Below are 72,089 nucleotides of genomic sequence, written 5' to 3'. Positions count from 1 at the left end.
TAAGCTTTGTGTTCTTTCAATTAATCAAAGTAAAAAGAAACATGCCTTTTAATGTGTCTGTTAGACCTTTCTCCATAAATAAAACCTTAATATATGTATATAATATTCTCACGAATCCAACTGTTTCCAAGCACTTAAACAAGGTGTACATTCACCTTCTATTTGTGGGCACTGAATGCATACCTTCTTGAGTTCTTGAATTTGGCACTATAATAATGATATATATATATATATACATCTAGTGCATTCAAATGCTATTTCATGCCTTGTGATGCTGCTTCAGCAATGACATATGTACCTGAAGTGAACGCATACGCTTTGTACATTACTATCTATGTACATTCTTCATTTCCATACTAGCTCTTGCCAAACTATTCATGAGAGTATGATTACCAGGTGTCCCGCAGAGTCCCGATTTGCTTTGCCGGAGCCGCTGGACCGCTTTGAACTTTTACTATTGGAAGTGCTGGAAAGCGAAACTACGATCCCCACAAGGACCTGTCACGCTCAGGTGGGCATGTTATAAAAACGAGAGACCGCGCGCACCATGCGCGCGTACCCGTGGAGTCCCGCAGAGTCCCGCTTTACTTTGCAGAGCCGCTGGACCGCTTTGAACTTTTACTATTGGAAGCGCTGGAAAGCGAGACTACAAATCCCACAGGGTGGCTGCAAGTGCATTTAATATTGGACTTGAGTAGACTTGAGTAGACTATTTTAGTCTATATACTATATATTTATATTTACTGTCTTTGGTTTCAGGCCCTGTCGCGCTCAGGTGGGCGTGTTATAAAAACGAGAGCCCGCGCTCACCGTGCGAGTGCACCCGTGGAGTCCCGCAGAGTCCCGCTTTGCTTTGCTGGAGCTTTGAACTTTTACTATTGGAAGCGCTGGAAAGCGAGACTACGATCCCCACAAGGTGGCTGCAAGTGCATTTAATATTGGACTTGAGTAGCCTTGAGTAGACTATTTTAGTCTATATACTATATATTTATATTTACTGTCTTTGGTTTCAGGCCCTGTCACGCTCAGGTGGGCGTGTTATAAAAACGAGAGGCCGCGCGCACCGCGTGTGTGCACCCGTGGAGTCCAGCAGAGTCCCACTCTGCCGGTTCGCTGTGGCGCTGCGGGCTACGAGACTATGGGTTTAGGGGCTCAGGCGTGAAACTTTTTGTGGGGTTCACAGGTAATTCAGCCTGGTGCTGTTATAATTGTGATTTTCAAGTGCTATAAAAATGAAAAACTAAGCCTTCTACTAAGCCCTCTACTGAGTCACCATCTATTTTTTAAGCTCTTTTGTGTGCTGCGTGTTAGATTTTCATGACATTTTACACTATAAGCATATCGATAACGAAAATCCAAAGGCTGAATTTATCATTTTTACTTGTTAGAAGTTATGTATAACTTAAAAACAGGAATACCGTGTGTGCAGGACATCACTTGCTATGGTAGTAACCCCTGCACAACCCCGAGTAATGTTGTGACAAAACAGGCTTTAAACACACCGGCAAATGAATCTGTCCCTAAATCATGTGACAAACTCAAAAGCTTTACTTGAACTTCGAAAAAAAACATCACTTTGACGCCGATTAAAAAAACTCCTGTTTTTAATGGCGATATTCGCAACTTTTATGAAAAAATAACTAATGTTTCACTTCCAAGTGCTGTAAACGAGCCCGACTTCTATATCTCATGAAACCAACAAACCTCATTTGCTACACAAATTACCAATTTCTTCAAGTAATCATAATGCCTCTGATTCAGGTGCCACCATCTCTGACCTTACTATCTTGGCCATACCACAATCACCACATAAAATTATAAAATGAACACAAATTTTCCCAGTGGTGGAAGAGGAATCCCTAATTGAAGTTGAAGTAATTGCACAGGCTGACTGTGCTTTGGCTGATAATGACTTATGTGTGAACAATACTGTGGTGTGCAAAGTGACTGAAGAAGTAGTGGAAGTCATTTCTAATGAGGTTCCGTTGCCAGAAATATCGGTCCATGCAGACAGTAGAGAACTGGAAAGCTCGAGAGTGTCAGTCCTGACAGATTACAATCGACCAGGCTCTATGGACTCAACAAGACATGTTGAGGACGTATCTTTCTTACAACCTACGCAGCGTCATTGTCAATCTTCCAGGAAACCCCTTGAGCCGTCCGCTAATCCAGCTCTTCTGGAGATAACTTTAGGGGCCATAAATACTACTATATCCAGTCTGTTCAAACTGTTTGAGTCCTTAGACCATAAGATTAATACTCAAGCATCCAAGTTAAACCAAATTGGGGATTGGATGAAAAATAGTTTGCAATGTGTTGTCAATACACCGATGACAAAAAATGTAATGCAAAGAATATCGATTTTAGAATCACATTGCTTTTCCGGCCAAGTTGTGAAAGATTATGCTGGTACAAGTGTTTCGCAGAGACTTACGACATTAGTCCCTTTGCAACCCTTCCGTCATGACTGAGTCAGTTTTGTCCTTATTTACCAAAATTATTTGTCCTGTGGAAAGTGTGGATGCCGTGATGGAAAAGAAAAATGACTCTTGGATTAGTCTTGACTCTCCCGAGAGAAGTGTATCCCAAACTACGACTAGTGCTAAAAAGTCCCAAAACAATAGTTAGTAAAAAAAATAAAATGGTGGCAAATAAGCTACCACTGGGATGCAAGACCTCTCAAACTAAGCTTAAAATACAGCAAGCATCAAATGCTTCTGTTATGGACTCGATTAATTCTGATAGCACTACAACAGTGACAACAAAGACACCGCAAGAGTTTGTAACTGATGAAGTGATGACTTCTTCGTCGGGTCTGAGTGTATGTGCAGCTGAACCTGTGAGACCCGATCCTGTCTCAATTAAGCCTACAGAGGTACAGGAATCACTGCTGGGTTATGCTCCATTGAATGACCTTATTGACTTGCTGTCTCATAATCCAGGGGTGATTACCCCAGGTCAACTCCAAAAGCCTGCAGAAACCTTGATTCATACACATTCTAGTGTGATGGCAGTGGGTGTTAATAATCCTTCTGCCCCAATTGCTGCTCTGCAACAAGGTTTTGAAAATCGCTTATCTACACTCAAAGCTGCGGTTGACACCTACCTCTTGAAAAGATTGACGGAGGTGTTGCCTGAAGCGATTTCGACCAATTTACAGCCCCTCCTAACCAACACAATACATTTTAGCAGTGAACAGACAGATGTCCCATTTAAAGATTCACAAATAAAAAGTTCCAAAACTAAAATTGCCTCATCGGGTGGTGGCTGTTTGCGGAATATGGCTGTACAAAATTCTCAAAAAGGTCTTGATATTCAGAAGACAGCTTCTAAAGCTCATATGAACGATAACAGAGACTCCAATACACAGAGATTTAAAACATACCATACTGTGATTTTGAAATGCCTTGATGGAGCATTTCCAAAGTATGACTTATGCCGTGCAAGTGTATTGAATATCTTTGGTGATGTTGAGGGACTGGAGGCTATATCCTCTAGTGATATAGATCAAATTGAATTCCTTTGTGATAGAAATCTATCTGTTGTTCGATTATGGATCAAATCGGGAATTGTTCGTAACTCACTATGGAATGCGAGAATGGATTTATTTAACGTGGGCTTTTTATTGGCCCAAGATCCAGCGCGTAAGAACCTCCAAGAGTCCGATAATATAGAGGTAACAACAGGCCTGACAGTAGAACCAGTTTGTGCATGTCATTTCTGTGTTAAAGAAAATACTCAAACTTCAATGCCATCCGCAACATCAAATACTCATTTATAACCACGAATAGGAGACACAAGTGTTGAAATCTCACTAGCCAGTTGGAACACGCGAGGCTCTTTTCATCTTCAATGGACTCTAAATGATCATCTGAATAATTATGACATTGTAGCTTTACAAGAAACCTGGATCCGGCATCCTCCTTATGGAATGATCATGAACGTATTTTATTACCAGCAGAACCCTCTGGTAAAGGCAGGCCCACTTCTGGCCTGTTAGTGGCAGTGAAATCCAGTAGGGGATTTGGAATTTCTGCGTGGAAATCTCCTAACAAGTTCATGCAACTAGTTAAGATCACCGTTGGTTTAGAAATGTATGCACTGATTAACCTATATCGAAACCCAGTTGGTATTCTTGATGATACATTCTATGGTGCCTTGGCGTATCTGTTTGAAACAATTTCTAATGATAAAGAAATCTCTGGTATTTTGGTAATGGGTGACTTGAATCTTTCATGCTTTAAGACAAACAAAAAGAGTGTAAACCCAGATAGTCTGAGATGGAAGTTATTCATGAAAGATCTTAATTTAATAATGGCTAATGGTGCAATCCTTGGTGATATCCCCCCAATGAATACCTGGGAGAGAGGAAATTCCAAATCCACTATTGATTATATCTTTATGAGCAATAATAACTTCATTAATACAAGTAAATTTGCTGTGATCAATCAAATACAAAGTGATCATCATCTGCTCTCTTTATTTTGGACTATTAGAAATCAAAATTGTTATGTATCAAACAATGGTCTAAACAAGTTCTTAATATTAATAATGGTAAGAATCGCTTTAGATGGTCGATTGATAAGCTCTCTGCCTTGAATTGTGCCATTCTGAACAGTCATGGATTGAATAATGCCGAATCCTATGTTGACGTGTTAAACACCTTCAAAAATATTTGCCTGGTACGTAATAAGAGCTCCAAGAAACATATCCATGGCTTTGATCTAGCCCTTCATGAACAGAAAAAACTATATAGAAAAGAGATAAAGGGTCTACGCAAATTACCCATGATTGACCAGATCAAAGCCATCAAAATAGCCAGTTGCCGCTATCGCAACTGGGTACGATCAAGAAAAGCAGCCTTATTTCAAATTGATAGTGAAAATCTCTTAACAGCATGCTACAATAAGAACTCTGCCCAGGTGTGGGAGGTATTAAACAAATGCAATAGTGTCTCACAAGTTAATTCTCAACTTAGTGGACTTACAGAAGCACAATGGGTTAACCATTTTACTAAATTGTATACTGACAACAAGATGAATAGCTATAATTATAATAGGAGCTTGGTTAGCTGTTGGCGACTGAAGTGCTCAGTATCAATAGTCGAGGACTTCATTAAGAAATCGTCCTCTTCTAGGGCAGCGGGCCCTGATGGCATCTCAAATTATATGTTTAAACAAAACCTAGCTGAGTTGGCAAGTATGTTAAACAACACTTTCCATCATATCATGCAAACAAAAATCATACCTAATTCATGGCGTACTTCCTTAATAGTACCGATATACAAAAAGGACCCCAAAAGCTATCGACCGATAGCGTTGTTGGATGCACCGGGAAAAATCTTTTCTAGGATGGTTTTAAGAGAATTTAATTATTGGACGGCGAAAGTGGGTCAATGTGATCCAGCACAGACTGGTTTTGTTGCAGGCTTAGGGACCGCTGTAAACCTGATCACTTTGAACGCCATCAGGCACCAAGCTCATATTAAGAAACCAATCTACTTTGCATTTGTAGACTTACATTGCGCATTTGATTCTGCGTCAAGAGCAAAACTTATGGACAAATTCATTCAAGCTGATTGTCCTCCAACCCTAACTGATATTATTTTTTTCCTTCATTCCCAAACAAAGATATTTATAAGACTGAATGTGGAGGGATTGCTTTCAAAAGCAGTTGCAACAAATAGAGGATTGAAACAGGGATGTATTTTAGCGTCAGCACTTTTTAATTAATTTATTAATGATGTCCGATGGATTTTTACTAAGGTTGTGACAGATGCTCCCAAGTTGAATGGTGTGAAAATTAATGCCCTGTGGTACGCAGATGATCTTGTATTAGTCTCAAAAACACTGAGCGTACTGCGTAACCTTTTAACCACCCTCTGCTCTTATTTTCGAGACAATGAATTGGTTGTAAAAACTCAAATCGTCATATATGTACCCAAGGGCCGTCGGAGACATAGACTGGTGTGGCAAATAGAAAACACTATTTTACAAGTAGTACCAAATTATATTTACTTAGGTCTTATTTTTCATGGTTGTCCTTCTCACCATTCGCATCTACGTAAAATAGAACAAAAGCTATCCACTGCCATCTATCAAACAAGATTAATTGTCTCTAAATATGGCACATTTTCTATAAAGCCTGCCATTATATACTAGTTTAGTTTAGTTTATTATTTGTATAGCGCCGCCTGGCCCTGGGGCATCCAGGCGCTTGAGATGAATACAACAAGATTAATACAACAAATCACTGGAGTCAGAATGTAGTAGCCACGATGCTATATGGTTTGGAGACATATAGCACAATCCCATTGACTTTTTTGAACTCACTGGAAGCTAAATTTTGGCTTGCTACTTTACGTCTGCCACAATGTACCCCTGGAGTACTTATTCGCTATGAACTAGGCCTGATTTCATTAACTGCAATGTATAATTGGCGCCTATGTGTTCTGTTTCGTAAATGTTTGTTGTCTTCATAAGACAACTCCACATTAGCTACAGTTTCTAGTTATTTACTTAAATCTTCTGAAATGTTTCCGAAACAATGGTCTAGAAATATTCTTGTCATTATGATAAATGCTGACATCTCTCTTGAGACCCTGGTATTCAATCCTGAGCGAGCAAAAAAAAACCTTTATTTAATGGACTGGATTGATACGAGGGCCAGCTGTATACAATATAAAGATTTTGATACCTCAGTATTTGGTCCAAAACGTTATAGAGAAACAGCGTCCTATTTAAACTTAGCACCATCTGCTGCAAGAAGAAATGCAATATTGCGTTTCCGGTTTAATATTTGACCTACTCGTGAGGTTAAAGCCAGAAGGAAACAGATTGCTCCGGATGCCAAATGTTGTCGCTTCTGTAAAGAAGATACAGTTGTTGAAACATTGCAACATTTGATCATTGACTGTCCAGAACTTATAAATTTGAGGAGAATCCACTTTGCTAGACATCTTGCGTATTTTGCACAAATTGATCCCAAACATCGATGGGCAGACCGGGCAGCTACTGAATGCATGAGCATTAGATTATCAACCATTAATTTTCTGACAGCCTTGAAAATGGAATGAACAAGTTTCTCTTCTTGTGGTTACATTCTTAAATTGTTCTTTGAATGTGATTTTAAGATTCTTATGTATTTTCAATTTTTTTATTTTTTTGATACGTTTATTTTATTTTAATGGTGATATTATTCTGTTGTAAATGAAATTGTAAATTGTAATTGTATTCTTTTAGATTGCATTACTTTTTTAACTCATTGTTATTAGAATTGATTGGATTTATTGATAAAATTGTAATAATTGAAAAAGTTGATTTATTTCAACTATATTGAATTAAAATTAAAAAAAAAGATTACCTGGTGTCACATGTATGCTGTCCACAACTCACATCACCCAGTTTATATACCCTTCTTCTGGACAAAATGCTGTATGTTGTGGTTTCAAAGCCCATGTCTACCCCACAAATTGTTCAATACATGACAATGTCAGTCATCTGCTTCCTGACTAAAGAAAAGCACCTGTGTTATCACACACACACAGTTCACAGTCATTTTCACCTAACTCAATAATGATGTGTGTGTGTATGTGTGTGTGTGTGTGTAAACACTTGGTTGCATACACTCAAAATGACAGCTTCCAATAATGCCGCTTACCATGACTTTCTGCTCCCACCTAAAGTATCACTCTCAAGCTGATGCCTTTGTGTTATCCAAGAGGAACAAGTCACTCTCATTACATTGAATGACTTCAGAAGAAGTCACTGTTCAAATGTCGAATAACTTTCAATGGACACAACCAAATATACTTTTGTATAATCATTTTATGGTGGCCATTGAACGCAATTCGACATTTGAACTGTGAGTTCTTCTGAAGTCAGTCAATGTAATGTTCTACTTATACAAGCCAGCCACTGTGATTTTCATCTCCCTAAAACAACCAATCATGTGTCATCATGCTGCTCTAATTCTTAAACCAATGCTAGTGAAGGCCATCCTCGGGCAAAACACAAACCTTAGAATCATCCACCTTACAAATATAATGTCAGTTGAAGTTGCTTAAATCCCTTGTTAAAAAATCCAAACAATTTGAGAAGTTAGATGGTGCTGATTGACTCTATGCCTGCTGATCCAACAGGACTGACCTGGAGGACAGGTAAGTTAAGCTCATCTGCTGTCACCAATGTAGAACAATAGGTTGTGACTGCTACGTCAAAATTGACTCTATTTTCATCCATAGTTTGAGTATAAATTTAGTGGTCAGTCAGATGATTTTGTACCGGACGTCAGAAACGTTTAGTGGATTAGAGAGGAGCATCTCTTGTATTAATGATGAATGCATTTTATTTTCTGATGTATTTATTATTATTATTAGTAACAAACAGAAAGAGGTACACAATAGTCAACAAGAATACAGCAATGTGCAGCATATGAATATGCAGTTGACCATTTGCAATAGGGTAAAAGAAAAGTAAAATAACATAAATAATGCAACCAAAGAAAGAAATGGCTCTCCAGGCATGTTAACTAGGCTCTACTACAGGGTAAGTACAATTGTGTAAGTACAGCGATAGTGGTGTAACATATTGGGCACTGTAGGGTGGGAAACCGAGTGAGAATATCAGTGGTTGGAGTCAGATTCAGGAGAAGGGGGAGGGGGAAGGCATTGAACATTCACATTTATACATATTAAACATAATGAGTTATTTGTGGGACGTTCATGATGGCTTATCGTTGGATAAGTGGAATATATTGAAGACAAACATGTTTCAAGACTCATAGGTATCTGTAGGAGCCTCACCAACACAGTATAGCGATCTAGCCCAAGCTTTGGTCTCAGCTTCGCTCTATATTTCAAATTTGCGGTACCACTGTTTATATTGTGGGCCCCCTGCAGATTTCCAGGACATGGTAATACGACTTTAAGCTAAATCCATAAATCTAATGGTATGTTTATATTCACCCTTCCTGGGATATGCGCCAAGGAGACATTCCAGCGGGCCCCAGTTATATCTAACAACACCTGCCACCTTACAAGCCTGTTCTATTCGGGACCAAAAATGTTACACTTTTACACATTTCCAACACATGTGAATTAGATCCGCATTGTCTTGGTAATACCAGGGACAGGTGGAGTGTTTGTGTTTGTTAAATTTGGAAACCCTGTTGGGGGTCATGTATGTACGATGGAGTACATTTATTTGAATTAGTTTAAAACAAGCATTCCGGGACACAATTTTAGGGAAACTAAGCACTCGTTCCCACTCCTGTTCCATAATTACAGTTTTGACATCTGACTCCCATCGTGCCTGTGGATTTAGGGGGTTAGACAGGCCTAGCAAGCAGCTATACAGCATAGTTACCGGTCTTCAGCCATCCTTCTAGGGCATACATTAGTGCCAGTAACCCAACTCCTGCGGCTCATCAGGCCCCCCACACCATTTATGTCTTGCCACCTCCACCACTTTCATATATCTCCGAAATTGCCCCTTGGGCAGGCCTGTCCGTCGGGCCAGGTAGTCTAGAACAATAAATCTAGCGCTTTTGTACATATCTCCCCATGTGGAGATACCCCATTCCTCCCAGCGCCTTGCATCCCTAAGGTCGTCCCTATGTTTACACACATCAGCCACAATCGGGACTTTGTGTCTGAATAGCAGCGTTTCGGAGGTAATGTCATCCGACAACCATTTAGACACAAAGCTAAGTTGTGCTGCCGGGTAATAAAATTCAAAACCTTGGTAGCTGCTCCTCGCCTTATTTATAAGGCAGGCACAGCACTGCAAGGACGAGCTTGTGTCGGGTTGGGCCCCATAGAATCCCTCTTATCAACGGGTCTAGAAGGTGAAAAAAGGAGGCTTTGATATATTAATGGACATTTGTAAAATAATAGAGAAATCTAGGAAGGACAATCATTTTAACAATTGCTATTTTACCCATTAGTAAAAGCGGTAATCAGGACCAAAAGGACATTGATTTTTTTAAGGGCCACCACCACCCTAGGATTGTTATGGGTGTGCGTGCCCTCTGGCATACGCGTGACCTGGATACCCAAATATTTAAAGGAGCAACCTCCCAGGGGATCCTCAAGTCAAGTAAAGTAGCCTCACTCCTCCCACGAAGGCCAGGGGAAAAAAGCAGGACTTCCTCCTATTGAAAGAAATCCAGGAAAGTGTTGCAAAGTTGTTCAATACATCCAGGATCATTGGTAGGTTGTGTTGTGGCTCACACAGATAGAGCAAGGCATCATCAGAATATAGCGACACTAGGTGTATAGAACCTCCAATCATGATACCCGCATCAGGTACTCTTGGTGCCTGTATACCGCCAGGGGCTCCAGAGCTCATATATATAGCATGGGCGACAACAGACAATCTTGGCGAGTCCCCTGATGAATATTCCATTCTTCAGAGATTTGTTTACCCGATTTCACTCTGGCAGTAGGCAAGGTATACAACAGTGTCACCCAGAAAATGAAACACGCTCCAATCCCGAAGCTACGGAGCACGGCAAACAACTATTCCAATAGAGGTAGTGAAAAGCTTTGATTGCATCAAGGGATACCACTACACAATGTTCCCTGCTGTTGGAGCCTACGGAGCGTCGAGACCCAGCACAAACATAGTTTGGTCCATATGTATCAGATTGGTGATGGCTTTACGAAGCCCCCACGCTAGCAGTGTAGTGAGCATTTGCTCATCATAATTTAACATAGCTACGGGGCGATATGAATCACATCTGTCTATTGGTTTCCCTGGCTTCGGCATGGGTATTATCAAGGTTTCCTGCATGCTGGTTGGAAGCATGCCCTTAGTATAGGCTTCCTCCAAAACCTTTAGTAACACTGTACCTAAAGTGGAGCTGTACGTTTTGTAAAATTCCGAGGGGAATTGATCACTCCCAGGCGTTTTACTAGTGGAAAGTGAGGCAATTGCTTCGCTCAACTCTTCTCCCATGATGGGTTGATCTAAAAGGGCCTGCTGTGTGTCAGTAAGCCTGGGGAGTGTGATCAGGGAAAGAGCATCTGCCACGTCCCCCTGATGTGCCTGTTCATTGTGGCTATATAACTGAGAATAGTATGTAGTGAAAATGTCATTGATCGCAAGATGAGATCTCCATGGGGCCTGCATTCATCGTAAAGTAAAGTGGTTATGATATGATATGATATGGCATTTGTAACGCGCCTATACACAAGTGTTTCAAGGCGCGACGAAGCAAGGGAGGGGGAACAGAGTGAAGACGGCCAACAATGATCCTACTAGGCCTAGTGTAATTCAGATCGCGCAAGTGCATGGGAGGGGGAAGTGGGAAAGTGTGGGGGAGGTGGACAGTGAAGTACATGGGATAAATAAATAACAACAAGTAAATAAGTACGGCCAGCAGGTGGCAACTGCAAGGGTAAGTGCAGACATCGGGTGTCGAGTGCTGGTAGTGGGGCTAGTAGGGATACAGAAACAGTCCCTTAAGTGCGGGGGTTGCCAGGAAGGCAGTGCCGGTATGCAACCGGTGGGGGAGGGGACCTGGATCCGGTAACCAGTGTAGTGTCAGATTCAGTCAGGAAGTCAGCTGGGGAGAGAAGGAGAAAAAGCAGAAGCAAAGAGAAAGGTTGTGAGGTGTCACCGGAACCAGAGATGATTCTCCTCGAGTTTCACGGAGGCAGGGAGGCTGTTCCAGAGGGAGGCCCCAGCAGAGGAAAGAGATCTACCACCAACTCGTTGCTTGGAGAAGCGACTGACCGTGAGGGAGTTGGAGGTGGATGAGCGAAGGGCTCTAGAAGGAAGATATTTAGGGAGAGATAGTTGAAGGTAATGAGGCCCCAGGCCCCAGAAGGCCTTGTGGGCAATGCAGAGGGTTTTAAAATTCACCCTTGCAGCCACTTGGAGCCAGTGAAGGGATTTCAGTCCTGGAGAGATACGATCCAAGGGCTTGAGGCCAAGGACAAGTCTTGCAGTCCTGTTTTGGATGATTTGCAGAGGGCGGGGAGTAAAGGCAGGTAGATTTAGAAAGAGGCTGTTGCAGTAGTCCAGCCTAGAGAGAACCAGAGCTAGGTTAGGGGTCTAGGGTGTTCTTGTTTGCAAAGCCATGCTTAAAGTCTCCAAGGTCCAGCCTAGAGAGAACCAGAACTAGGTTAGGGGTCTAGGGTGTACTCGTTTGCAAAGCCATGCTAAAAGTCTCCAAGGTTTGTTCCACTCAGCATGTGCCCTAGTGGTTTGGGTGACATAATCAAACAACCTCTCCAATGCCTCGAGGCAACAGGACCAGGACTAAGTTCTCCTCATCACAGGCCTGTGTGTTGAATTCAGACAGTGAGGTTTGCAACTCTTTATTAAAAACGTAATCAGTCAGAGCGCTGATGAGCATGCGCCTTGTCAGGATTGGGGGTCTAGGGTTCCTAATGTTACATGTGATCATCAAGGGGGAGTGGTCGGATATCGGGTGGCCCAAGTATTCAGCACTACAAAATGCAGTCACCTGTCTCATCCCAAAGAAAAAATAGTCAATCCTGGTGTGTAGATCGGTGGGAGATGAGTAAAAGGAGTAACCTCTAACATCTGGATGTAGTTCCCTCCAGACGTCCATCAAATCTAGGTCTGTTAGTGCTCAGAGCGACCGTTGCTGAAGATGGACCTCCACGGGGAGGGCAGGAACTAACAATCACATTGTTCCTGACACAATTAAAGTCACCTCCCCAAAGAAAAAACACTTACGCCGAGATGTGACATGGGTACACAATGTGCGTATGTGGGATGGGATGTTATGGTTTGGAAAATATGAATTAACGATACAGATTCCCTTACGATCAAGATAGCCACTTAGTGTCAAATACCTCCCCTCTCTGTCCCTGTCAACTTCCAACAACGGAAATGGCAGCAATCCATCAATCCATGTAAACACCCCCCTGGCCTACATACAGTATGTGGCTCTATAGCCCGCCCCGCTCCAGTGGTTAAAAACCGCCTCTTGTTCCTCTACCAGCAGTTGGATTTCCTGAATTAGATCTATAGATATCTTTTTTCATTTCAGATAAGATTTCACTCTGTACCTATGAAGATAGGAACCCAACCCACGCACATTCCATGTCACTATTCTAATGGGGGCCATAGTTGTAGTACATACAAGAAACTCCAGACCTCATACAGGTGACCTCCACCTCAGTCCATCGAGGCAGTCAAAAATAGCACACCCATCTCACCAATATCCAGGTTACCCACACAGTCTATACAACAGCAGTAGTTATTTAAATACACCATCCCTGATTGGCTGCTAAACCAAAAGCAACACCGATACTTAGAGAAAACAAACAAATAATAACAATAACAAAACTGTATAACATTGGCTAGCATCCACACGTTGCACAGGCATTCCCGTACAACTAAGGCCAAACCTGGCCATTGTGTACTGGGTAGCGGGTATCAGCAACAGGCTGGCTCTCAGTATCAATTTAGAGTAGGCAAATAAGACCAACAGTGGGTAACTAAACTTTACCCCCACTGGTAGAAGAAAACATCTCTGGAGGCTAGCCATTACAATGAATGCAGCATAATTCAGGGCACACAGAGTTACACACACAGAGGAATGGTGCAGCAATGGGATAAATGAGTACAGTGTTTGAGTTGCTGAGTGGCCTAAGACTCCACATCAAGTACCTCCCAAAAACTGCAAAAAGGGTTCAGAAGGCCCGGAGCCACCTGATGGTGTATCTGGGGTGAGTAGAGTCACCCATTAAGTTGAGTGTCAGCAACGTCCCCGCTAGCCAAATTGTTGTGTTCCAACCACATGGTCGCCACAGTTGGACTGTCGAGGAAATCTGACCTGACATTATAGATAATCTTTACCCAAGCAGGGCACATGAGCATGTATTTCAGGCCCAGTTGTCTAAGCCTTGCTTTTGCCAGCACAAACTAGTTCCTAGCCCTTTGGACCGTGGGTGTATAATCCAGGTAGATAGAAATCTTTGAGCTGCCTCTCTGAATCTCTCCACCCTCCCAAGAGTATTTCAGGATCACTTCTGTGTCGCAAATACTTAGGATCCTAGCAATACCAAGTCAAGGGTGGGATCCGGGTTGACGTCTCTTCTGTAGTGACCGGTGGGCTCGTTCAACTGCGAAGCCCTGTGACAATTTGTCAGGTCCTTTTTCCTGTAGTAACACATTTTCAATGTATTAGGTTGCGTCCGAGCCCTCCATCCCCTCAGGGAGACCCAGAACATGTATATTGTTCATACGGGACCGACCCTTGCAGTCCTCTCCGCATGATTCCAAGGTGTCATTGCTCATTTCCAGTTCTTTGACCCGTATCACAAGAGCTATAGTGGTGACCACAGTTTCTTTTAGCCCCAGTTCGGCAGTCGTGACCCTCTCTGCTAGTTGTCTGATGTCTTGCCGGAGTAGTTGGACACCAACTTTTACCTTGTCTATTTTGGTCTCCAGTGAGGATCGCAGAGCAACAATTGCAGCAGTAACTTGGTCTTCCTGAGGGATCTTAGCAGGGCTGCCTGACTCCACTTGTGCAGTGCCTTCATTCTGAGGGGCCTTGCATGGTTTATTTTGGCCAGCATAGAAGTCCATGATGGTTGGGTTGCCCTTGTTCTTGGTAGGCAACATATTGAGGAAAGACAAAGAGTATGTGCCCTAACAAGCGACCAGGGTCACTCCAGGTAATAAGAATTAGGTAAGTGCCCCCCAGCCACACAAGGGGCTGTCTCCACAGTGCTAGAAATGACCACTGCGAACCAAAAAGATAGCAGCGCTTGGATCTTTTAAACAAGTTAATTGCACAGCATGCAGAGTATCAGGGACTAAAAGTATTTGGTGGGACTCAGAACATATAGTCAGTCTTAACAAGTATTGACAACATAGGCACAGTCCCAGTTGTGGATAACTCAGCAACTCTGGCGCTCACATGGGGAGGGAGTATAAAGTGAGTAAACCCTTCAACAACCTCACATTGTTTGGATATATCAGCAGGGGGAGGAGGGGATAGAGGCATTCAGTGGGTCATCAGCAGTTCTAGAGGTGCCTTCTACAGATGGTCTGGGTCATCCAGGATGAGGGGGAGGGGTGGAGGATCAAGGCCCAACTCATATGCTGTAAAAAGGGGTGAGCCACTAGGAGCCCAATCCGTAGCAGCAAAAGTACCAGAATCAGGCGTCTGACCAAGCGACCCATCGGCAGAGCGGGCTCTGCAGCAGAACGTCCAGTCCCTCCGTACTTCAGCCCACGCTGGTTCTGGGCAACAGTTCTTACCCTATGTAAGTTCAGGCATTATTAGTGTGCGGCAAGTGATAAGAATGTCTCTAGCAGTGCTGCAGGCGAGGGCAGAGCACCTCTCCCAGCCCGTGCGCCACGCTGCTCCAGGTAAAGGCGGCAAGATCGCAAAGATCAGTCGCTGCGGCCGCCAGCCTCACCAGACAGTTCCTTATGGGGAGGATTTCAGGGCAGGCCAGATCACAGTGAGCAGTGCAGCCAGATTGCTTCACCAGCCAGTCTGCTAGTTCAGACCACCAGCCAGTCTGCAGCGACCTTTATGAGTCGCTCTGGGTCCACACTCTTTGCAGATTTTCTCTGGGTTTCAAGCTCAGATTTTCATCGGATCAAAGCTGGGTTGCAGGGCGCCAGAGTCCCATGCATAAAAAATCCTTCTGGAAAGCGGAATGAGCCGCATCAGCCGCTTCGGGTCAGTATCAAACAAGGATTGCAGTGGTTGCTCTGTGCAATCACTGCCACACTACATGACATCAGGCCATGCCCCCTTAATGATGAATTTATGTGTAAATAAAGCTACAGCAATTTTGAAGTGCAGTTCGTGGTGATGGACATAGGGCCTCATTCTGAGTTTGCCGGGCCAGATATAAGGGTGCCGGTAGCAACGCTGCCTTTCAAGGTCTGACCTGCCTGGCGCAGCGGCCCAGGAATGTAGAGTTGTCATGGAAGCACCCGCACCATTAGCAACGGTGCCAGTGCTTCAGAGTCCCTATGGGACTCCACAGGAATGCACACTAACATTTTCCGCCGCCTGATATCCCAGGCCACCTAGACCTGTAATGTCCCGGTTGCACCTGGATATCGGGTGGCAGAAACATTGTTACAGGCTTACCACCAACCTGATAATGAGGCCCATAGTCTTGTTCCAGGCCACACAGTCTTTTTTGTAGGAACTGCATACACTACAGCTCATTTCATAATTAATACAGTATCCACCTTTTTGCTAGGTTTGCAAATAAAGCCCATTATTTGCACTTATATGTGATTGCTCAGCACTATTTGGTTTACTATGTGTTCCTTTCGATTTAATTAACAGTTTATCGTAGGTGTAAAAGCACATGGTGTATGTTTGTGTACACCTTCACAAATTGCGAAAACATATCTTAACTGATTAGCTAATTGCTAACAGGTGTTAAATATTGATGGTTCCACCTGTGTTGTAAGCCCTTATTTAGAAATAGGCCGTGTAAAGAGAACTCTAGCATTCAGGCTACATTTGTGCCATTATGAGGTTTCACTGACTTAGACTTTACTGTTGTTCTTTCTTGATTAACGCATTGAATGCCTCTGAATATTGTGGATGCTTTCCTTCCATAACAAGTATTGATTGGGGGTCTCTGAGTGTGTCATAGAAAAACATGAGGAATGTTTGTGATGCCCTGACACACCAGACGGGGCAAACACCTATGGCAAGGGTCTGCAACTTTTAGCTATGCAGAGGTTTTGGACTACAACTCACACCTGCCGAAGCCAGCACAATCAATGGTGAGAGATCATACGAGTAGCAGTCCAAAACATCTTGAGAGTTACATGCTGCGAACCCATGACCTAGGATCTTATGAATAAATGTGATCACTCTGAAGTAAATAGTACATTCTGCCATTTGCCTTGTAGATGGCATACACTAGTATTACAGAAGAGGGCCTGCACTCCCTACTGTAATACCAAACATGTGCATTCTAACTTAGTAGGTGCATATTGTATTAGGGTTATTCCCTAATTTTACTGGAGACTTGAACCATGTAAATGGGGGAATCCCTATTATGCTTGAGTTTACTAAATAATCAATACAAACAATGAGGTCATGAGCATGTGTGCCATCTGGAAGGTGGCAACATGAACAGCACCTTCCCAGAGGACACCAGTAAAACGGACAGAGGAGCATCCATGTACGGGACTTGGAACACTAAGCACACCCCCATGCGGGATCATTAGCCCCTATTCCAAAGTTGTGCTGGTGAACCCCTGCTAACACTGACGCTATGGAAGAAGCCATACTGTCAGTACTAGAAAAGGCGTAGCGTCTGCAGTGGTTAGGGCGGCGAATGCACCCACCACTCTGACTAATGTGCCTATGTGTGCTCTATCAGATGCAGCATCGGTCTTGCTTAACCCAGCGCCTCATCCGGAAAAGTGGAATCATCCACATGTGTGGGCTCTGAACATCCTCTTCACCAAATCGCTTTCCCCTGAACTGTCCACAAAGGTCGGCACTATGGAGGGGAAATGAGTTCCATCATCAGGTCATTAACACAGAATAAACTGTATTGGACCACTGTGGCTCCAATGTCACTCAAAAAAGTGCTTCAAATGCTTGAGTTAAATCAATTTTGCAGATTATTTGTAGGCTTCAGCATTGAATTGCAAATTGTGAATTTCAGCTTGTCTTCCTCACCACTTCATCAATGCAAGTTACCCAGTGCTCCTGAAAGTGGTTCAGTGCCCACACAATGCACCACAGTTTGCTTGCTGGCAAATTCACTTTCATGGGAATCAGCAAATAAACGTGAACTGGATAGTTCAGGCAGAACTTTAACTCATAGAATTTGCATGGATTTCGTCCAGGTCATACTTTACAGGTTTTTTCGGAGGTTTGAGATATGAGGATCTAACAGGGTTGACATTGCGTCTATGTAAATGCAATTGAGTAGACACTCGGGCCAGTCATTGGTGGGCATTTGAGGATACCGTAATGGCTCAAGCTTCTGAGGAAAGGGATTAATTGGATTATTAGGATGGAGTAGAATGTAATTGTTAATGGAGCCTTTCTACAGTTAGGTTAGAGTTTTTGGGGGATCAGAGTCCTGATTTCTGGGTTGGGAGAGTGCATTTTCGGTGAAGGTCGTAGTACAACCCCCTTGCATTGGTTTATTGTGGCTGGAGGGGCAGTGCATTTTTTATGCCTAGGAGAGGGCTAAAGCATTGAGAGTGCCACATGTCTTTACTAGGCAGAGGAGGAACACAAAGCACTGAGAACCCCATTTGCATTTACTAAGCATAAGAAAAGGCAAAAAGTATTGAGAAGCATAAGTGCATTTTATAGGCTTAAAGGAAGGCCATAGCACTTGTTCCTATACTAGGTACAGGAGGATGCCAGAACACTGTGGACACATGAGCATTTACGAGGCATAGGAGAATGTCAAAGAACTGAGAACCCCAGATGCAATTGCTAGTCGTAGGAAAAGGCTAAAGCACAAAGAAAATAATGTGCATTTTTTAAGTAGAGAAATGGACAACCAACTGAGACCCCCATGCATTTACTAGGTATAGGGCCAGACCAAAGCATTGAGAACACCCCATGAATTTAATAGGCATAAAAGGTGGCCAAAATACTGAGAAATCCAAGTGCATTTTGCAGGCTGAGAAGAAAGTTAAAGCACTAGGAACACCACATGCAATTTGTGTCTATAGGATGTAGCCAAAGGACCAAGAACAGTATGTGCATTAACTAGGCAAAGGACAAGGCCAAAGCACTGAGAACACCACATGCATTAACTTGGTGTGGAGGACGTTTAAAGCATTGCGATTGCCATGTAAATGTACTTGGTGTAGACGAAGGCCAAAGCTGAGCACCCCAAATAAATGTACCAGGCATAGGAGAAGACTAAAGCACTTAGAACCCTATGTCAAGTATGCAGACAGAGAAGAAGCCCAAAGAACACAGATGATCCCATGTTTACATGCACTGAGTACCACACATGCACTTACTAGCATAGAAGAAGGACACCACACTGAGAACTCCACATGAATTTACAATGGCATAGGAGAATGGCAGAGCATTTTCCTTCTGTAGACAGAGGAGTGGACTAACACACTGCGATAACCACATGCATTTTTTAAGCAGAGAAGAAGGCAAAGCATTGAACAAGTCAAGTGTATTTGCTAGGTGTAGGAGAAGACTAACAGGGTAATTCATAGAATTTCGCAGAAAAGTGTCGCAAGCGGCTGGCGCAGAGTGTCCGCGTGCGATTGTCTGCGCCAGGCACGTGCGCTAAAACCGATTTCCGCGCACAGCGTATTCATGGATTTCAGGCTCCCAAACCAGCCGTGGCGCAGAGTATCGCAGCGACCCTGCAGCAGCGCCAGTAACGCCCCCAAGAACGCCCTCGCGCAAGGAAAAGCCATCAAAATCGCTAAATCATCGCAAAGGGCTGCGCTAACCCTGGACCAGTCTACAGGGCTGCCAAACAAGGAACGCAAAGCGGGTAACGTGCATATCAGGGGTACGTGGGAAGTTATACACGCGATTAGCCAGGGTACGTGTATTACAGGGGTACGGGAAGTTCTACACGCGATTGGCCAGGGTACGTGTATTACAGGGGTACGCGTGAAGTTTTACACGCGATTAGCCAGGGCACGTGTATCACAGGGGTACGCAGGAATTATCACACGTGATTTGGCTGGGTACGTGTATTACAGGGGTACACGGGAAGTTCTACACGCGATTCTGCTGGGTACGTGTATTACAGGGGTGCGCGGGAATTCTCACATGCGATTTGGCCAGGTACGTGTATTACAGGGGTGCGCGGGAATTATCACACGCGATTTGGCTTGGTACGTGTATTACAGGGGTGCGTGGGAAGTTCTACACGCGATTGGCCAGGGTACGTGTATTACAAGGGTACGTGGGAATTATCACATGCGATTTGGCTGGGTACGTGTATTACAGGGGTACACGGGAAGTTCTACACGCGATTCGGCTGGGTACGTGTATTACAGGGGTGCGCGGGAATTCTCACATGCGATTTGGCCAGGTACGTGTATTACAGGGGTGCGCGGGAATTATCACACGCGATTTGGCTTGGTACGTGTATTACAGGGGTGCGTGGGAAGTTCTACACGCGATTGGCCAGGGTACGTGTATTACAGGGGTACGTGGGAATTATCACATGCGATTTGGCTGGGTACGTGTATTACAGGGGTACACGGGAAGTTCTACACGCGATTCGGCTGGGTACGTGTATTACAGGGGTGCGCGGGAATTCTCACACGCGATTTGGCTTGGTACGTGTATTACAGGGGTGCGCGGGAATTCTCACATGCGATTTGGCCAGGTACGTGTATTACAGGGGTGTGCGGGAATTATCACACGCGATTAGGCTGGGTGGGTCCTCACAGGTGTTCCCTGTACACCCTCCACGGCCCCTGCAGGCAGCCCACAAAACAGGGGACTACCCTGCACACCTGCTCATGTCCCCCTGCACCCCCACCCCCCAGCAGTGCAGGGGCAGCCTCCACCAGGCCCCCACCCATGTCTCTCACCACCCCCACCCCCCAGCCACCAGGGGCAACCTCCACCAGGCCCCCATCCATGTCTCCCACCACCCCCACCCCCCAGCAGTGCAGGGGCACCCTCCACCAGGCCCCCACCAATGTCCCCTATCACCCCCACCCCCCTGCCACCAGGGGCACCCTCCACCAGGCCCGCACCCATGTCCCCTATCACCCCCACCCCCCAGCAGTGCAGGGGCACCCTCCATCAGGCCCCCACCCATGTCCCCTATCACCCCCACCCCCCTGCCACCAGGGGCACCCTCCACCAGGCCCCCATCCATGTCTCCCACCACCCCCACCCCCCAGCAGTGCAGGGGCACCCTCCACCAGGCCCCCACTCATGTCCCCCATCACCCCCACCCCCCTGCCACCAGGGGCACCCTCCACCAGGCCCCCACCCATGTCTCCCAGCACCCCCACCCCCCAGCAGTGCAGGGGCACCCTCCACCAGGCCCCCACTCATGTCTCCCAGCGTGCTACGTGTATTTCAGGGGTGCGCGGGAAGTCCCACTCGCGAATAGCATGGGCGCGTGTATTTCAGGGGTGCGCGGGAAGTTCCACACGCGAATAGCCTGGTCGCATGCATTTCAGGGGTGCGCGGGAAGTTTTACACGCGACTTCAGCAGGGTACGTGTATTTCAGGTATGCGCGGGAATTCTCACACGCGATTTGGCTTGGTACGTGTATTACAGGGGTGCGTGGGAAGTTACACACGCGATTCGGCTGGGTGGGTCCTCACAGGTGTTCCCTGTACACCCTCCACGGCCCCTGCAGGCAGCCCACAAAACAGGGGACTACCCTGCACACCTGCTCATGTCCCCCTGCACCCCCACCCCCCAGCAGTGCAGGGGCAGCCTCCACCAGGCCCCCACCCATGTCTCTCACCACCCCCACCCCCCAGCCACCAGGGGCAACCTCCACCAGGCCCCCATCCATGTCTCCCACCACCCACACCCCCCAGCAGTGCAGGGGCACCCTCCACCAGGCCCCCACCAATGTCCCCTATCACCCCCACCCCCCTGCCACCAGGGGCACCCTCCACCAGGCCCCCACCCATGTCCCCTATCATCCCCACCCCCCAGCAGTGCAGGGGCACCCTCCATCAGGCCCCCACCCATGTCCCCTATCACCCCCACCCCCCTGCCACCAGGGGCACCCTCCACCAGGCCCCCATCCATGTCTCCCACCACCCCCACCCCCCAGCAGTGCAGGGGCACCCTCCACCAGGCCCCCACTCATGTCCCCCATCACCCCCACCCCCCTGCCACCAGGGGCACCCTCCACCAGGCCCCCACCCATGTCTCCCAGCACCCCCACCCCCCAGCAGTGCAGGGGCACCCTCCACCAGGCCCCCACTCATGTCTCCCAGCGTGCTACGTGTATTTCAGGGGTGCGCGGGAAGTCCCACTCGCGAATAGCCTGGGCGCGTGTATTTCAGGGGTGCGCGGGAAGTTCCACACGCGAATAGCCTGGTCGCATGCATTTCAGGGGTGCGCGGGAAGTTTTACACGCGACTTCAGCAGGGTACGTGTATTTCAGGTATGCGCGGGAATTCTCACACGCGATTTGGCTTGGTACGTGTATTACAGGGGTGCGTGGGAAGTTACACACGCGATTAGGCTGGGTGGGTCCTCACAGGTGTTCCCTGTACACCCTCCACGGCCCCTGCAGGCAGCCCACAAAACAGGGGACTACCCTGCACACCTGCTCATGTCCCCCTGCACCCCCACCCCCCAGCCACCAGGGGCAGCCTCCACCAGGCACCCACCCATGTCTACCACCACCCCCGCCCCCCAGCCACCAGGGGCAGCCTCCACCAGGCCCCCACTCATGTCCCCTATCACCCCCACCCCCAAGCCACCAGGGGCAGCCTCCACCAGGCCCCCACTCATGTCACCCTGCACCCCCATACCCCAGCCACCAGGGGCAGCCTCCACCAGGCCCCCACTCATGTCTCCCACCAGCCCCACACCCCAGCCACCAGGGGCACCCTCCACCAGGCCCCCACTCATGTCTCCCACCACCCCCACCCCCCAGCAGTGCAGGGGCAGCAGGCAGTCGGGCAGCAGCAGGTGGGAGCGTGCTCGGGCTCTGGGGGGCAGTAGTTCGGCCTTCCGGGCAGGAGCGTGGTATTCCGTGTGCGTACGCGTGGCCAGCTTGGTACGGAGTGATTTTGCACGTGAAAATCCTGCACGTCAGCGTGAAAACTGAGGAAAGGCCCTCAGCGCGTAAGCGCGTCTGTGACGTGACCCGCACAGGTGTTTCCCACACAGCACGTGATGACAGAGCACACGTGGAAAGACTGCACGTCAGAGTGTAATCGCGTGTGATTGGTGGAAATGGCCCTACACGCAGAAGTGACAAAGCGTGTAATTGGTGGAAATGGCCCTAGCGCGTACACGCCGCGTAAGTGACGCTGGACGTGTGGGCCTGTATAAAAGGTACGTGTAGAACACGTTTTCCTTGTACGTGCTTTTCATGGAGAGCGAGTGGGTGAATTCTGTACTTCTTGTCGTTTCACACGCGATTTACTTCACGGCGTTTCTAGTTCGTATTCCCTGTTACCTCTGACAGCTTTCCTCTGTATTCTCCTTTACTGGTTTACCTGGGCCTGTTCCCTCAAACAGTGTTCCCTTCTACTGTTGTCCTGTCTCCTCAGACAGCGGACAAATCTTCTTTTGGCGGGGGTGTTGCCAACCAAACGTGCTCCTTTTACACGCTCGTTTACCTGGCAGACGGTGAGTCACGCACGTATCTAACATCTGTGATAGCCCCGTGTGTAGCCTACCCCTTCAGAGGTCATTCTAGGCTGCGTGTGACACGCATACGTTCATTCTTGTGTTTCTGGGTGCCACAGCGTAGTGCAGGTTTTTCTTTCTGCACACGTGGTCTAGGAGGGGTTGCGTGCACGTCATCTCCCTTTTTTGGGCCTCCTGTGCGTTGCGTGACCCGTCATCTTTCCCCAGGGGTTACATTCAGCCTTGCTAGAGCACTAGGGTACAATTACCATCTGGTACCCAACCCCTTTGACCCCCAATTGCCCAGGACAATAGTCTACATCCACTCCCATACGCACATTAACATCAGTGCCATGGCTGGGAGGCGAGGATTCCGTAAGGGTGGCAAAGGTGGAAGAGCCACAAGTGGTGGCCGTGGTGGATCCGGTAGGGGACGTGGTCGTAACTTGCAGGGTGAGCCTGTCCCCCCATGTGTGGAGGACCAGTCACGGGCACCCATAATCCCCCCCCCTCCCATTGAGGCTGATGTGGCTGACACCATCCATGCTCAGCCCTTGTTGGACCAGCCCATTGTGGCACCAGACCTGGCTGACTCCATGGCTGACTTCCAGGTCAGCAGGGCTACGACACGTGCGCTGGTGCACGTTGATGCCATCATGCCACGTGGATCTGGGGCAGCAAGGTCATCTGCTGCACCAAGTAGGCAGGGCGGAGAGGCTGCAGGGGCAGCTGCGGCTCCATCCACCCCAGCCCCCACACACCCATCCAGGACAGTGTCGGTCCTAGTCCATGCTGCTGACATTCCCCCTGACACCATCACACTAGAGCTAATGCCTGCACCAACTCCCATGCTGAGTGTGCAATCCCACACTCCTGATACAGAGTCCACCAGGGCTCCTGCCCCTAGTGTCCAGAGCGGCGCAGGACACTCAGGATCACCACCACCTTCCAAGCGGAAGAGGAAGAGTGCTCGTCCGGCACAGGCTGATGCCCCAGACACGGCTACACAGTCCGGCCCGTCCAGGAAGCCCAGCTTCACGGATGACGAACTGAATGCACTTGTCGAGTATGTGTCCGGACATGACAACGAGATGGTCATTGTTGCAGGATCCAAGACCACACCTGCACAACGCCAGGCACACTGGCAGACCGTTGCGGACATCGTAAGTGCCCTTGGAATTGTGAGGCGCACAGCCAATGATTGCTATAAGCGCTGGAATGACCTAAAGCGCAGGGCAAAGAGTAAGCTGGCCTCAAGTCATGCCGCAACTCTAGTGACTGGAGGTGGGTCTCCAGTAGTAGACATGGAACTCACTCCACATGAGTCAGTCGCTGGGACCTACGTCACGGAGGAACATATCCAAGGCGTGGGAGATCTGGCTGATTACGAGGCATTGTCCGGTGAGTGCACATGCATGTGTGTGTCATCCATGTGCATGGTGTGTGTGTGAGGGCTTCTGTTCGGGTGCCAGGTGAGAGTGTGTGCGCCTGAGTCGTATGGGTCAGCCATGTGCTTCATGCAATCCTTCCTGCGCAGCTGCAATCCTTCCTGCGCAGCTGCATTTGGCCGTAGCAGTATCCCTTCTGCCAACAGTAGACATCTAGCCCAACTGCACGCCAGTTGCCCTTGAAGTGTCACCTTGCCACAACATATTTGCTTCTTCTTCACTGTTCATTCAGTCAGTTTGTTTGCATTCCACCACTTTCACTAGGCATGTCGCTGTCCACTAGTCACATGTCTGACATGGGTATGGTAAAGTGGAGTGACTTTGTTACCTGGATATCATTTGTACACACATGTCCCTGTGCAATTGGACCATTTCAGACTGGCAGCTCCAGGTGAAAAATCTGACCTGTTAGAAATAGAAAAGCTATTACATGCGGGAACTGGACTGAATGAATAGGTGCTGCCCTCCTCTCCATCTTCACTCAATAGCAATGGTACATGCCATCTGTGTGATGGCATGTGTGTTTCACCTGCCAATCACAGGCCAATGTGTGATGCCACTGCCAGGCAGCATGCAGAAAATGTGTTCATCTTCCATCTTGGTGTCATCAGTGTGTGCCATTTGCCTGGACTTCATACGCAGTGAGGGTGCATGCATGGGAGGGTTTTAGTCATGTGGGACATGTGTCAATCAAGTACTGGTTCTCTTGCTTCTCAGCCCTCAATGTGTGCCATGGTGCTAATGCCTGTTTCCATTTCTTTGTTTTCATGTCTTTGCAGGGGAAGACACACCTGATACTGCTGGGGTTGTGGAGATGGTGCAGACCCAGGAGGGGTCCGAGGGCCGACCAACCACCAGTGAGGGACGTGGTGTGGTGGTGGGGGAGAACCCACAAGTGCTGCAGGTCGTGCTCTCAAGGGGTGTCTCTGGCTGCACCTCCCCCGAGCTGTACTCAGGTGTTGATTCGGATGATGAGACCTACGTGCCGTCGCAGGTGAGTGTTCCAGGGAGGGATTCTGTTCTGTCTCACCCACCCGCACCAGGGTCAGAACCCTCCATGGGGATGTCAGTGTTGGCAGCTACGCCTTCGGTGGTTACGGATGCAGGGTCACACTCCGCGACATCTGATCCTGTTCCTGGGCCAGCAGATCAGAGGGGGAATGCAGTCCTGCAGCCTCAGGCAGTGCCGGCACAGCAAGGCGCAGTTCGCCTTGCCCCAGACAGGTGTGGTGCCCGCCGACGTGGTGGCCGTACGCCACCCGGCAATACCGCATGGGAGCAATCCATTTACGGTATGGCAACCCAACAGGCTGCATCATCCGAGATGATGGCTCAGGCCATGGATAGGGTGGCCACTTCCATTGTCCCCCCAGAAAGGCTTATGGAGCGACTAGAGCAGGCAACCGACTCCATCTGCCAGTCACACAGGGAGGACATGTTGGGGTCCAACAGGGACAGGCGGGCGGCACTGGCGACTCTGCAGGAGGCCATCTCCATTGAGTCCCAGGGCCACAGGGAAGCCCTGAGGCAGGAGCTCCTTCACCTCAGGACAACTCTTGTTGAGCTTGAGGCTTCAACACACCAAAGGACAGAACAGCAGCTGGAGCGTCTCACCCGTACGCTCTCAGCTGAGATGCAGGCAACGAGGGCGGAGGTCCGGGCATCCCGTGAGTTGTTGCATGGGGACCTCCGCACACTCATCCTCCAGAACCAGACCTACCACACCCGCATGCTTGCAGCCATGGAGGAGCAGACTAGGGCCTTGCGTGGGCTGCCTCCCATAGTGCAACCACCTCCGGATGCAGCTGCAAAGGGTGATAATAGCGACAGCAGTGATACTCCCACAATAGGGTAGCCGTGTGGGCCATGAGCCCATGGAGGTGTTTTATCTTCCCAGGATCCACGCAGGTGGGTTCTGGTGTGCATCCTGTCCTCGGACCTCCTGGGTGGCCTCCCCAACCCCCCCGGGCCCATCAATGGCCATTTTTGATTGTTTCTTATTTTTACTTTTATTTTGATTTCTTTTATTCCCAATTTTTTTGGGACGATCTGTTGGCTTCGATCTGTTGGCTTCGATCTGTTGGCTTCCGTGGTTCCTGTGGGCATACGCTGCATTGTGGCTGGGCACATGCAGGCTTGTAATGTATTTGGTTCAGATGCTTGGGTTTGAGTCACACACACCCCTCCTGCTTCCCGTTTCCATGGGCTTGCAAAGGGTGTGCCCAAGTGACAGTGAATTACACAGTGACGTTGGACTCCCATGAGCTGTGTGGCCAGTCTGTAGTCAATACTGTGTATACATTCATAGTGCATATTGCTGTTGTGTTGTACACTGCATGTTGCATTGATGTGTAACTCTTCTTCTGTGTCTACCTCCCAATTTGCAGGTCCCTTCCTCATGTCCACACAAGGACCTCTAGTCTGGAGATGGGGACCATGTTGGCAGCAGTGCACCTACAACTCTACATGGCGACAACACTGCACAGTTGGTAGTGGTGGGAGTGCAGGCATTTCCAGGTGGTGAGACTACTAATATGTAACATTTGTGATGTCATGTTAATGGTACTACGTGCTCAAGTATGTTGTTGGTCCGGCATTGCTGTGAGCATTTCAGGTGTTGCAGGTTTCTAATAGTGCCACTGTACATAGTGAGACTGATGTCATGTTGTGGGGATTACTTTGTTTACCTGCAATTAGCATGACATGGCACGGTGTGTCGTGTGGCGGTGCTGGGGTTGGGTTGGCTGACATGGCACTGTCCTCTTGTTGCATTTTGCAAGTGGGTATTCATTTTAGCTGCTTCAATGTGTAACTTCACAAAACTGCATTGGTGGTGTCTGTGTGGGTAGGGATGCACACATTGTGACACTTCTAGGTGAACAATCTCAGGCTGACATGGTATTCCCGGTTCATTCTCCAGACATTCAGGATCAGTGTCAGGTTGAGTCATCATTGATTGTCAGATGGAATGTGCCAGGGCAGTGTGCACTCCACAGGGGTGTGATTTCTATGTGAAGTAATTAGCCACTAGCTGTGTACGGGCTGCCTCCCCCCGTGCCCTTTCCCCTCCCATGCGCAGCGGCTGTGCATGTGGTTGGGGATGTGGGGCCACCACCATGTCCACGGCCAGGCCCCGGCGTGTTGCAACGTTGTGCAGGACACATGCTGCCACTATGATCCTGCACACTACTGGGGGAGCGTATAACAGCTGCCCGCCAGAACGGTCAAGGGAGCGAAAGCGTGACTTTAGCACTCCGAATGTGCGCTCCACTATGCCCCTGGTTGTAATGTGGGCTGTGTTATATCTTACCTGGGGTGGCGTGGTGGGGTTCCGAATTGGCGTCATCATGTGGGGGCTGAGAGGGTAGGCACTGTCCCCTGTGGAGGTGGTGATTGGTATCATTGGTGGGGTTGTGACCTTGCTCAGTATCCAACATGCATGCATGTGCAGTGGCATACATACTCACCAAGCAGCCATGTATCGCCATGCCGCCCAGCTTCTAGGTCCCGGCTTAGGGTGGACATTCGGTAAATGAAGCTGTCGTGGGTGGAGCCGGGATAGTTGGCATATACTGAGGTGATGATTCCCTTGGCATTACATGCTACCTGCACGTTGATGGAATGCCAGTGCTTGCGGTTCCTATAGATGTGCTCAGATGCCCTGGGGGGACGTAGAGCCACATGGGTGCAGTCGATGGCACCTAGCACTTTGGGGAATCGTGCCACAGCGTAAAAATCCAGGGCGGCAGCATGCCTTTCTGCAGGTGTTCTGGGCAGGTATATGTGCCTGCGGACTGATGGGCGTGCAGTCATGATGTTCAAGACCTGGTGTAGGCAGCGTGACTGGGTGGCCTGTGACACCCCACCCACTATGGCACTTGTCCGCTGAAATGATCCAGTGGCTAAGAAGTGCAGTACATTGAGGACCTTCTCCAGGGGGCTGAGTGCTTGGGAGCACAGGGTGGGTGATGTGAGGTCATCCTCCCACTCACTCACCAGGTCCAGTATGATGTGTGGTGGAAACCTGTACCTCCCATACACCTGGTCATCAGGCATCCCGAAAAGGCTGGTTCTGGGTGTGAATATTCTGGCCCTGACTATCCTCCTCCTCCTCCTTTGGTAGCCCACTGCCACTGCTGCTAGGAACGGTATGTTCATCCTGGCGTCTGAGCTTGTTATTGTTAAAGTCCGCAATTTTATGCTTTGCGCGTGTTCTAGGCGAGCGTGTGACCCGCGCACCCCTGGAATCCAGTTCCCAGTCCAATAGCGTGTGGAAATTCACACGCACCACGGGATACAGCGTGTGACCCGCGCACCCCTGGAATCCAGTTCCCAGTCCAATAGCGTGTGGAAATTCACACGCACCACGGGATACAGCGTGTGACCCGCGCACCCCTGGAATCCAGTTCCCAGTCCAATAGCGTGTGGAAATTCACACGCACCACGGGATACAGCGTGTGACCCGCGCACCCCTGGAATCCAGTTCCCAGTCCAATAGCGTGTGGAAATTCCCACGCAGCAGCCATACAGGTGCGCTGACGTACTTGCGTGTGTGTGCCCGCGCACCCCTGAAATACACGTACATAGGCCAATCGCGTGTACGCGCACTTTTGTCCAATTACACGCAATGAAATACACGTACATAGGCCAATCACGCGATGACACTCTGACGTGCAGTATTTCCACGTGTGTTCCGTCATCACGTGCTGAGTGGGGAACGCCCGTGCGGGTCACGTCAGACGCGCTTACGCGCTGAGGGACTCTGGTCCAATAGAATCGCGTATGCGTGCTGACGCGCTTACGCGCTAAGGGCCTTTCCTCGGATTTCACGCTGACGTGCAGGATTTTCACGTGCCAAATCACTCCGTATCAAGCTAGCCACCCGAAAACACACGGAACACCACGCTCCTGCCCAGAAGGCCGAGTTACTGCCCCCCAGTGCCCCGAGCAGCCTCCCACGTGCTATCTGCTGCTGCCTGCCTGCCTGCCTGCCTGCTGCCACCGTGCCCTGCCATTTGGTGCCTGCACATCAGCCATCTGCAGGGGTCCAGTTGCTGTGTCCACCCCTGCTGGAACTGAAGACTCCCGACTGGGATTACATCGCTCCACAGCCCAGCCCCAGGACCCAGTTGCCCACCCACACCTGCCTCTGGGGTTGCCATGTCGGGCACTTCCACATCTGGCACCAGTGGCAACCCCAGGCCAGAGGGGCAGAGGGGCACCAGCTTCACTGCCACCGAAGTTGGTGTCCTGGTGGAGCATGTCCTGGGGCAGTATGATGCCCTCTTTGGATCGTCCCGCGCCAGCAAGGAAGGACGGGAGAGGATCTGGGCCGACTGTGTGGTTGCCATCAACGCGGAGGGGGTGGCAACCCGCAACGTCCAGAAGATCAAGAAGCGCTGGGAGGACTTGAGGTCCAGGACCCTTGTGAAGGCCCGGCGCCTCGTGGAGGGGGGCCGGGGCCGCATGAGTTCCATCCAGAAGAGGGTCCTGGAACGCGTACGCCCAGCGCTCCACACCCAGGTCCTTGAGAGGGAGGCCCGTCTGGAGTTGAGCGGTATGTGTCCAAGCATTACTGTGTGAGACAGGGCATGTTGCGGTGTGCTGGTTCTATGATACTTGCCTGTATGTGTGCCATGGGCCATGTATGCATGTATGTGTGCAGGAACATCATGGTAATGCATGTGCGACCAGTGATGTGTGACCCACATGGTTGTTGCATGTGTTGAAATGCGGCATGGGGAGCCCTATGCAGATTTTGGACATGAGAGCATGCCAGTCTCTGTACCTGGACATGGATGGGGGTGAAGGATGGGTGCTGATGCCAGGTACATATATGGTAGCCATGTCTGTGTGCCTGACCTGCGTGTCTGTGACTTGTGCATGCCATGGATGCATGACACATGTGTGTGACAATGCACAGATTCAGTGACGCACCCAACTTACCCTTGTTTCACCTATGTTCGGTGTGTTTGGGGCCAGATGGATGTGACTGAGGTGAAGTGTGTGCATGTGATATGCATGAGCCATGATGCATGTGAGTTACATATCATTGAATGTTTCTAGAGTCCATTGGACATGCATGGAAATGTCCATGGCATGCACCATGCCTGTTACTGTGTGTGTTTTGCCTGGACTGACCCATGTGTTGTGGAGGGACATGATGGAAGTGTACTTTGACAGTGGTGCTCATCTGCTATTGCTTCCTGTCTAGGGGACCATTGTACAGTAGCCTGATGCTTGTGTCCTTTGTATCCCTCTACGCAGCGGCTAGTGAAGAAGAGGGCGGAGACGGCGCTGTGGAGCAAGGCGGCGGGGATGCCCCCACGGCTGCAGCGGAAGGGGTGGGTGAGCCCCCACAGGGGCCTGCTACGACGGGAGACGGTGAGGAGCCATCCAGGTTGGTGGTTTGCACAGAGGAGGAGGAGGCCGACACTGGTGCACACATGGGGCCTGGTGGGAGCATCCCTGCTGGTGCAAGTGGTGCAGTCCAGGGCCAGGGGCAGGAGGCAGCACAGGTCACCGTGGAGGGGCCTGTGCATGTCACTGTCCCTGACCCTGTGAGTGCACCACCATGCACCAGCAGGGATGCCCCGTCCCAGGCCCGTCCGCAGGTAGAGGGGATGTCCATGTCACCTGACTCCCCTCCACCTGTGGACGTGGTAACCCCTGGCCGCATGGAGAAGGTCCTGATTGGGGTCGCGATGCGCATGGCTGTGATTCGTGATGACGTGCGTGCTTCCCGGGAGGAGCACGCACGTCATCACGAAGTGCACCGTGCCGACGTGGCCCAATTGGGATCGGCCATGTTCGGGGGTTTCCTGCATGTGTTGGCCAATCTGACGGCCCTCTCCTCCTCTGTGCAGGCTATCCACCGGTCGTTCTCCTTGCCGTCTTCCGGCCCAGATGCCACCAGGGCCCCCTGTGGACCTGCCCTGACCAATGCAGCCAGCTCGGTGGGGATCCCATCCCTGCCACAGTTGGGAGTCGGAGGTCCAGCAGGGGTGGACAACACAGCAAGTGGACCCCAGCAGATGGAAGATGTGACGGCATCATCGGGCAGGGCACGTGCACGACGGCGTCGGTGGTTTCCATCAGCCTGGATGCCGTCGTGCTGGCAGAGGCAGTGGCGTCGGAGGCAGCAGCGGGCTAGACGTGGGAGGCATCATGGCTCGGGGCCATCAAGATCAGAGGGGCAGGCATCAGCCGGAGGGCAGAGCAACCCTGGGATGGTGGTGTGTTCCGTGTGGGAGGAGTTTGGCCAGCGGATAGGTGCGGAGCGGCAGCGGGCGGAAGAGGAGCGGCTCGCCATGGTCAGGGCGGAGTTCTCCATGCGTCGGGCATTGAGGCGGGCTGAGTGCCTCGAGGAAGCTCGCAGGGAGTTTGAGGTGGACATGGGGTTGTCCCTGCGAGACCTCGGGGCCAGGACAGAGTCCCGCCTCCAGGACATCGACATGGAGTTCGATGATGCCCTGGCCAGCAACATCACCAAGTGAGCCGCAGGACTTGCCCGCTGCCTTTGTATATAGTTATTTAGTTAGTTAGTGCTAGGTTTCCTTTATTTATTTTTATTATTTTGGACCGCTCGGACAATGGCCACTTTTTTGTACATATATTTTACATTAGTTAGTGGTAGGTTTCATTTTTGGTGTTGGGCTCATGGACCCTGGAACATTCCTGTATATAGTTTGTTTTTTTGGGAGATACATTTTTTTAATTTCTTATTGTTTTCACCATGACGTAATGGTTTTTCATTAATTTCCTATGACATGATATTGCTTTGGACAAATTCATTTTAATTTTTTATTCCTTTGTTTTTTTGTTTATCACTTTTGTTCTCGGACATGGACCATTTATTTACTTAGCCACATCGTTGTATGTTTGAAAAGTTCACTTATTTTTGGTATTTAATACATTTTATATATTTTCTTACACTTGTGTTATTTTCTCATTGGTTTGTTACATGTCATGATATGGGTTTTGACATTCACTTGCACCCATTGTGTATGTGTGTGTGACGGACATGTGTTCTTTTGCATACTTGGCATTGGGGTTGTGTCATGTGATTGCATTCACTATGTGGGTGGATGCAATCCTTGCCTGGGTGTTTGTGCTGGGTATGCTGGCCATTACTGCCATGATTGTGTATCGTCAGGACCTGGGGCCAGGGGGACATGTGTGGGGGCCTGCTGGCAGGTTCCCCACAGTGCTGGGGGGTGGGGGTGGTGGGAGACATGAGTGGGGGCCTGGTGGAGGCTGCCCCTGGTGACTGGGGGGGTGGGGGTGGTGGGTGACATGAGTGGGGGCCTGGTGGAGGGTGCCCCTGGTGACTGGGGGGGTGGGGGTGGTGGGTGACATGAGTGGGGGCCTGGTGGAGGGTGCCCCTGGTGACTGGGGGGGTGGGGGTGGTGGGTGACATGAGTGGGGGCCTGGTGGAGGGTGCCCCTGGTGACTGGGGGGGTGGGGGTGGTGGGTGACATGAGTGGGGGCCTGGTGGAGGGTGCCCTTGGTGACTGGGGGGGTGGGGGTGGTGGGTGACATGAGTGGGGGCCTGGTGGAAGGTGCCCCTGGTGGCGGGGGGGTGGGGGTGGTGGGTGACATGAGTGGGGGCCTGGTGGAGGGTGCCCCTGGTGACTGGGGGGGTGGGGGTGGTGGGTGACATGAGTGGGGGCCTGGTGGAGGGTGCCCCTGGTGGCGGGGGGGTGGGGGTGGTGGGTGACATGAGTGGGGGCCTGGTGGAGGGTGCCCCTGGTGGCGGGGGGGTGGGGGTGGTGGGAGGCATGGGTGGGGGCCTGGTGGAGGCTGCCCCTGGTGGCGGGAGGGTGGGGGTGGTGGGAGACATGGGTGGGGGCCTGGTGGAGGCTGCCCCTGCACTGCTGGGGGGTGGGGGTGATAGGGGACATGAGTGGGGGCCTGGTGGAGGGTGCCCCTGGTGACCTGGGGGGTGGGGGTGGTGGGTGACATGAGTGGGGGCCTGGTGGAGGGTGCCCCTGGTGACTGGGGGGGTGGGGGTGGTGGGTGACATGAGTGGGGGCCTGGTGGAGGGTGCCCCTGGTGACTGGGGGGGTGGGGGTGGTGGGTGACATGAGTGGGGGCCTGGTGGAGGGTGCCCCTGGTGGCGGGGGGGTGGGGGTGGTGGGTGACATGAGTGGGGGCCTGGTGGAGGGTGCCCCTGGTGGCGGGGGGGTGGGGGTGGTGGGAGGCATGGGTGGGGGCCTGGTGGAGGCTGCCCCTGGTGGCGGGAGGGTGGGGGTGGTGGGAGACATGGGTGGGGGCCTGGTGGAGGCTGCCCCTGCACTGCTGGGGGGTGGGGGTGATAGGGGACATGAGTGGGGGCCTGGTGGAGGGTGCCCCTGGTGACTGGGGGGGTGGGGGTGGTGGGTGACATGAGTGGGGGCCTGGTGGAGGGTGCCCCTGGTGACTGGGGGGGTGGGGGTGGTGGGTGACATGAGTGGGGGCCTGGTGGAGGGTGCCCCTGGTGACTGGGGGGGTGGGGGTGGTGGGTGACATGAGTGGGGGCCTGGTGGAGGGTGCCCCTGGTGGCGGGGGGGTGGGGGTGGTGGGTGACATGAGTGGGGGCCTGGTGGAGGGTGCCCCTGGTGGCGGGGGGGTGGGGGTGGTGGGAGGCATGGGTGGGGGCCTGGTGGAGGCTGCCCCTGGTGGCGGGAGGGTGGGGGTGGTGGGAGACATGGGTGGGGGCCTGGTGGAGGCTGCCCCTGCACTGCTGGGGGGTGGGGGTGATAGGGGACATGAGTGGGGGCCTGGTGGAGGGTGCCCCTGGTGACTTGGGGGGTGGGGGTGGTGGGTGACATGAGTGGGGGCCTGGTGGAGGGTGCCCCTGGATGGTGGGGGGTGGGGGTGGTGGGAGACATGAGTGGGGGCCTGGTGGAGGCTGCCCCTGCACTGCTGGGGGGTGGGGGTGGTGGGAGACATGGGTGGGGGCCTGGTGGAGGCTGCCCCTGCACTGCTGGGGGGTGGGGGTGGTGGGAGACATGAGTGGGGGCCTGGTGGAGGGTGCCCCTGGTGGTGGGGGGGTGGGGGTGGTGGGAGACATGGGTGGGGGCCTGGTGGAGGCTGCCCCTGGATGGTGGGGGGTGGGGGTGGTGGGAGACATGAGTGGGGGCCTGGTGGAGGGTGCCCCTGGATGGTGGGGGGTGGGGGTGGTGGGAGACATGGTTGGGGGCCTGGTGGAGGGTGCCCCTGGATGGTGGGGGGTGGGGGTGGTGGGAGACATGGTTGGGGGCCTGGTGGAGGGTGCCCCTGGTGACTGGGGGGGTGGGGGTGGTGGGAGACATGAGTGGGGGCCTGGTGGAGGGTACCCCTGGTGACTGGGGGGGTGGGGGTGGTGGGAGACATGAGCAGGTGTGCAGGGTAGTCCCCTGTTTTGTGGGCTGCCTGCAGGGGCCGTCGAGGGTGACAGGACCCACCCAGCCTAATCGCGTGTGTAACTTCGCACGCACCCCTGTAATACACGTACCAAGCCAAATCGCGTGTGGAAATTCCCGCGCACCCCTGAAATACACGTACCCTGCTGTAATCGCGTGTGGGACTTCCCGCGCACCCCTGTAATACACGCGCCCAGCCTATTCGCGTGTGGAAATTCCCGCGCACCCCTGAAATACACGCGCCCAGGCTATTCGCGTGTGGAACTTCCCGCGCACCCCTGAAATACACGCGGCCAGGCTATTCGCGTGTGGAACTTCCCGCGCACCCCTGAAATACACGTACCCTGCTGTAATCGCGTGTGGGACTTCCCGCGCACCCCTGAAATACACGCGGCCAGGCTATTCGCGTGTGGAACTTCCCGCGCACCCCTGAAATACACGTACCCTGCTGTAATCGCGTGTGGGACTTCCCGCGCACCCCTGAAATACACGCGGCCAGGCTATTCGCGTGTGGAAATTCCCGCGCACCCCTGAAATACACGTACCCTGCTGTAATCGCGTGTGGAACTTCCCGCGCACCCCTGAAATACACGCGGCCAGGCTATTCGCGTGTGGAAATTCCCACGCACCCCTGAAATGCACTTACCCTGCTGTAATCGCGTGTGGACCTTCCCGCGCACCCCTGAAATACACGCGGCCAGGCTATTCGCGTGTGGAAATTCCCGCGCACCCCTGAAATACACGTACCCTGCTGTAATCGCGTGTGGAACTTCCCGCGCACCCCTGAAATACACGCGGCCAGGCTATTCGCGTGTGGAAATTCCCGCGCACCCCTGAAATGCACGTACCCTGCTGTAATCGCGTGTGGACCTTCCCGCGCACCCCTGAAATCCACGTACCCGGCCAAATCGCGTGTGAGACTTCCCGCGCACACGTATTTTTTGTCAGCGTGTCCGTGTTTGTGGGTACCCCTTTGCACCTCATTTGTCCTGGAGGGCCACAGTATAGGACATTCATCATGGCAGTATATGGGTGCTATTTGTTGGCGCACCTTTTGGCGCACATTTCTTACAGCCGCTGAGACGCTACCGCCTGCTTTCTTGTGGCGGTCGTGTTTGTGCCTGTGCGCTGGTTTGAGCGTGCGCTTTTTTGACCTATTCTATTCCATGAATACGTGTTGTAGGCGAGCGTGTGGGCGTTCTGCGCACTTTTACCCTGTGCTTCCCCCGTGACGCCCACATTTTGGCAAGTTGTTCCCCATTCCGAGTGTTACGCCCCGTGTTCCGCCTACTTTTGTTGCGTGCGCCGCGCTATGTGCGATTTTCGCTGTGGACTGTGCGATTTTCGCTGTGACCTGGCGCATGCCGTTAGATGGCCTGTGCGCCAACGTGCGCCGCGCACTTTCTTATCGCACGTCCGATGGTTTTCTCGCGCACGGCCTTCCATGAATCGATGTGCGCTGCTTTTCGTGCGATTTTCGCTATTCCACTGCGATTTTCGCTATTCCACTGCGAATCGCACGTTTTTGGCCACTTGCGCCGCGCTAATTATTCCATGAATCGGCCTGAAAATCATTGAGAACAGAACATTCATTTTGAAGATATTGGAGATGGCCAAATCACAGAGGAAGCCATGAGCATTTACTAGTCATGGGAGAAGGCCGAAGCACAGAGAACCAGAGGGGCATTTACAAGGCATAAGAGACAAAAGCACTGAGAAAACAACATGCATTTATGTACATGGGGGTAACAGCAAAGCACTGAGAATGACACGCACATTGACTACACATAGAGGAAGGCCAGAGCATTGAAAGCCTTATGTTCATTTAATAGGCAATGTAGATCATCAAAGCACTGAGAACCCCCCAAGTATTTACATGGTGTAGGAGAAAGACAAAGATCTGAGAATCCCACATGAATTTTCAGGCATAGGAGTATAGAAGCATTTGCTAGGCATAGGAAAAGGAAAAACATTGAGAAACACACATGCAACATGTTTTAGTTGAGACAAAAGTAAAGCACTACGTGTCATGTGTATTTACCAAAAATAGGGGAAGGGCAAAGCAGTGAGAACCACAAGTGTATTTACTAGGCCTACAAGAACATCAAAACACTGAGAACCCCAAATGGATTTAATTGGGGTAAGAGAAGACAGAGGGGAAGGCAAAATCACTAAGCATCCCACATGCATTTACTAGACATGGGAGAAGGTCAACACACTGGCCATCTCCAACAAAATAAGTGTGAGATTCTCAAAGGGAAGATAACCCTAGGAGAAGCCTGAAGCACTGCGAACCCCATGAGCATTTATTAGGTAGGGGAGAAGGCCAATGCTCAGAGAACCCCATGCACCTTTATTTTGAAGGCATACAATAAGGCCAAGGCACTGACAACCACATATGCTTATTGTAGGCGGTGGAGATTGTAAAGCACAGAGAACCCCACTTGCCTTTACTAGGCATGGGGGCAGGCCAAAGTATTGAGAATGCCACAAGTATTTATTGAAGGAACGTGCAAAATAAATTAAAAGTTTCAATACAGTGCAGGTCCCTAACATGGTAGGATACAGAATTAGAGAGGAATGTATCTGTTGGATGATATTTAACTGCTTTGAAAACCCTGGTTTGCATTAGGAATGCCCAGATGGTATATTTTATTTATTTTATTTTATTAGTTTCATTTGTTACACACCCAGACCCTGGGGTATCACAGCGTGGTTACAGACAGCTATATGGCTCTCGATAACAGCTATGCTGGTTAATCGTTAGCCTGTGGAGCCCTACTGGTCAATCAGTAATGGCAGATCACTTCCTCTAAAGATAGCAGGTACATCTGTCTCTTAATAATCTTCCACGTGAGGAAGAAATGTAAAAGCGCATGCAGGGCCTTTGGGCATGCATCCGATGCCTAAGGATGGACTTCATTTGGAGAAGGAGGAATTTGAACCTTCACTAACCGAGGCGCAAGAGGGAGAAGATGTTACAACAACTCAGCAACGAGAAATTCACGGATGAGGAAGAAGTGGTGATTCCTGAAAATTACCCACCTCTATTAGCCTTGGAAACAGCTCCCACCTCTATTAGCCTTGGAAACAGCTCACACAGAAGCTGGAAGAGAGAGAAGACGCTGAGAACTCTGTTTGGCAGAAATCAGCTGCCGGTCCTGAGAGGGTCTAAGTCTCTCCAATCCTGAAGTGCAGAGGCTGTGCAGCGGGAATCAAAGGTGAGGGAAGCTGTTGTTCCCAGGAGGCCATCTCAGGTGGCCGGCGTGCACCAAGGGCCTTGAGGTTCTCTCTGGTGGCTGGCATGCACCAGAGAACCTCGGAAGCAAAAGCAAGGCTGTCTCTGGTGGCTGGCATGCACCAGAGGGCCTCGGGAGTGATATAGGCTTCTGTGGCAGGTGACGTGGGGGAAGGCAGACTCCAAGAAGCAGTTATCCGGGTCACAAGGAGCCACAGCAAAAGAAGTCCTGTGAGCGGCGCGGGGACAGGTGACGGACGTCTTAACCAGTGAGTTCACATGCTGGAAGTGACCCCAGAGCGCTCAGGACTCGATTACATATTCAAGGCAGGCATCCAGAACGAGAGCAGCACTCGCGCATGAGTGAAAGTAACTCTGATATTTATTTTGAAAAACTAACTATTGAAAAGCAGCAAACGCAACACTTGTGTGTGAATGAAAGTGGCCCCCAAAGCAATTCTGAATCTAGAACCATTGAGCAGCAGCTAAAGTCTTGTATAATACAGCCAAATTATTGTAACTTTAAACATGTGAGTCCATGATAAATCCAGCAACTCGATGGGGTGATATTGTTGAGAATTAATACCGGCAAGTATTGCCCAAACCAAAAGCTATTAAAATCAAGACAAATAAAATACAACCGATATTGCCAACAGCTAAAGGGGGCTAATGAAGGTCCATGAGTGAAGAAATCTATTGCCCATACTTTGTACAACATAGGGTAAATGCTGGTGTGAACTCACATTGCCAAACCCAAGAGAAAGGGGTACTAAGATCCTATGCTTGTCAGTGTTTGGTTATCTGTGCAATGGGGAAACACGAGTGATTAAAAGGCTGCCCTTCTGGGAAATGATATTCAGAAGGAGAGGAGCATTATTTTCAGAAAATTGTTTAAGAGCTTCAATGTGAATCCTGTTTCCCCTAAAGAGTTGTGAAAAGCTTTAAAGCTGCAAATTGTTGAATAGTATGTAGCTGTTGTGAACCTCTGGTCAGTTGACATTCACCATAAGAGCACTTCTTCTTGTGAAACACTGTTCAGGCAGGGGAGTATACACAAATGGTAACCCCTTTGAAGTGTAGGCTGGGCATGGGAGTAAACCAGGTGGAAGTCGAAAAAGTGCTACTAAGTGGTCCTGACAGAGACAATGTAATACTTGTGTTACTGAAGCAGTTGTGAAAAAATAATCCTTACCAAGACAATTATTATTGCTATTGATGAACTGTGAAGTTGTTCTTTATCTAAAGAAGATAAATCATACAATGAAGAAGAAGAGTCTTGTATTCGCTTTGTTGAATCATCGGAATATTGGAACTTTGTGTTGACCAATTGAAAATTCAAAGAACCTTGCTGTAACTTTGTTGAAAACCAACATTTTCTGACTTTCTTTATTGGAACAGTGAAGCAGAATCCCACTTCAAATCTGGGGATGGGGAATTCACCCAGGTTACAAGAAGAGACTGTTGATACAATAAAAATACAATTACCATTGTTTTGAGCTGCCATGCATTTCCGTAATTATGTACTGTATGTCTAAGTGTGAGGGCCAGATATCCTTTGTTAGAGTGTATTTTTTAGGCAGGGAAATCCCTATCAGGGTAGGGATGCTGAGGCACTTATCCAACCTTCTAATTTATTAAAATGGCATCTGTTGAGAAACCTTGACAGGGTTGTCTGCCTCACATTTCAGACTCCTCATATATGGTGTTAGAATTGGGATCAGAATCAATAGATACAAATTGGGGAACCCGGAAATTTGTAAAAACTCAGCAAAAGGGCCTCCACTAGCACTATAGAAACTGAACAATGGATAGGTTTCAATATATAAATATATATATAGTAGTAGAGGGGAGTTAATTCAACCGGGAGAAAGAACATTGATTGCCACAGACTTCCTGGTGCCTATGTCCGACTTGCCTCTAAATCAGTTCTAGCTGGCACTATGGTCTTGATGTAATGGCAGGAGTAAATGATCCACACTATAGAGGAGATGTTAAAGTATTGATGCAAAATAATGGAAAGAAAGCCTACAAAATTAAAGCAGATGAAAAGATTGCCCAAGGCATGATATAGAAGCCCATGTTCCCAAAGCCAAAAGAAGTTAAGAATAGTGGCCAAACTGGAAGAGGCAGATCATGGTCCGGTAGTGAATTTCATTTGGAAAATGGCAAAGAGGGTATTTCTGACATAGCTTTTGCACAACGTAACAATCCATTACTAGCAGAAACATTTAATCAGGTAACAAGTGAAGAAGAAGGGAGGAGAAAGAATGGTTCAAAACCAAATGTCTGTAACGTTAAACGTGTCAGTCTATGGAAAACCCAGCAACCTGAAGTCGAGTTACTGTGTCGCCGGGTGCAGAGGGAAGAAGACAGATGGAGTCCAGAAGTAAAGCCCAGGTAAGTACAATCCGGGAAGCAGGACGAAAAGAAGATGCAAAACGGAATGCTGTTCTTGGTCCAAGAGATGGTTGAGAAGCAGCGCTGCAATGCTTAACATGGATATCTATTTCTGTGTCAATGGTGTTGTGGTGTGTGCATGGTGATGTCGTAAGCCACGCAGCCTTGAGGGCTAATTGGGAGTGTTTCAAACACCATGGGACGCAGATCAGTGCCATTCAGTGACCTGTAGGATGTGTGAAAGTCACATACTGCACTTCCAGTGGCAGACCCTGCTCCACAAATGTTCACAAGTGTGTGTAAAGCATTCTATTTTTTACTAGCCCTTTATAAACATTTGAGGACACCTGCTCTACAACATGTTCTTTTGCAACTGTTTGATAAAAGATTAATTTCTCAGTTTAGGCATTCTATAAAAGTATATTGAGACACAATTGTCACTCACAGAAAAGTGGCTCCCTAAATAAATGTTAGTTTTGGCTTGGCTGTCCTCCGAAGGCTTAAAGAAAAGCCACTCTCTCCCTTACAATGGGTTCTAGCTCTCCACCATTGAACAGCTGCTCCCTGAAAATTTGCAAATTCTTCCTTCACAAAAAACAGTTATCTGAAAAATGGAAATGGTTACATCTCACAGAAAAGCTGCACTCTCACAACTAGTAGTGTCTCTCCTGTACAGAATGCTGTTCTCGCTCTCTCACCTTTATTTTAGTCTTAGCTAGACAATACCAACCTTTAGAGAATATGCTATATTTGCAATTCTGATTTTTCAAGGATTGTGTGACTGGGTCTTGAATTAAAATAAAATAAACAAGACAAGTAAATTTGCTGCCTTCTAAAGAAAGCAATTACACTTTGGAATAGAAAATGAATGACACCTTTGTATAGAAAACTACAAAAAATGCCTGCATCTAGAAGAATAAGAAAAAGTAGTAAACAATGAAATTTAAAGGTACATCGGCACTCTATAACTGGATGGTATCAAGCACAAACAAATGGCTTGCACAAATCAACATCTTTTTTCTGAAAATAATTTTTTTTTAAATAATACAAAAAAAGATCTAAAGGAAAAATTAAAATGTTTTTGAAGAAAGCAGTTAAAAAATGCACCATTTGAAATAGAAGCTAAAACTAGCTATTTATTTGTAACTGAGATTAAAAACAATAACTGAACACAGAACAAATGCCTAACAGAGCAAAATTCTGAAATTAAATGTATTTTATTAGAAAAGATTTACTGATTAGGTCAGCAGCTTGATGACTGAAAACTGACTCAATCCACCAGGCCCTGATTTATTTTCTTTAAAAAAGAAAAAAAAATGTAAACAAACAGTTTTTCTTATAATAAAAGGAGTCAACAACAAAATTGATGTAGATGATGATTGTGTATGAACACACAAGGCCTGGAATTCTGTCTCTCTGCAACTGAATTACTCCAGACAGTTATTGATGGCCCTACTGCATCATTTCTTTAGCCACCAATATCATATAAAATATGATATTACCATAGAGCCTTAGTCAAGCTAAGCAAATTCATTTAATATTTTGTATCTGTAGGAGAGGCTCAATTTCCAGTTAGAACATTTTAAACCATTTAAATATTCAAATACAAATATGAATAATTTGAGCCAATTCAAATCCTCATTATGTGGATAGAATTGAGGCTGATGCAAGCCAGGTCACCCATCCCTGCCATATAGCCAGTAAAGAGGTATTGTGACATCAAAAATGATCATTAGCGTTCATTGATTCATTTCCACCTATCATTTGTCCTACTTATGATCAGCATCCCTCAAATGATTGGTTAAGATCTGACCAGCTCTTGGTGCACTGTGTAGTGTACTGTGCAAAGAGCCTAAGTTTGGTGTTGTTACAGGAGACAATACCACCTGCAAACATCTTGTAATTTGAAGTATGTTTTCAAAACTAGCTGTACTCAGAAAGATGGGTATTGGGCAGGGTAAAGTGGCTTTCTATCTGGGCATTGCACTTGGATTAGTCCTTATTCTTGATCTGTTTGTCTCTCCAATCAAAGCATTCACTGTGATTCCATGTTTTCTCCCCCCAAAAAACACATTTTCACACTCATGTAAGTCACTGTAAGATTTTGTTCCCCAACTAAAGAGTCATGCTTGATATCATACTGAAGCCAGCCAATATGATTTTCTGTTCCTTCACCCAAATAAAATTGCATATGAAATGTGTCATACTGTGAAGACAGTCACTGTGAGCTTTGTCCTCGTATCCTCAAATGTTATGTCAGAGTAATCACTCAGTTGCATTCACTCAGTGCATTCACCTTCTCTCAACCCAATCACTAAGAATGTTGTTTCCCAGAAAACATCACATTTGTTCTCATGGTCTATACAGTGACTTTCCTTTTCTGCTTCAACATGCAAAATATCACATGTTTGAGAATCAGACAGTAGGAAGTTAGTAAGAGTTTATACTTTGTCTCACCATTAAGGCCCACCCTTATTATACCCAATACAGTTGCTGTGATTGCCTGCGTTCTCCATCAAGCAAAGCCACGTGTAAACCATGCATCACAATTCACTCTGTAATTTTCTGATATCATATTGACTCAAACAGTCATATGCGTTTATTGGATACCTTGGTTAAGGCAAAACATTTCTCAGGCCTGGTAGGAGTTTACTTGCCGTCTTCTCTTCGGGTGACCTTAATTATTCATTTCGCGATTTTGTCTCAACATGTCTCATGATGGCAATGTGCTCTATCAGATGTTTCTGCAATGTGCAATGTCAAACTGATAGAAATAAGCTGATTCAAAATATAGCTACACAAATCCCTTAATTGCATCCTTTCTGTGAAGATGAATTCCACTTTTGGTGTTTTCGACCCTCTGCCTCGAAGAAGAGTAACTCTTATATGAAGACGAAGATTATGAAATCTATATTAAAACTAAAAGTGCTCCATGTTTTTCAATTTGTCGGTTCAAATTATCTGGGAGCTCTGCTAAGAGAAATTCATAGAAAGTTCAAATGTAATATTCAGTTTTATCCAGCTGTCCATAAAATATAGAAAGACTGGTGTGATTCTGTGAGTTTGTTTTATCTCTACTTTCTATTCTGTACATTGTATACCAAGTTCCTCTTTCAGGCTGTCCCTCTAATGTCGGTAGGAAAAGGCCTGTCACATGATATGTACATGTGCATATTATTGACAACACATATATCCATTTTAGCTCAGACACTGGTCTTCAATTTAAATGGTTTGCAAGAATCTCAAGTTGTTACATTATGAAAGATATTTATTTAAAAACAACTACAAGAAGTACCATTTCTCCGAACGGGTTGATTTGATTTTGATTTGATTTGTTTATTTGTAGACAGACATGATAACACTGATCTTGTAGGTTGCTGTTCTGATTGCTTGATGTGCTTGTGTATTTGTGCATTTGTAGAGCGCACCAAGCCCTTAGGCATCTAGGCGCTTGAGTTTATGAAAATGGTTACAAAGGCTCGGAGAACCTCACATAGCTTAAGAAGTTGGCTACATTGCAGTCTTAGTCAAAGGTTACTCAGGCTCAGGCTTCTGAGCAGAAATACTTAAGAGATCGTTTGTATTACGTGCTTAGTCAAACTCAGGGTACCGGGGTTACATTGGTATATTTAGTGAATGCATATGCTATTTGAGGCCCTGTGTTGGCGCTTCAGTAATGGCATACGTACCTGCAGTGAATGCATAAGATGTGTACATTACTATCTACATAAACTCTACAGTTCCAAACTGGCTCTTGCCAATCTATACATGAGAGTATGAACTAGGTGTCACAGGTATGCTGTACACAACTCACATCACCTGTTTGTCCTTATATACCCCTACGTCTGGTCAACATGCTATATGTTGTGGTTTCAAAGCTTATGTCTATACCAGAAATTGCTTGAATACATGAACATGTCTGTCATCTGCTATCACACTCACACAGGGCACTGTTATTTTGATCTAACTCAATAATGATGTGCGTGTAAACACTTGGTTGCATGCACTTAAGATTACAGCCTCCAATGTGGCCACTCACCTTGATTTTCTGCTCCCATCTAAAATATCATTCTCAAGCTGATGCCTCTGTTTTTGTGCTTCATCAATCAAGGAACCCAGTGTGATATCCAAGAGGAACAAGTCACTCTCATTGTGTTCTCCCTCAACCGAAATGACTTTGCTGTAATCACTTGATGGTGTTCATTGAAAGAAATGAGACACTTGAACTGTGCATTGTTCTGAAGCCAGAGAATGTCATGTTCTACTTCAGTACAAAACCCCTAATGTTATCACACAAGCCAGGCACTGTGATTATCAGCTCCCTACAACAACCAATCCTGTGTCACCATGCTGCTCTAATTCCTAAACCAATTCTAGTGAAGGCCTTCCCCATATAAAACACAAACCTTACAATCATGCACCTCTTACATATTCAATGTCATTTGAAGTTGCTTAAATCTTTTGTTAAAACCTCCAAACATGTGAGAAGTTTGATTGTTCTGATTGACCCTATGCCTGGTGATCCGACAGGACTGACCTGCAGGACAGGTAAGTTCATCTGTTGTCACCATTCTAGAACGATAGGTGGGGACTGCTTGGTTAGAATGTATTCTATTTGTATCCATAGTATCAATTCAGCAGTCAGTCAGGTGACTTTGTGCCGAACGTCAGAAACCTTAAGCGGATTAGAGAGGAGCGTCTCTTCTATATTTGATGAATGCATGTGCACAGAAAGCAACAGCCATGTTCAAGCGCAATGGTTGGCGCAATGGTTGGCGATGGCCATAGTCGTGTTCCAGACCCATTTATTCCCACCGTTTTTTTAGTGAGAACTGCAAACACTGCAGCTCATTTCATCATTAATGCAGTATACACCTTATTGCTTGGTTTGCAAAAAAAGATCATTATTTGCCCTTATATGTGATTGCTCACCACTAATTGGTTTACTGTTTGTTCCTTTAGATTTAATTAACAGTTTATGGTAGGTGTTAAATGCTTGTGTTCACCTTTACAAATTGAGAAAATATAGCTTACCGGATTACCTAATTGCTAACAGGTGTTACATATTGATGGTTTCACCTGTGTGGTACGGGCTTATTTAGAAATAGCACGTGTAAATAGAACTCTAGCCTTCAGACTGCAATTGTGCAATTATGCGGTTTCACTGACTTAGAATTCACTGTTATTCTTACATAAATAAAGCATCCAATGCCTGAGTCAATTGTGGATGCTGTCCTTCCATGACAAGTATATATCTCATTGAGGGTCTCTGAGTGTGTCATAGAAAAAATGAGCAAAGTTTGCGATGCCCTGACACACCAGAAGGTGCAAAATACCTACGTCAAGGGTCTGCAACATTTAGCTCTACAGAGGTTTTGGACTACAACTCCCACCTGCCGAAGCCAGCACAATCAATGGTGAGAGATCATACGAGTAGTAGTCCAAAACATCTGGAGAGTTAGTTACAGGCTGTGGACCCATGAGCTAGGATTTTATGATTAAATGTGATCACTCTGAAGTAAACAGCACATTCTGCCATTGGCCTTGCAGAGGACATACGCTAGTATTACAGAAGAGGGCATACATTCCCTCCTGTAATACCACATGTGCGCCTTCTAACCTTAGGTGCCTATTGTGTTAGGGTTACTCCCTAATTTATGTAGATCTTTGAACCATGTAAATGGGGGAATCCCTATGACCCTTACGATTACTCTGTATTAGCAAATAATCAATACAAACAATGAGGTCATGAGCATGTGTGCCATCTGGAAGGTGGCAACATGAACAGCACCTTCCCAGAGGACACCAGTAAAAGGGACAGAGGAGCATCCATGTACGGGACTTGGAACACTAAGCACACCCCAATGCGGGATCATTAGTCCCTATTCCAAAGTTGTGCTGGTGCACCCCTGCTAACACTGACGCTATGGAAGAAGCCATACTGTCAGTACTAGAAAAGGCGTAGCGTCTGCAGTGGTTAGGGCAGCGAGTGCACCCACCACTCTGACTAATGTGCCTATGTGTGCTCTATCAGATGCAACATTGGTCTTGCTTAACCCAGCTCCTCATCGGGAAAGGTGGAATCATCCACATGTGGGCTCTGAACATCCTCTTCCCCAAATCGCTTTCCCCTGAACTGTCCACAAAGGTCGGCACTATGCTGGGGAAATGAGTTACATCACCAGGTCATTTACACAGAATATGCAAAAGAAGGGGGGTCTGGGAAACTCTCTACCAGCACGAACACAGCCCATTGACTTGTTCTTGGGTGAATGGCCCCTGGGAGAGTCTCAACCAAGTCTTTAGCTCACTGTTCTTTTCACAGAGAAGAAATTTCCCTGCATATCAGTCTTTGTCCTGCCCAGAGGCAGTCCAGCACCGAAATGCTAGGCAATTCTCCTCTGAACAAGAGTACCACAGCAACCCCAAAGGCTGGACAAAGGCTGATATGCGGGGAAATTTCTTCTCTGTGAAAAGGACAGTGAGCTAAAGACTTGGTAGAGTCTCTCCCAGGGGTTATTCACCCAAGAACAGGTCATTGGGCTGTGTTCGTGCTGGTAGAGAGATTCCCAGACCCCCCCTTTTTTTGCATACATTAACTTTGGGTTTCACCCTAAGTTAACAGGGCAATCCAGACGTGGACCCCTTGCTCACTGTTCTTAGAGAGGCAACAGTTTCACCTCACTGATGATGCCCAACAAGGCTGAAACACGTGTATGGGGTTACTGATGGTACTCTTGTTCAGAGGAGAATTGCCTAGCATTTCGGCGCTGGACTGCCCCTGGGCAGGACAAAGGCTGATATGCGGGGAAATTTCTTCTCTGTGAAAAGGACAGTGAGCTAAAGACTTGGTAGAGTCTCTCCCAGGGGTTATTCACCCAAGAACAGGTCATTGGGCTGTGTTCGTGCTGGTAGAGCGATTCCCAGACCCCCCCTTTTTTTGCATACATTAACTTTGGGTTTCACCCTAAGTTAACAGGGCAATCCAGACGTGGACCCCTTGCTCACTGTTCTTAGAGAGGCAACAGTTTCACCTCACTGATGATGCCCAACAAGGCTGAAACACGTGTATGGGGTTACTGATGGTACTCTTGTTCAGAGGAGAATTGCCTAGCATTTCGGCGCTGGACTGCCCCTGGGCAGGACAAAGGCTGATATGCGGGGAAATTTCTTCTCTGTGAAAAGGACAGTGAGCTAAAGACTTGGTAGAGTCTCTCCCAGGGGTTATTCACCCAAGAACAGGTCATTGGGCTGTGTTCGTGCTGGTAGAGAGATTCCCAGACCCCCCCTTTTTTTGCATACATTAACTTTGGGTTTCACCCTAAGTTAACAGGGCAATCCAGACGTGGACCCCTTGCTCACTGTTCTTAGAGAGGCAACAGTTTCACCTCACTGATGATGCCCAACAAGGCTGAAACACGTGTATGGGGTTACTGATGGTACTCTTGTTCAGAGGAGAATTGCCTAGCATTTCGGCGCTGGACTGCCCCTGGGCAGGACAAAGGCTGATATGCGGGGAAATTTCTTCTCTGTGAAAAGGACAGTGAGCTAAAGACTTGGTAGAGTCTCTCCCAGGGGTTATTCACCCAAGAACAGGTCATTGGGCTGTGTTCGTGCTGGTAGAGAGATTCCCAGACCCCCCCTTTTTTTGCATACATTAACTTTGGGTTTCACCCTAAGTTAACTGGGCAATCCAGACGTGGACCCCTTGCTCACTGTTCTTAGAGAGGCAACAGTTTCACCTCACTGATGATGCCCAACAAGGCTGAAACACGTGTATGGGGTTACTGATGGTACTCTTGTTCAGAGGAGAATTGCCTAGCATTTCGGCGCTGGACTGCCCCTGGGCAGGACAAAGGCTGATATGCGGGGAAATTTCTTCTCTGTGAAAAGGACAGTGAGCTAAAGACTTGGTAGAGTCTCTCCCAGGGGTTATTCACCCAAGAACAGGTCATTGGGCTGTGTTCGTGCTGGTAGAGAGATTCCCAGACCCCCCCTTTTTTTGCATACATTAACTTTGGGTTTCACCCTAAGTTAACAGGGCAATCCAGACGTGGACCCCTTGCTCACTGTTCTTAGAGAGGCAACAGTTTCACCTCACTGATGATGCCCAACAAGGCTGAAACACGTGTATGGGGTTACTGATGGTACTCTTGTTCAGAGGAGAATTGCCTAGCATTTCGGCGCTGGACTGCCCCTGGGCAGGACAAAGGCTGATATGCGGGGAAATTTCTTCTCTGTGAAAAGGACAGTGAGCTAAAGACTTGGTAGAGTCTCTCCCAGGGGTTATTCACCCAAGAACAGGTCATTGGGCTGTGTTCGTGCTGGTAGAGAGATTCCCAGACCCCCCCTTTTTTTGCATACATTAACTTTGGGTTTCACCCTAAGTTAACAGGGCAATCCAGACGTGGACCCCTTGCTCACTGTTCTTAGAGAGGCAACAGTTTCACCTCACTGATGATGCCCAACAAGGCTGAAACACGTGTATGGGGTTACTGATGGTACTCTTGTTCAGAGGAGAATTGCCTAGCATTTCGGCGCTGGACTGCCCCTGGGCAGGACAAAGGCTGATATGCTGGGAAATTTCTTCTCTGTGAAAAGGACAGTGAGCTAAAGACTTGGTAGAGTCTCTCCCAGGGGTTATTCACCCAAGAACAGGTCATTGGGCTGTGTTCGTGCTGGTAGAGAGATTCCCAGACCCCCCCTTTTTTTGCATACATTAACTTTGGGTTTCACCCTAAGTTAACAGGGCAATCCAGACGTGGACCCCTTGCTCACTGTTCTTAGAGAGGCAACAGTTTCACCTCACTGATGATGCCCAACAAGGCTGAAACACGTGTATGGGGTTACTGATGGTACTCTTGTTCAGAGGAGAATTGCCTAGCATTTCGGCGCTGGACTGCCCCTGGGCAGGACAAAGGCTGATATGCGGGGACATTTCTTCTCTGTGAAAAGGACAGTGAGCTAAAGACTTGGTAGAGTCTCTCCCAGGGGTTATTCACCCAAGAACAGGTCATTGGGCTGTGTTCGTGCTGGTAGAGAGATTCCCAGACCCCCCCTTTTTTTGCATACATTAACTTTGGGTTTCACCCTAAGTTAACAGGGCAATCCAGACGTGGACCCCTTGCTCACTGTTCTTAGAGAGGCAACAGTTTCACCTCACTGATGATGCCCAACAAGGCTGAAACACGTGTATGGGGTTACTGATGGTACTCTTGTTCAGAGGAGAATTGCCTAGCATTTCGGCGCTGGACTGCCCCTGGGCAGGACAAAGGCTGATATGCAGGGAAATTTCTTCTCTGTGAAAAGGACAGTGAGCTAAAGACTTGGTAGAGTCTCTCCCAGGGGTTATTCACCCAAGAACAGGTCATTGGGCTGTGTTCGTGCTGGTAGAGAGATTCCCAGACCCCCCCTTTTTTTGCATTTACACAGAATAAACTGTATTAGCCAAAAATGTATTCCAACCACTATGACCCCCATGTCACTCACAATGAAAAAGGGGGCTTCAAATGCTTCAGTTAAATCAATGTTCACCATTATTTGCAGGTTTCAGCATTGAATTGCAAATTCTGAATTCCAGCTTCCCTTCCTCACCACTTTATCAAGGCAAGTTATCCAGTGCTCCTGAAAGTGGTTCAGTGCCCACACAATGCACCACAGCTTGCTTACTGGTAAATGCATTTTCATGGAAATCAGCAAGCAAGCATGAGCTGGATGCTTCAGTCAGTACTTTAACCCATAGAATGTGCAGGGATTTCGCCCAGGCCAAACTTTGCAGGTTTTACCTGACGTTCGAGATATGAGGATCTAACGGGTTAGACATTGCGTCTATGGAAAGACAATTGAGTAGAAACTCGGAACAGTTAATGGTTGGCATTTGAAGAGACTGTAATGGCTCAAACCTCTGAGGAAAGGGATTTATTGGATTATTAGAATAGAGTAGAATGTAAATGTTAAAGGGGCTAGCAAGAGTTAGGTTAGAGGTTTTTGGGGGTCCGGGCCCATGATTTTTGGGTTGGGAGAGTACATTGTGGGTGAAGGTGGTAGTACAACACACTTGCATTTGTGAATTGTGGCTGGAAGGGCAGTGCATTTTGTATGCCTGGGAGAGGGCTAAAGCATTGAGTCTGCCACATGTCTTTACTAGTCAGATGAGAAAGACAACACGCTGAGAACCCCATATGCATTTACTAGGAATAGAAAAAGGCCAACATTACTGAGAAGCTTAAGTGCATTTTCTAGGCTTAGATCAAGGCCATAGCACTGAGAACCCCATGCTCATATACTAGGCACAGGAGAATGCCAAAATACTGAGATCACATGAGCATTTGCTACGTATAGGAGAATTTCAAAGAACTGAGAATCCCAGATGCATTTACTAATTGTGCGAAAAGGCTAAAGCACAACGAAGATCATGTGCATTTCTTAAAATGGACAAAGCACTGACAACTCCCTGTGCATTAACTAGGTATAGGGGCAGACCAACGCATTGAGAATACTCCATGAATTGAATAGGCAGAGAAGTCAGCCAAACACTGAGAACTCCAAGTGCATTTTTCAGGCTGAGAAGAAAGTCAAAGTACCAAGCACACCAAATGCAATTTGTGGATATAGGATATAGCCAAAGGAATGAGAACAGTGCATGCATTCACTGGGCAAAGGACAGGGCAAACACACTGAGAACACCACATGTATTAACTAGGTGTAGAGGAAGTTTAAAGCACTGAGAATGCCATGTACATTTACTTGGTGTAGAGGTAAGCCAAAGCTGAGAACCCCATATAAATGTGCTAGGTGTAGGAGATGACTAAAGCACTAATATCCCAATGTCAAGTTTGCAGACAGAGGAGAAGCCCAAATAACACATATAAAACCATGTTTATGAGGCATAGGAGAAGGACAAACCACTGAGTACCACACATGGATTTACTAGCGTAGTAGAAGGCCAATGCACTTAGAACTCCACCTAAATTTACTAGGCATAGGAGAATGCCAAAGCTCATTCATTCTGTAGACAGGGGCAAAGCATTGAACAAGTCAATTGTATTTAGGAGATATCACTGAGAAAGCCATGTGCATTTACTAAGCAGATGAGAAGGCCAACACACTGAGACTCCCATATACATTTACTAGGCATAGAGGAAGGCCAAAGCACTGAGAACCCCAGGGGCATTTACTAGGCATTGGAGACGAAAGCACTGAGAGACCCACAGGCATTTTGGTAGGTGGAGACGAAAGCAAAGCACATCGACTAGATACAGAGGAAAGCCAAAGAACTGAAAACCTGAGGTTCATTTCCTAGGCAATGAAGATCATCAAAGCACTGGGAACCCCACAAGTATATACTAGGTGTAGGAGAAAGAAAAGGTATGAGAACCTCACATACATTTTCAGGCAAATGAGTATCAAAGCATATGCTAGGCATAGATGAAGGAAAAGCATTGAGAAACACATGCATCATTTTTTAGGTGAGACAGTATTAAAGCACTGAGTGTCATGTATATATACTAAACATAGGGGAAGGCCAAAGACAGTGAGAACCAGAAGTGCATTTACTAGGCATATGAAAGCATCAAAACAGTGAGAACCCCAAATTGATTTAATAGGGGTAGGAGAAGGCCAAAGCACTGACAACCCCACATATATTTTGTAGACAGAGAGGAAGTCCAAAGCACTGAGAATCCCACATGCATTTACTAGGTATAGGAGAAGGTCACAACACTGGCCTTCGTCTATGCTTACAGAATGAGTAGGAGTTTCTCAAAGGACAAATAACTCTACATGCATTTGCTAAGCATAGGAGATGTCTAAAGCACTGAGAACCCCAATGAGCATGTTCTAAGCAGCAGAAAAGCCAAAAGCACTGAGCAGCAAACATTTATTATGCAATGTGAGGAAAAGGCATAGCACATAATGCACATTTACAAGGTGTAGAAGAAGACCAAAGCACTAAGAACACTGTGTCCATTTACTGGGTGTAGGGGATGACCAAAGCATTGAGAATCCCATGTGCATTTACAAGGCAGAGGAGAAATCCAATGATCGGACAACCCCATGTGCATTTATTTTAAATGCCCATAAAAAATAAGGACAAGGCACTGACAACCACATATGCATGTTGTAGGCTGTGGAGATTGTAAAGAACTGAACCCCCACTTGCATTTACTAGTCATGGGGACAGGCCAACGTATTGCAACGCCACAAGTATGTATTGAAGGAAAGAACACATTCAATTAACATGTTTCAATATATTGCAGTGCCCTAACATGGCAGGATACGGAATAAGAGAGAGGAATGTATATGTTGGGTGATTTGTAACTGCTTTAGAAACCACAGTTTGCATTAGGAATGCCCATATAGTATATGGCTCTCTATAACAGCTATGATGGTTAATCATTAGCCTCTGGAACCCTACTGGTCAATCAGTAATGGCAGATCACTTCCTCTAAAGAGAACAGGGACACCTGTCTCTTAATAATCTGCTGCATGGGGAAGACATTTGGGTATGCATCCGATGCCTAAGGATTGAGTTCATTTGGAGAAGGAGGAATTCTGAGCCATCACCAACCGAGGTGCAAGAGGGATAAAGATGTGACATCATCTCAGCAATAAATGGAGAAATCCATGGATGAAGAAGAAGTGGTGATTACTGAAAGCTGCCAAGCTCTACTACCTCTACTATCCCTGGAAACAGATGACAATGAATTGCAAAACAAATATTATGCTCCATTCACCGATTGAAGAACGAGATTCAGCCACCTCTACCTAACGATACCACATGTGGCGAGGGAGACCAGGAGACAGAAGAAAAGAGTGTAGGCATTGACAAACCGATGCAATTCACAAGTGTAACCAACCACTCTAAACTAGAACCAACGTTCTGACACTCCAGTGTACAGTCGTTTTCAAATGTGCTTCAAAAAAACAGGCTAGTGTAAGTACACATTTCCAGTCAGTGACATCAAAATCAAAGGCTTCTCAGTCACCCACACAGCACCCACTGCAAAGTACACTGATAATAACAAATAAGGCAAAGAGGTAAGAGCCCCTATCAGCCCTCCCAAAACATCAGAAGCTTGGAGTTATTTGGCACCAGAAAAGCAGCATGATCATTCTACCACCTGTTAAATAAGCAGGCAAAGTGCCTTGCTAGGGAAGCCTTGTACCCATTTGTGCACACATGAGATGCTGTCACCCACAATATTAGCAAAATAAAGAAGAACAGGGCAGCCCCCCACCACCACTCAACTGCAGGCAATGCACACATGTGCAGCTATCCCTACATCACTATCCCAGAGAATGGATTCATAGAGTTTCACAAGCCCTGATGAAATATCTTCTTTGCCTGCAGAGTCCTGGGCATGCAGACAACTTTGTATCCCCCCTCAATGTGTCAACTCATTGTTGCTGATGCTTTTGTGTGTGTCAAAATATATTACAAAAGACACAACAAGCTTTTTTTAGTTTCTATTTGTACTGGTTAAAGCACAAACCTAGCTCAAGAGTAGCAGACCGCTATACAGTGTGTGGGTAACCAAAATGTTACCTGCCATTTTTTAACAGTAGCACAGTACTGTTTGGTCTGCTCTGAGCATCGGTATGTTCATCCATTGGAATTAGTGATTGGTCAGGTGTTGTTGAAAGAGCCATGTCTTGAGAGATTATCGATATTGTAGAATTGTGGGGGCATCCCGAGCTGACACCAGGATCGAGTTCCAAAGGGTGGGTGTATGACAAGGGAAGGTTTGTTTGCGTGTCCTCTCTTTGCGAGGAGCTGTTAGTCAAGCCGGTTGGTTGATTTGCTGCTTGAGAAGTGTGCATCATCAGATATAGGGAGCTTAGACGCCAGGTACACTGGTTTACTATTCATGACTGCCTTGTAGATGATATCTGCAGTACTGAACAGTATCTTGGGTTGGAGTGGAAGTCAATGTAGTAATTACATTGTAGTAGGATGGGGTAATTCGGTCAAATGTCCATGCCCCTGCAATAAGTCATGCTGCAGTGTGGTGGACTGCTTATAAGGGAGCCAAGTGAGTTGCTGGGAGCACTATCAGGAGAGCATTTCCCCCATTGATGTGCGAGCCCACAAGCGACTGCTCTACTGCCCGGAAGTCCTGCAGCAGGATGAAGGGTTTGATTTTTTGAACGGTAGAGATTCTGAACCCATTTGGGGCTTCTTGGCTATGTGTTTCTGGAAGGACAGGCTGCTGCCAATGGTGAAGCTTAAGGATTTTGCTGAATCCGAGAGCTGTGGATTAAATCCTTCTAGGCACATATCATTGAGCCATTGTTGGACAAGTTGTTTTTTAGCAGGTGGATCGATGAGAATGAATTCAGTCTTGACTGGGTTTACTTTGAGGTAGGCAGTCAACATCCAGGACTGGATGATGGATAGGCAGTCGCAGAGATGAATGATGTCCTGCGCGCTATTTACTCTCATGTGTTACTGAGTATTGTCTGCGTATTGATGGATGGCTATATTGGGATCATTGAGGAGAGTGCCCAAAGGCTCCATGTAAAGGTTAAAAAGGGTTGGTGAGAGGATGGAGCCTGTGTAAACTCTGCAGGAGTTGTGGAAGGTTGACCCCCAAGCCTTTCTCCAGGAACCAGTCAATCTCGGGTGTAATCATTTTGTGGTCACTGAACTATCTCAGATGAACCTTGAAACTTGAGCACATGTGGAAGAGGCCCTCCACCATGAAGATGAAATCTAAAATTGACTGTTTCTTACCCATGTGCTCTGACACCGTAAAACTCCCTGCGCAGAACCATTCAGCTGGCTTAAGCCAACAGATTTAAGGCTCCCAAGCCATCTCACAGCATTCTTGGCCTCGAGTTAGAAAATCAGAATGAATTTAAGTCTCCCACCAAACCTTCAGAGCCTTACATCCAAATAGCCAATCAATTTGAGACTAGTTCTACGACCTCCTCAAGAATACACTGAATGTTACTCAATTTATTATGCCAGTATATATTCAGCTATAAAAGTGTATGCTTTTCATCTCCTATACCTCCTAACAAGATGGAAATCTGAATCCCAAATTGACATTTGTTTGAAATTACCAGATGTCTACCGCCAATCCAGCACTCTCTTTTATTAGGATAACAAGCCCACCTGATGGCCTCCACTTTGAACCTTTAACTGCTTTACAAATGTTTTTATGCATCTGTCCACTGCCAGATCACTTAACCAGGTTTCCTGAATACAAATGATCATGTATTCTTGTTGGAGTTTCCCCGAATCTGGATTGGTGTTTAAGTGAGTGTGGCCACAGCTGTTCCAGGATAAAATAGTACGTTTACTAGTAACTGTTCTGATACCTCCGATATTGGGCATCTGAATCCCCTTCTGGGACCCAGATTCGTTCCTTATTCTCAAACCAGTTCTTACGTGCCTCCCCCCATGTTTCTCAATGGGATTAAACTGATCATTCTTATCATTCTTTCCCTGGTCACGTGCTTGGGGATTCCTGCAGTTAAACCTGCAGTGTGTCATCATTCTCTCAAGGCAATTATCACCTTTCCCAGGTTTTTCTATTAGAAAATCATATCCTAAATGAAGTAAATAATCAATTTCATTCTGTACCAGGTCTGATACAATTTGTATTGCAAACATTAATAATAGAACATCAGTTCTTCCTCTAAACGGAAATTCAATTCTATCTATATCCCTGGATGATATTGCCTTTAGGGTTAAAACCTGGGAGAGCAACCTCAAGATCCCTGTACGGTTCAATATAAATGACCTCTTCTTGTGAACATTACATGAGATCTTGGACTTTGTACCAGTATGCTTATTGCGTTTATCCCCAATTGAAATGTATTTTGACACCTTGTTTAGAGCTATACGGATGGGTTGAGTTTGTTACACAACCTTCCTCTCTTCCTCTCCCCTCTGGCTCCCTCTCATACCACCTCGGAGGGGATTTCTTGGAGCCTCCCCTCTCATGATGTTCGACAGAGGGGGCTGTGAATAGCGCCTAAATGACCCGTTTTGGCTAACTGGTGCACAACAGAGATCTGCTTTGGTATGTCATTTGAGCCACTCCCGCTCCTGTGTGACATTGTCTTGCCTTCCCAGTTCTCACACCCCACACACCATTACAGAGGGATGGAAAGGTCGAGTGACCAGTATTCAAACAATTTCCCAAGGCGCCCATTGCCAGATTATCCTTGAGGTTCCCACCCTCCCCTGCAGTTGTTAATCCTGCTGCAGTGGGCGAGGGAAGGTCACACTGTGTTTGTTTATCCTTAGGAAAAGATGTTTGCATTGCAGATTCAGTGCTCCTAATCTTCTCAATATTCATTGGAGAAATCCCACTACATGCGGTTTTGGGGGTTGTGAGGTGTGGATATGATGTCTGTGTTATCCCTACTTGAGTAAAAATACGTACATGCTTGCGCAAAGGGTTTCTTATCAGTGGCCTCCCCGAAGGGAGGGAAACTGATTCAAAGAAAGCCTTAGAGATAGAGTTTGGGATTTTTGAAGGCTCAAAATTCTTGGATTTCTTTGGGGTATATTTACACTTGGTTTTGGCCGTTAGATTACGAGATGGCTGAACCATATTCATTGGCAGCCTTTAAGCATGCTTCATCAGACCTGCCTGATGCCACCACGTGGAATACCTGAAACCTAGCTGTTTCAGGGGGATTATCAACAATTACCAGGACCAGAGCTACCTGAGGCTTTTTCAAAGGGTAACTCATGCCCTCCTAAAGAGGTCCGCCTAATGAGGGGATCTCAACAATATTTATTATAAACAAATGTTGCAATTTTCCCCATATTAAATCAAGCAGGGCGGCATGGGATTGGAAGTCTTTCTGCAAGTTCTCAAATAAGGATAGCAATGAACTCAGAACCTGATTTAGTTATACTAACATAGGGTCAGATGTCCCAGGTGTGGAATGATCTAAGGTTTTAATTGCCAGAAGTAACCTAATTTGCTGTGCTGGAGCAGGGGTTAACTCATAAGAGGTGATGGATGAGTCAGTATCTGAATCAGATTCTTGAGCTTCCGAAAATATCGGGCAAGCATTTAAAAAGAAGTCTATGTCCGTGCCGTGGTGGTCCGCTTCAGTCTCCTCGAAGGATGTGAGATAAACACTGACAGCTGATTCCCTGTGTTGAAGTGGATCTGTGAGTGTAATAGTTTGTTGCTTACTAACACCTGACATGGAGGTGCTTTGGCAGTCAAGTGTGTTATTCCTCTGTAATTTTGGAAAATATGAATTCATCAAGTTTGTAGCCTTTACTTTTATTATTTTCGAGTGTGGGAATAGCCACCATTTCTCCACCCACCTATTGCCTGGCGTCAGGGTGCGATTCTGCAACAACTGGGGGCAGAGTATCATGTACAGGGACAACTGAGGGCAGAGTATCATGTACACGGGAGACTGGAAGAGGTAAATCCATTGGAAACAGCAAGGCCACAGATGTGTCCAGTTCCGAAGGCTGAAGTGAGTGAAGAGTTTTTGCTCCACTCCTCAGATCCATTTAAGGGACGAAAGATAGCACCCCCTCACCTACCTGAGCAAATGCACAATATCCAGGGAGTTCCTCAGCCACCAGCATCCTGTACCAACTCGGTGTCTTCTATTAATATAATGTATCATGTACAGGGACAACTGAGGGCAGAGTATCATGTACACGGGAGACTGGAAGAGGTAATTCCATTGGAAACAGCAAGGCCACAGATGTGTCCAGTTCCGAAGGCTGAAGTGAGTGAAGAGTTTTTGCTCCACTCCTCAGATCCATTTAAGGGACGAAAGATAGCACCCCCTCACCTACCTGAGCAAATCCACAATATCCAGGGAGTTCCTCAGCCACCAGCATCCCTGTACCAACTCTGTGTCTTCTATTAATATAGATAGTATTCCCAAACTATCGCTTTGGGTTTCAAAGGCTCAAGGCGCATAATCACCCCACCGTCACCCCCCCTTAAGTTTACGTGTGAGTGGGGAGGGGAGCAGTTTGTGTTGGAAAGAGACAATCCGAACGACAAAAGACCAGAGGCTCAAGAAGCAGCCCAAATTGTAGCAAAGTAACAGTCAAACAGTTATAGCGACAGTAAAATACTCACTATTTGAAGTTCCTGCGTCCACCGTCCCACTGACCCTGCGCATACCGCGTGCTCCGCACCTTTGAGATGTTTTAAATGCACGGTCATGAAGGAAGTTGTAAAACATGTAGAAAGACTACAATGCTTAGACAGCAAGGCAAAGAGTTTCCCAGCAGCACGTTAACACAGTGGCACTTAAGCACCACCTGTAAGCCAAACCCATTGCTTTGGAGTATGGATAAGAGGGAGATGAAATGTGAGGAGGGCTTATGGTGTGTGGTTTTTAGTTGACTTTTTACCAGCATATTGATTGCTCGTGGCCATGGTTATCCCTTTGGTCACTTTCACCACCTATCTCCCCCACCCCATCAAAAACACCCCCTCCCCGGATCTCTATGAGCTAGCTGTCTTCTGAGATTCCTATGTACAGAAGGCATTTAGTTACTTGTAATCTGTCCTTTGAGTATATTTTGATAGGCATATTAGAAAGTATAAATGCACACACGTGTGCCAGCTCCATTGATAATAGCAGTTTCCTGATTGTAGTTAAAGATAGATGGTGGCAAGTGCCAATATTGTTTTTAGTATTTACTTTTATAGAGAGGGTAGACCTGTAAATCTGTGTGAAGCAGACATTTGCTTTACACCCTATAGGCTTTTACTTACATGCTGGTAACATTTTAGTCTATCCTTTGGATTGATTTTGGCATACATCTTAGAAACTATAAAATCAAACAAATGTAGCGCACACATGCAGTGGGCAAAACAGTAACACGCCAAAAACAAGCATGCCTGCGCTCATCCACATTGAGGATCGAGTTGGAGTCACGCCACCCTGGCTATTCCTCAGGCACGCAATATTCATTTTGTAACCCATGTTCTTAGCCTTTGGGGTTCCTATCCATGTAATTCAGTCCCTCAGTCTGTCTAATGCTTTGCCTTCAAGCATTGCCGTAGCATATCTTGTATGTCCATCTTATTCTAAACATAATACAGCATCATATGACCCGACAAATGCAGTTAGCAGTTAAGCATTGTACAAATGTTGCTGACATCATAGACACAACATGACCTATGTATTGATATCTGAATAATGGCTTAAATGTGGTTCAAACCCTGTTTTTGCTAATCTGGCCCTATTAGGTTATCAGAGTAAACGCGCCACAAACATAGGCCTGCGGCTTGGCAATGTTGTCGGGCCTTCCTTTCTTAATAACATCTCTTAACTGTAGACTAATTCCTTGAACCAAATTGCTTTTATGTGCTTGCATTCTTGTAACTGGAGGGACTGCCCTAAAGTCGGACAGGATATAGTGGGCTGGAAGATCAAGGTTTGTGTACATTGGGTGTTCCTGTCCTCTCTAATTCCGTACTGCAGTCACTTTTGAGCAGTTTGTGATTTAAACCTTTCCAAGGAACCCATGCATTAGTGATAAATCCTAATCATGAGGTGAAGAAACAACCATTAACTATGACTGGTTTTATGTTTGCCTTTTTATTATTTTGGTGGCTAGTCTTGTGAGTTTATTTCTTAAAAAAAGGATCAAGTGTTCATATAAAACGAGACAGCACAGAGAAACACCATGATTTTAACTTGACATGGCTAGGTCAACAACAGGTCAACAACTGTGTGTATATAGGCAAAGATAAAGATGAACAATGCAGAAAAAGTGCAATTCTTCTCAGGTCTGTACAAACAATATGCAATGATTCTTTGCAATAGTTATAATTGAACTAGAGGTGTACACAATATTACTTCATAAAGGTCACAATCTCATAGCTTCAATGCTGTGAAGTATTGTATTCAGTTCCTGTTTTTTTCAATACATTCAAACAGACCGGTAAGGTTAAGAAAGCACAAAGTCCTTTTTGATGTGAGGCATAGATATTATGCCCTAACCGGGTTATTGTGGATAGAGACAATTATATTTGTCTATGTGACAATGGTTAGAAAATGTGGTCAGCTGTGGCTGATCCCTGACCAAGAGAGACTGGTCCGACGTCCATTAAACAGTGAAGAAAATTCAGTGTGGTCCTTAGATGTGGTATGTAATCAATTTCCCACGAGGATCAATGACGCTTCGATTGTTCTAATTCACAATCCTCTTCTGGGGCCTTATATATGCAGGTCTCCCTAAAGATAAACAAAGACAAGAGTGTCCACTCAGAAGAGAGTACCAAGTGTTTCTATAGGAATAAAAAATACAAGTGGAAGGATAAAAAGCATCATATTGGTGCTGATATAATAGATAAGTGAAGGGCTGGGGGCACTCAAAGTCCAGTAACTGACCTGTCCTAGAAGCTGCGTGGGAACTCCTCTGCTTCCAGAGATCTGTGGGGGTGATTAGGCATAGGCTGTGCGTGAGAGTCACAGTCTGAGCAGGCTGTAAGTTACATCCCAGTAGTAGCTTGAGTGTTCAGGTCGATTAAAGTGGCTCTGTGGAAAAGGATGTAAAAGAAAGACAAGGTGGAGCTGTATTAGTGAATGACACTACCATGTGTGGAGATAGTGCTGCTGACCAGGGCTCAGTAAGAGGGGAAATGGTTCGTTTATGTGCTTGCAGCCTTTCACCAACTCCAACCACATTTTTCCTTTACATTTATAGACCCTGTCTTTGTGGCAGAATTACTTACTAAGTACACAAATCTCACTGTACTTGGACATTTTGATATTGTTGTTGCCCCTATCTTCAAAGGGTTTGTCCAAGGCCAAGATAATGTGCATTTGTGCAAGCAAACTATTATCCCCGCAATAGCAACATATTCTAGATATTATTTTCTGGTCATATAATTCCTTTATTTTTCCACCCACGCTGCCTCTGATTGGTCTGACCATTTCCAGTTTTTCTTTCCTATATCCCTAAAGTCAATTCATCGGATAATGTTACCCAACTGAAGAAACAGGGATGAGCCTGCAACGTTTTAGAACCATCATCATTCTTAAATACCTTCCTTTGCTAAACTGGACATCAGTAGCTCAACAGAATGATTCTTATTTGGACATCGATTATCTATCATTTATAGATTGGATCATCACTGGGGTAGATGCCCACATCATGATAAAAGAATTCCATTTTCTTCACTTCAATGACTATTTCAATAAGGACACCCTCTCACTTAAGAGAGATAAAAGATGCTTGAGTGTGTCTGAAAAATCAATTATTATGGAGACTTCCTTCAACCAACATTGAGAGAAATCTCTGTTTCAAACTATGAATGCGTGTCATCAGAATTGCGAGAGTGAAGCTGCTCTACAGAGACTCAAACAAAAAGGCATTTGAAAGCAGTGAGATTGTTCCATCCCAATGACTCTGTGATGATACTGATACATTTTCCATGAGAAAATCAAGAAGATTTAAAAAATAGTGATACACCCATATCCATAAATTGGAATAGGAAGATCCCTAAATCAAACTTTAATAATTCTGTGCCTTAAACTCTGCCCTATTATCTCAAATTATCCACCAGCAATAGAATTACTTTGAGGACTATAATATCCTGGAACTTATCTAAGCAGGGCTCAGCCTCCTTGCTACTTACAGTCAATGATAACATCTCCAGTTGAGGATCTAAGATGGAGGGCTGGCCAGGATGACACAGAGACACTGGCGCTCCTGGATATTTCCGCTGGCTTCTATGCTGTGTCTCACTAGTTGCTACAAGCTCGACTGGTTGATCTTGGTTGCAGAGGCACTGTTCTGAAATAGGTCTCTTCATTTCTGTTACACAAAAAGGGGAGTCCTCTAAATTAACCAATTCAAAATCTGATTCCGTAAAACCACACTCTCATTAAGTCACGTGGCTATCCTACATTTTGTTAGAATAAATCTGCTGAAAGGCACACAAATGAATATAGAATATATAATTTATTCGATAGGCCCATGGATCCCATAAGAGTACACATCATAAATATTCATTTAATATGATCTGCTTCAGATTACACATATAAAGTGAATGAATAACAACATAGTAAAACCACTCCTAAGATCAGTAGATCAAGGCACATTTTGCTTGCAAAACAATCTATTTTACAGGTAATGAAACATATATGCAATTGAAAATAAATGTAACAAAAAAACACATTTTTGGAAACCACATGTTAAAGGAAAAGTATAACAACAAATGCTTGACTTTGGATGCAAGTCAATCTAATTGTCACAAGTATAATGACTCAATCCTATACTGCTGACCCTGTCTAGCTAAATCTAGCAGAGTACATAAACACCAATACTTCATAAGTAAATAATATGAAATATTTCTGACCAGACATCAAGAAAGGTCCATGATATATCCCTTCTTTTCCAAAACATGGGACTCAGCATGAGGGGTTTCCCAGGGCTCTGTACTCTCACCCATACTGTTCAATATTTACATTTGACCGTGGAATTAGTTTGAACTTTCAGTGTCTCGATGAACAACTATGCTGATGACAATCAACTGATCTTTCGCTTTGGGAATAAAATGCACTCTCTTCTTCCTCCCATTGCAGCGACTGTCTAGCAGTCCACAATTAGCTGCAAATGAACAGCAAAATGAACCCATGAAAGATGAACATTGTTATGCATTCTAATCCGGGACCAACCCAGACATCAGAATGCACCACAGTTTCATTGTTTGATGGGTTTGTTTCTGGCTTGATCCACTTCGGCCAACAGAAGAAGGTGTCGGCTCCAAATCTTCCTCTAAAGAAAAAGGTCCTTATTGATTCCAAGCTATCTTTGGAAACACAGGTGAAGACTGAGGTCAGAAAGGGGTTCTACACCCTTCACCTTTTAAAAGAAATGTGTCCCTTCTTTCCCCTTTCCGATCACATCTAGATTACAAATGTTTTGATTTTATTCCTGTTGGATTAAGGTAATAGTGCCAACCGCGCCTTTGTAAATTCATGACAAACCATCTTCATCTGCTGTAAAATGACACGACGTGCCTCCTAATGACATTTCGAAAGTGTGATCGAGTATGCCCAGCTATGCCACAGTTAACAGGTTCCCAGTGTATAGCCAGGAAGAGTTCAAGTCTATGTGCATTATGCACCGAGCATGGTAAGGCATTGCTCCTGCCTTCTAAATGTCAATGCTGCACATCACACAGACATATGAGGTCTGCCTCAATGTTTCTTGTGTCTGTGCCAAACGCCAGAGAGCAATACACAGTGAGCAAGCCTTTTATGTAGGTGCTGCATATTTGGTCAATTGTCTTTCTGTTGAGCTGAGATCAACCACAGACCATCTCAGTTTCAGAAAACAATTAAAGACATACCTCATTCAAGAACGTGCCTTCTAACTAAAACTCTTTTCAGTCTACATATTGGCATGTGGCTGCTGGCTGTTTTCTCAGCACCAGGAAGCAATCTGGATAGTTTGTTCTACAAATCCCTCATAACATAGCATAACATAACATAACATAGTTAATGTTAAGGGCTCAATTGCAATGGTAAAAAGAAATGTCTTGACCAATTGTACATCCAACCACTTCATTTATATTCAATATGATTGTCCCAACATCTGTTCCTTGCACTGAAGTCCTGTTAAAAACAAGGATTGTCATGTCCAACAGTTGTGTCTAGTGTTTATATATCAGATAGGGATTTGGTGGCACTGGCATTGTATATCCAGGAACTCATGCCATGTGCCAGCTGATTCAATCTCATGGTAGTACCATTACATTAGTTCTTGACAAATGTCTATCCCATGCCTATGCAAAAGCGAAAACTATTATCTTCCCAATGCTGGTTGGAATGGGCTTCTATCTATATATTTCATTGACCCCCAGTTTACAGCTGGGGATACATGCTGCCAGACTCGTGATTTGGTGCACACTTAAATTAGGCAGTAATAGCTTTACCGCCGCATTTGAGGGCTATCACCCAACTCGTGACGAGGACCATTGTCTAGTCTTTGTAAAAAGGGTGTTGTGCATACAAATATTTTTCAGAACGGAGTAAAACACCGTAGCAATTTTTGCCTTGAGAAAGGACTTTGAATCGCAGTTGAAATCACTAGACAATATTTGTTGATGTTTGAGACGGCCAGAGCCTTTGGATCTTCATTTAATGTGCAGCGCGCTTTAATGCGCCCTTACGCCCATGACTGTTTTCAGAATGATCTCAACCGTGTGGCAATAAATAAAATACCCTCAGAAGAGGTATATACCTATGAGGGCTCTTTCATGATTCTCCCAGTCATGGACCTTCCCGCTTCCTTAGTGCTTAATCGCAGTTCGTGTGTGAGTAATGTTCTTTTCCCTTTTTAATGTGGTGGGCACCAGAGGGTGAGACAGCAGCCATAAAATATAAATTCCAGTCTCTTTGCAAGTAAGTGCCATGCCAAAATAGTACTTAGCCCGGATCGAGATAAATCTTGACACTGGGCCTCTTTGACGTCACATATGCGTGCTCTATCTAAGAATGGACTTCTACAGCTATTAATCCTGTCTGGATGTGACTCATTCAGTTTATTGTACCTCATCTCCGGATGAGGTCCTTGATTCAGTTCCACGCATTCATAATCCTTGCTGCTGTGGATCTTGGGCGTGAAGCCATATGTACTGTAATGTAATGTCAATTCAAATATCATTTCAAATGTATAAGGTGCCAGCTATAGCAACGGGGAGCCTTGAACGTGTGGACAGATAACCAAGAAAAGTCCAACATCCAAGAAGTTCACTTGAACAACACAGGCATTCCAGAATGTGCCAGTTTTTGGGGAACAAAAGTACAAAGATGCATCTAATTTGTTTCGGTCATAAAGCACAGTATGAATTAGCAAAAAGCAGCTGTATTGTACAAAAAAATTGCATGACATGCCAAAAGAGAGAAGCATTCACGTCCAAAGTTCTTACTCTTTCTGATAAACGTGTGTTTGGTGATTCGCTATTTCTTAAACAATGTGAACATGCTTGAAAAAATGTCCAAACGTATTGACACAGTCCAACGGGTGCATTGCAGGCACAAAGCATAAAAGCTCATTGAAAAACTACAAACACACTTACATTGCATTTTGTGGCCCTGCAGTACCGCAGAGCGTTTTTATCTGGTGGAATGTGCCACATCTTTAGCACTTATCTTGTGATTTGAAATGTTATCTAGTTTTGGATCATAAAGGGCCCGATTCATAGAATTTTCTGAGCAGCAAATTGAGACTTTCCGCGGCAAACACAGTGCAAAATCCCATTTGTTGATTCATGGAACTGACTGAGCTGGACTTTTACGCACTCTGCGGGTACTTCACGTAGGCTTGGCACGTCTCTGCAAGCGGCCGAGTGCCTCGCGCATGACACTTCGCAGAGCATGGGCGTGGCCTGCGCATAGACCGGCGTAGGGAGTAGAGGAAGAACGTGCATAATGGGGAAGAACAAGTGAAAATGTGGGTGTACTGAGGGACAGCCCGTGCAAGCCGATCACACGCCCACAACTGCGCAGGTAAAATCATCTTCATGGATCTAACCGTGCAACCTCATGTTGGGGAAATGACCACGCAAAGCTCTCTATCTAACCACCACCCGAACGCAGGCATACAGACACGGGGGACCCTGCACAGTGGTGCAGACCTGGTTGCCGGCGACCCAACGCCTGAGGAGCATGAAAAGCTCTAACTAGACCTTTTTACTTTGTGTGGGGGCGTGTCGGAGGTGTTCCGGCCACGACTTGCCGTGTTCGGTCACTTTGCACAAACAATTACATAAATACGCAGAGGTTCACGTAGAGGCATTCTCAGCGGGCGGCCTTTGCGGGATCTCTGTGCAGTTTTCCATGAATCAGGCCAAAGGCAGGTGCTAAGCCCACTAAGTAAAACATTTATATTTCCATTTAGAGTGTATAGTGGCTTGGGAGCATTTTCTGATAATTGTGCAAGGATATGTTTCAGTGAGTAGTAATGCCAGTGGCGAATTCTCTCTGTTATCTAAATTATCATCACATGAAAGTGATTTAAAGCAGCAATTTCTGCTTGCAAATATAGATGTCAGTGAGTTAATGGGGTAATTGCAGCTATTTAGCTGTCCATTCTTTAAATTCTTATCACAGTATTCGTTATAAAACAACATTAATGTTTGAAAGGTAATATTTAATTAAATGTATTTCTGTTCTCAAAAAGAACCTTTACAAAATGTAACATATATATATATATATATATATATATATATATATATATATTCTTTTTTTTATTTTGTGGATTTTTAGAGCCCACTGAAGCCCACAGGCATCGAGGCACTATGAAGAACGTAAGAAGGCTTGATTCAGGGTTACAAAAATGCAGCCCAACAGGGTAATGCTTGGTACAAAAGGTCACGTTGCATAGTACATTTGATGATGGTTAATCACAGAGATACATACAGAAGATAAACATCCTGTTCAAACAAAGAGCCTAGTTTTAATGGCTTTCCGGAAGGATGCATGGGAGTCAATCAACCTAATCTGTGCTGGGAGCGTGTTCCAGAAGGTGGCGGCCATGGTTGGGAAGCTGAAGCCACCCGCCCGCATTCTGTGGGTCAGAGGAATGGTGATTCTGTTGGAATAGGCCACCCTAGAGGGTCTGGATGGCGTGTGCCTGCTAATCCTTTGTGCTAGATAGGGGGGCGCCAGGCCGTGGAGACATTTGTGTGTCAAGGCGAGGGTTTTGAAGACCGTCCTTTCCTTGACGGGTAGCCAATGGACCTGTCTCCTGACCTCCGAGATATGGTCCCTTCGCGAGATGCCCATTGCAGCCCTTAATGCGTTGTTCTCGGCTAGTTGAATTTTTGCCAGATTCTTGCGGGAGGTCCCAACAAAGAGGGCGTTACAATAGTCCAGCCTAGCCCCAATGATTGCCCTAGTAATGGTGAGGCAATTCTGTTGGGAGAGGAAGGGTCTGGCTGCATTCAGGAGTTTGGAGTGGTAGGCTGAGGAGAAAGCAATTGCATTAACATGTCTGTCGATGGTCAGGTTGGGTTCAAGATAGATGCCCAATGCCTTGATGACAATGATAGGCATTTCAAATGTTCAAATGTTAACATTTTAAAATTTTCAAATGTCATCTTGTAAGCTGCAAGCAGTTACGTTTTACATTCTAAAAATATATTCATGGCAATTTCCGTTTAAATTCAAAAGATCGCAAAATTCATATTGCAAATGTACAAAAGGTTTCTCAACTGGGGTGTGCACGGACACTTATTAAAATGATTATTAAGTTCTCACTTTCTGTCATAGAGTTTCTGGTTATACCAAGGGGATAGATCAGATTAGTGCCATTTGTACTGCCGCCCTTTTTTCTTTGTACCTCTGATGACACTATAGGCCTGATTCACAGAACATTTTTCTATGGGATTGCACCATTATAAAGCACTTCCATGAATCAGGCCCTCTATCGTCTTATTCAGACACACTGAGGTCACTTACCAGACTGAAAACAAAGCCATTTGCACAGACTCAAGGTCAGCGTTTAAACAATAATACCACAATTCATCGCATTTGATTGCATCATAGCTTCCTATGATCTCCCCAAGCCTTGTCATGTACTTGGGTCCCCATCTGGGGCACAGTGTCAGCACATGTCTGAGTGTTTCCTTATGCTCTTTAAATCCACAGATACAGTAGATTCTCTGGTCAGCGGATATTTTGACTGTGCTCCCTGTCGTGCGAGCAATGGCAACTGGTGTGTCCGTAGTTTCAGAATCAATAATCGAACCGCCGGACTGGGGTACTTCAAGAGGTATTTTTGGGGCTGAAAATAGCAATGGACTATCCCCTGTACATATTTAAAGTTGTGCAGCTTTTTGAGGTGTAATAAGTTTCCCACCCAGTCCCACTGTTTCACTTTGTTTTTGAACAATGTTTTTAGTACCCCGAGCATAGTGTCTCTTGCAAAATCAGGGGACCAATCTATGTTTGAAAGCATATCTCATTCAAGGTGACATAATCATGATTGCTTTCCCTTTCATACTTCGATCCCATTAGATTCAATCATTTGCACATTGGTTTATTTCTCGCTTTCATGTACAATATGCCCCTTTGAATTAGGGCTTGGCTCATGAGGGATATTAATCTCAGTTCTAATCTCAGATAGGCCATTGGCATGATAGGTGGCAGACCCAGGATCTTCCTCCAGAATTGGGCCTCCACCAGGTTTAGCCAGGTCAGGTCCCTCATGGCTAATGCGTCGAGACCATAGAGGATAGCGGGTGAGAAGCTCTGATTTTATAGCTTTAGGATCCCTTCCAACAAGTACCCTGCAGTTTGTTAAGCAAATTTGTAGATCAAACTATAACTCTATGCCCCCCATCTGCTGATAGGTCCACGCCCAGGTAGGGGTAACTGTCGACATACTCCACCTTGTGTGTGTCTCTCTGCACACCCACCCTAGCTATGCTGCTCCTTGACACAACCATCATCTTAGTCTTGCCCATATTGACAACTAAGATCATTCTGCTTTGCGTATTCTAGTAGTGTCTTAAATTTGTTTTTCACACCTCTTATTGTGCGGTCAAGCAAGACAAGGTTGTCTGAGTACAGCAGGCTAGCTATGTGGCTTGTAGAGATCTGAACAGGGAAACCCATACTCCCTAATAGCTTTGCCGGCAGGTCAGCCAGATACAGGCGAAACAGAAGGGGTGCCAAATTACAATTACGAATTACACTCTTGTCTAACAACCCGGTTTACTTCTACCGGGGTGGACAAATCCTCGATATTATTCAAGTGTACTTGTACACTGTTCCTTGTGTGTAATGGGATCAGTATTCCCAATAGCCATACAGGGCAGTCCCATTTTCTCAACTTTAGCCACAGTTGTTCTCGATTGGTTGTTCAAGAAAGAATTGAAAACCCTCCTATTCGCCTGAGCCCACTATGCCATGGATGCTACCACCTGCATCCCTTTTCTTCTGGGAATCCAGCAAACACTTTCTTGTTGGTCCTTTGATCTGTCTTTTTTTCTGCTTCCTGTTTTGTGTTTTCTCTTTCTTCAAGTCTGCTCCTTTATGCCTGTGGGCCAATAGTGGGCATAACAAATGTAATGTAATGTAATGTAATGATTGATGGTTTCGCAAAGCCGCACTGAAATCCATCCAGATCAAATAAAGTGCTGGGTTACCCTTAATTTTAGCTTTCCGGATAAGGCTGTCAAGCAGTCATATGTTGCGTGTGGTTACAGACCCCGGGCGGAAACCAGTTTGTGTGTAATCCCAGATGTTATTTTCCTTTGCCCAACCCTGTAGGGCTTCTAGCACAAAGCCGGAAAACAGTTTGCCTGTTACATCTAGCAGGGATATTAATCTATAGTTTTCCAGCACCTCCATGACTCCCTTTTTGTAGATTGGCAAGAGGATGGCCTTCAACCATGAGTCGGGTAATACACCTTCTTCAGGTATTATGTTATTTGCTGTTCTGACATTGTAATGGTGCAATCAAAACTTCTTAATCAAAAGTGTCAACATCCACTTGATTTGTAAGCAATACCGCAAATAGTGTGTAATGCAAGTACACAGCATGCCTCCTGTAATTAATTGTATTTGAATGTTTTGTAGAAGTATGTAATATATAAAATTGCAGTGTTAAACATATATGATTGGGGGGGGGCATGTGTGCCTGTAGGATTGTAGACGAGCCAAGTCTGTTGGCTTTGCCAGTGCTGGCATTCCCTCACCTCCACTGCTTATGTGTGTCTTTAAAGCCCTGCTTGCCATAATTTCCAAGCAAAACCTGCCGCTCTTGCTTCCACTCTTGGGACCAGATCACATAAAGTGTGCACTGGTGCCAGCAATGGGATACATTCATTCTTGCACATGCTGTGCTGCTAGAGTAAGAAGCAGTACAGGAAGCATCCTTTGCACCAGTTAATATGACATTAAGATATTTGCACTAGGGAAACATGATGCAAAGTGATCTTGAATTATGTTTGATCCCCACATTAAACCAATGGGATTTCCAGCACAGTATCACCTTCCACATCTGGACGATATATTTTTAGTGTTATTTGGTAGGACTTTATCATTCTTTTTTTGGTAATTTATTTTTAAATCAGCTGTCTTTTCTTAGTAACTTTCACATTATTTGGGCTATCAAAGGGTGTGAATGTGAAACAAAAGAAGTATTTATAGCATGAACTTCACAGTGCCAACGATGCCACTATTCCTTCTTGGACAGCAAGATCCTATAGGTCAATTACATGGGTGATCTCTTAATAATGCAATGCTATTCCATCCCTCAGTCCATATATAAGGGTCAGCATGAATTATGACCCTAGACTTAAACCCTCAGTGTGCAGGGATGTCATTTATGGGTTGCCAGGGTTCGCAACTGCGACTCCTGAAGTCTCCCTTGCTACCACTGTGGTCTCTCTTGCTACCCCTAAAATAAAAATGTTAAAAAAAGTCTTTCTTTTTAATGCAAGCTCCTGCGCTGTGGCCAGCGCCATGTGACTCTTTGCTTCTGGAGTGGCTGGCTTTCTTGTTCAGGCCTCTTAAAATAAAATGAACAGGGGTTCCACGTGTCTAACAATTTCAACAGTGACCCTAAATAAGAAAGAATAGGAATACCAAATAATGTGTCTTTCTGGAATTCTATACAATAATTGCTAGACTCATTAAAGGTTTATTACAGGCACACTTCAGAGGGTGAGTCACTGAATTATTCTGTTCTTAAATTGCTCAACTCAGCCTTTCATCCTTCTGAGGCCAATAAATGAGTAGCAGCACAGGGTGGTTGATGCTGTATGTATATTTTTCTATATAAAGCGCTTAAGCGTAAGTGCTATATAATAACACATAATTTGGCCATGGACGTCTGCTTGCATTCACAGTAATTTGGTAACATTGTTCGTAGTGTACTTAGGAGCAATGCTATGTGATGCCACTTCCTGATTTGTCAAAGGGTGCAAGGAAGCATTCCATCGCTTTTCGCGATATCCCTTTGGGGTGGGGTCAAATTCCTGTGATGTCATCAAAGGTCAAGGGTTGTGTGATATCACTTCATTTTGGTGAAATGACGTCCCTGTCAGTGTGTCTGGAAAATTCAGGTACTGCAACCCAATGGGCCTCATTAGGAGTTTGGAGGTAGCCATGCCGTTCTTACCGGTATGGCTCTCCCAAACCTGGGTCCCGGGTCCGGCTCCCAAAAATAGGGAATTACCGGCCCATTCCGACCTTGACGGGCCCGGTAATTCCCTTTCGCGGGACCCAGACCCGGTACATCCCCATTCCCATTTGAGCCCCCATATGGCTCAATGGGAATGGTGAGGATGCTAACAATGGTCCCGTTAATGACGGGCCCGCTGTTAGCATCCTGGACTGCTAGCGGGTCCCACTCTGCA

The sequence above is a fragment of the Ambystoma mexicanum genome, chromosome 5p, assembly GCF_040938575.1.
Source record: "Ambystoma mexicanum isolate Mex_15411 chromosome 5p, UKY_AmexF1_1, whole genome shotgun sequence".
Classification (NCBI taxonomy): Eukaryota; Metazoa; Chordata; class Amphibia; order Caudata; family Ambystomatidae; genus Ambystoma; species Ambystoma mexicanum.
Note: the sequence above shows the minus strand (reverse complement) of the source record.